The following is a 72,089-nucleotide window of genomic DNA, read 5'->3' as shown; positions in this document are numbered from 1 at the left end:
AATATCATAATGGCAGGATCAAGTTCACACATAACAATATTAACCTTAAATGTTAATGGACTAAACGCTCCAATTAAAAGACACAGACTGGCAAACTGGATAAAGAGTCAAGACCCATCAGTCTGCTGTATTCAGGAGACCCATCTCACATGCAGAGACAAACATAGGCTCAAAATAAAGGGATGGAGGAAGATCTACCAAGCAAACAGAGAACAAAAAAAAGCAGGGGTTGCAATCCTAGTCTCTGATAAAATAGACTTTAAACCATCAAAGATCAAAAGAGACAAGGCCATTATATAATGGTAAAGGGATCAATTCAACAGGAAGAGCTAACTCTCCTAAATATCTATGCACCCAATACAGGAGCACCCAGATTCATAAAGCAAGTCCTTAGAGACTTACAAAGAGACTTAGACTCCCATACAATAATAATGGGAGACTTCAACACTCCACTGTCAACATTAGACAGATCAACGAGACAGAAAGCTAACAAGGATATCCAGGAATTGAACTCATCTCTGCACCAAGCGGACCTAATAAACATCTGTAGAACTCTCCACCCCAAATCAACAGAATATACATTCTTCTCAGCCCCACATCACACTTATTCCAAAATTGACCACATAATTGGAAGTAAAGCACTCCTCAGCAACTGTAAAAGAACAGTAATTATAACAAATTGTCTCTCAGACCACAGTGTAATCAAACAAGAACTCAGGACTAAGAAACTCAATCAAAACCGCTCAACTACATGGAAACTGAACAACCTGCTCCTGAATGACTACTGGGTACATAACGAAATGAAGGCAGAAATAAAGATGTTCTTTGAACCCAAACACAAGATACAACATACCAGAATCTCTGGGACACATTTAAAGCAGTGTGTAGAGGGAAATTTATAGCACTAAATGCTCACAAGAGAAAGCTGGAAAGATCTAAAATTGACACTCTAACATCACAACTAAAAGAACTGGAGAAGCAAGAGCAAAGACATTCAAAAGCTAGCAGAAGGCAAGAGATAACTAAGATCAGAGCAGAACTGAAGGAGATAGAGACACAAAAAAACCCTCCAAAAATCAATGAATCCAGGAGTTAGTTTTTTGAAAAAATCACAAAATTGACAGACCGCTAGCAGAGACTAATAAAGAAGAAAAGAGAGAGGAATCAAATAGATGCAATAAAAAATGATAAAGGGGATATCACCACGGACCCCACAGAAATACAAACTACCATCAGAGAATACTATAAACACCTCTACGCAAATAAACTAGAAAATCTAGAAGAAATGGATAATTTCCTGGACACTTACACTCTTCCAAGACTAAACCAGGAAGAAGTTGAATCCCTGAATAGACCAATAGCAGGCTCTGAAATTGAGGCAATAATTAATAGCCTACCACCAAAAAAGTCCAGGACCAGATGGATTCACAGCTGAATTCTACCAGAGGTACAAGGAGGAGATGGTACCATTCCTTCTGAAACTATTCCAATCAATAGAAAAAGAGGGAATCCTCCCTAACTCATTTTATGAGGCCCACATCATCCTGATACCAAAGCCTGGCAGAGACACAACAAAAAAGAGAATTTTAGACCAATATCCCTGATGAACATCGATGCAAAAACTCTCAATAAAATACTGGCAAACTGGATTCAGCAGCACATCAAAAAGCTTATCCACCATGATCAAGTGGGCTTCATCCCTGGGACGCAAGGCTGGTTCAACATTCGCAAATCAATAAACATAATCCAGTATATAAACAGAACCAAAGACAAGAACCACATGATTATCTCAATAGATGTAGAAAAGGCTTTTGACAAAATTCAACAGCCCTTCATGCTAAAAACGCTCAAAAAATTCGGTATTGATGGAACGTACCTCAAAATAATAAGCTATTTATGACAAACCCACAGCCAATATCATACTGAATGGACAAAAACTGGAAAAAATCCCTTTGAAAACTGGCACAAGACAGGGATGCCCTCTCTCACCACTCCTATTCAACATAGTGTTGGAAGTTCTGGCTAGGGCAATCAGGCAAGAGAAAGAAATCAAGGGTAACCAGTTAGGAAAAGAAGAAGTCAAATTGTCCCTGTTTGCAGATGACATGATTGTATTTTAGAAAACCCCATTGTCTCAGCCCAAAATCTCCTTAAGCTGATAAGCAACTTCAGCAAAGTCTCAGGATACAAAATTAATGTGCAAAAATCACAAGCATTCTTATACACCAGTAACAGACAAACAGAGAGCCAAATCATGAATGAACTTCCATTCACAATTGCTTCAAAGAGAATAAAATACCTAGGAATCCAACTTACAAGGGATGTAAAGACCTCTTCAAGGAGAACTAAAAACCACTGCTCAATGAAATCAAAGAGGACACAAACAAATGGAAGAACATACCATGCTCATGGATAGGAAGAATCAATATCGTGAAAATGGCCATACTGCCCAAGGTGATTTATAGATTCAATGCCATCCCCATCAAGCTACCAATGAGTTTCTTCACAGAATTGGAAAAAACTGCTTTAAAGTTCATATGGAACCAAAAAAGAGCCCGCGTTGCCAAGACAATCCTAAGTCAAAAGAACAAAGCTGGAGGCATCACACTACCTGACTTCAAACTATACTACAAGGCTACAGTAACCAAAACAGCATGGTACTGGTACCAAAACAGAGATATAGACAATGGAACAGAACAGAGTCCTCAGAAATAATACCACACATCTACAGCCATCTGATCTTTGACAAACCTGAGAGAAACAAGAAATGGGAAAGGATTCCCTATTTAATAAATGGTGCTGGGAAAATTGGCTAGCCATAAGTAGAAAGCTGAACCTGGATCCTTCCCTTACTCCTTATACGAAGATTAATTCAAGATGGATTAGAGACTTAAATGTTAGACCTAATACCATAAAAACCCTAGAAGAAAACCTAGGTAATACCATTCAGGACATAGGCATGGGCAAGGACTTCATGTCTAAAACACCAAAAGCAATGGCAGCAAAAGCCAAAATTGACAAATGTGATCTAATTAAACTAAAGAGCTTCTGCACAGCAAAAGAAACTACCATCAGAGTGAACAGGCAACCTACAGAATGGGAGAAAATTTTTGCAATCTACTCATCTGACAAGGGGCTAATATCCAGAATCTACAACGAACTCAAACAATTTACAAGAAAAAAACAAACAACCCCATCAAAAGTGGGCAAGGATATGAACAGACATTTCTCAAAAGAAGACATTCATACAGCCAACAGACACATGAAAAAATGCTCATCATCACTGGCTATCAGGAAATGCAAATCAAAACCACAATGAGATACCATCTCACACCAGTTAGAATGGCAATCATTAAAAAGTCAGGAAACAACAGGTGCTGGAGAGGATGTGGAGAAATAGGAACACTTTTACATTGTTGGTGGGATTGTAAACTAGTTCAACCATTATGGAAAACAGTATGGCGATTCCTCAAGGATCTAGAACTAGATGTACCATATGACCCAGCCACCCACTACTGGGTATATACCCAAAGGATTATAAATCATGCTGCTATAAAGACACATGCACACGTATGTTTATTGTGGCACTATTCACAATAGCAAAGACTTGGAATCAACCCAAATGTCCATCTGTGACAGACTGGATTAAGAAAATGTGGCACATATACACCATGGAATATTATGCAGCCATAAAAAAGGATGAGTTTGCGCCCTTTGTAGGGACATGGATGCAGCTGGAAACCATCATTCTTAGCAAACTATCACAAGAACAGAAAACCAAACACTGCATGTTCTCACTCATAGGTGGGAAGAGAACAATGAGATCACTTGGACTCGGGAAGGGGAACATCACACACCGGGGCCTATCATGGGGAGGGGGGAGGGGGAGGGATTGCATTGGGAGATATACCTGATATAAATGACGAATTGATGGGTGCTGACGAGTTGATGGGTGCAGCACACCAACATGGCACAAGTATACATACGTAACAAACCTGCACGTTATGCACATGTACCCTAGAACTTAAAGTATAATAATAAAAAAAAAAAAGAGAACAATAGATATTGAGGCCTATTTAAGGTGGAGGGTGGGAGGAGGGTGAGCATTGAAAAATTACCTGTGGATATTATCATGCTGATTACCTGGGTGACAAAATTACCTGTGACATGCAGTTTACTTGTGTAACAAATGTGCACTTGTACCCCTTGAACCTAAAAATAAAAGTTGGAAAGAAAAAAAAAAAATTAAGGAGAAAATTATTAATTCTTGCTAAGTAGGACAATTGAGTTTGTAGTCCTTTATTCTTTTGTAACTATTGATATAATTCAAAATTTTATACACTATCTCTATTAATTTTTCACAGTATTGAAAATATCGTTCTTCCATAATTTATGACAAATTTGTAAATAAGACTGCATTATATCTATAAAAATTATTCATATTAACCTGATTCAAAACTGCTTTTGATGTCTACTTCATTATTTGCCTATTTTGTTCTCTTAAAAGCTGAAATTATACTTTTGTGTGTAATAACATTATTTTTTCTTTCTCAGAAAGATATATTCGTAAACATATTTATTTACTTTACACGTAGACTACTTGAGTGATTACCGAATTCTGGGGTTTCAAAATATTTGGTATTTTAAAAGAGAAGCCGGTTTTGCCTTTGTATTTCTCTTTAATTTAATTGTATATTTTTCAAAGTCTATTTTCTGGTTGGATTTTTATAGAGTTTTAACTTGTTCATTATGTAATCCAAGATCTTTGTTTGATATTTCTAGCTGTTGACCTTTATATGTGTAACTGGCACACAATAAAGATATTTGATAAGTACTTTCAAGATCCATTTATAAGTCAGAAAATACTCTGCTCGTGCAATTTTACCATTTCTTATGGTGTATTTCCTTTGCATGCTTAATTAGTATTCTCAATTATCCAGACACTTAATCTTTTTTCTTTGTGTTTTATATAAAACATTTCTGTCTTTGTTATTTTGAGATTTTGTGCTTTTACATATACTCTGCATTCTAGAGACGTTCCTCTTCCTCCTCCAGGAGTTTAAAAGGGAAACACTGTATTTTTCCATTTGCTATTCACTCTTTCTTTTAGAACTTCTTATGAAATATAGTAATTAAAGAAACTCTACAGTAGTTGTTGATTAACTTTGTATGATAAACTGTATTTCCTTTACAATGGTTTTATTTTTACAGGAAAAGTGTGAAGATAGGGCAGAAGGTTCTCATAGAGACCATCTCCAATGCCTTCTATTATTAAGAGTTAACATTAGTATCATACATTTGTCGTGATTAATGAAACAATATTGATACATTGTTATTAATAAATGTCCATACTTTACCTAGATTACAGTTTTTACTGAATAACTTTTTGCTGTTCTAGTTATTATTTGAGATAAACAATCTATAAGATGGTGTACATTTTAACCCACAGATTTCTTATGAGGATGACATGAAATAATTAATGTAACATGTTGCACAACCCTAATGAGACACGTTGAACAAGTGCTGGCTCATTCGTTTTCCTAAGCAGTGGTCAACCAAATGAGAAACTTGTACTCTATGGATTATGCAGGAAAATCTACTTTAGAGGAAAGATGCTATATAAGAAATATCAAAATTTTAATTTTTGTCACATTTGTTTTAATTTTATTTTGTATATCTTATAATAACATAATACATGAATATATTGGTATATATACTTACAATGGAATGCATAAAATAGATTTCTTACAATACTTTTATATTGATAAAGACGCATAATTTTTTGAAAATGGGGAAGTCAAACAATGCCTTAGAAGAAACATACCTGGCATCTTAGACAAAATAACTAGGTTTATATAACTGTCTTAGTCTATTCTATGCTGCTAATAAAGACATACCTTACACTGGATAATTTCTAAAGGAAAGAGAGGTTTAATGGACTCATAGTTCCATATGACTGGGGAGGCCTCACAATCATGGAGGAAGGCAAAGGAGGAGCAAAGGCATGTCTTACAAGACAGCAGGCAAGAGAGTATGTGCAGGGGAACTGCACTTTATAAAACTATCAGATCTTGTGAGACTTATTTTGTATCACAAGAACAGTACAGGAAAAACCTACACCCATAATACTATTACCTCTCACTGGGTCCCTCCTATGACATGTGGGGATTATGGGAGTTACCATTTAAGATGAGATTTGGGTGGGGACACAGAGAAACCATATTAATAGCTGTTCAAATAATTAATAAGTGTATGACCTGGAATACATTTTTTAAATTGTCTAAATTTTAGTTTTCAGTTATGTAAGTGGGATGCTACCAACTAAAAGGGGTAATTAAAAGAGAAAACATTAACTAAAAAAGATAATTAAAAGAGATTATAACTGACAATTTTATAATTTCTGTAATTGTGGTTGATTTTATAAGTTGTTAGAAAATAATGAAGTCAAGTATAAAGGTATGATCTTCCTGAGTTGCATTTGCCATAGTAATCTATAGTGAGATGAAACCTAGTAATGTAGATCAATGAAGATACTCAAGATCATAAAAATATTCTTTTTTTTTTTTTTTTTTTTTTTTTTTGAGACGGAGTCTCACTCTGTCGCCGGGGCTGGAGTGCAGTGGCCCCATCTCAGCTCACTGCAAGCTCCGCCTCCCGGGTTCACGCCATTCTCCTGCCTCAGCCTCCAAGTAGCTGGGACTACAGGTGCCCGCCACCTCGCCCGGCTAGTTTTTTGTACTTTTTAGTAGAGACGGGGTTTCACAGTGTTAGCCAGGATGGTCTCAATCTCCTGACCTCGTGATCCGCCCGTCTCGGCCTCCCAAAGTGCTGGGATTACAGGCTTGAGCCACCGCGCCCGGCCGATCATGAAAATATTCTAACTACATACTCATATTTGTTGTTAATAGAAGCTAAACCGAAGATAATTATCTGATTTAATTACTGAAGATTCAGCAATATATAGCAATTTTTTTTAATGTCTACAGTGACTTCTAGTGTTACAGAGAATAGATGTTAGAGTTCTTTTTTGTATTGCATGCTTAATATCAAAATTTGTAAAGTAAATTCTTAAAATTATGTTTCTTTTTTATATTTTACACATTACTATAAATTCCTAAAATAGTTTGCTTTTTAAGATTTTCAGTTTTTTGATACTTGAAGAAGTCTATGTATGCCTATTATCTTTCTAAATATTCTCTTGATCTTAGCAAAATTTAGATCATCTAAAAGTTCAGCTCACATTAGAAACAAAATCATTAAGCTAAATTTAAATGTATTATTCGTGTTGGTATAAATTTTATTCTATATATTTTCATTATAAACACACATGTAGGAGAGTCTATAGTATCAATACTGAAAAATAAGATTTATTCATTAAAATGTAATATAACACATGTTACTCATGGGTATTTACTAAGTTAATACATTTATGTAAGAAGAGCTTCATAAACGCCCATGATGTTTAAAGGCCTTGTCAATAGAGTTTTGCTCTCTCAGCTCCTATGCATTCTATGATAATGGACATTAAAGGAGCATATTTTTAGGAGCCAATGTTTTATCCAATGGAATGTTTCATTTGATTTGTTACATGGAATATTAAGATCATTAGGTAAGAAGACTTCTACTTCTGACCTAGGTGGAATACCAGGGACCAAATTGACCCCTCTACCTGAAGCAACTTTTAAAATAGAAAAACAGACAAAATATGTAAGAAACGATAATTCTCAAGATATTGGCAATCAGGTCACAAAATCTCCAAGAGACAGGAAGCAAAAGAGTTTAGCTACACAACTACTCCAGAGTATTGGCTAAGGTAACTTTCTTTTTTTTTTTTTTAATTTTTGTTATTATACCTTAAGTTCTGGGGTACCTGTGCAGAATGTGCAGGTTCGTTACATAGGTATACAGGTGCTATGGTGATTTGCTGCACCCATCACCTCATCAACTACATTAGGTATTTCTCCTAATGCTATCCCTTCTCTAGCCTCCCCACCCCCCAACAGGCCTGGTGTGTGATGTTCCCCTCCCTGTGTCCATGTGTTCTCATTGTTCAACTCCGCTTATGAGGGGGAACATGCAGTGTTTGGTTTTCGTTCCTGTGTTTGTTAGTTTGCTGAGAATGATGGTTTCCAGTTTCATTTATGTCCCTGCAAAGGTCATGAACTCATCCTTTTTTATTGCTGCATAGTATTCCATGGTGTATATGTGCCACATTTTCTTTATCCAGTCTATCCTTGATGGGCATTTCGATTGGTTCCGAGTCTTTGCTATTGTGAACGTTGCTGCAATAAACATACGTGAGCATGTGTCTTTATAGTAGAATGATTTGTAATCCTTTGGGTATATACCCAGTAATGGGATTGCTAGGTCAAATGGTATTTCTAGTTCTAGATCCTTGAGGTATCGCCACACTGTCTTCCACAATGGTTGAACTAATTTACATTACCACCATCAGTGTAAAAGTGTTCCTATTTCTCCACATCCTCTCCAGTATCTGCTGTTTCCTGACTTTTTAATGAGCACCATTCTAACTGGCTGAGATGGTATCACATTGTGGTTTTGATTTGCATTTCTCTAAGGACCAGTGATGATGAGCGTTTTTTTATATGTTTGTCGCTTGCATAAATATCTTCTTTTGAGACGTGTCTGTTCATATCAGCTAAGGAAACTTTCAATGCTGCAGCACATGATGGGAAACTTGGGCTGAACTAGGAGGTCCCTTTTAGCTGAAAAGATATAGCTGAGAGTCTGGCAAGGACAAGGCAGCTTGAGTCTACAGGTGAGAGTACCAGAGTGGACAGTGTTTTTAAACTAGAAAACTCCTTAGATCTGTAAAGAGTTCCATTAAAGTATTCAGATGAGTACTGATTAGCAGATGAATGCGTGGAAACTCTGAGGCTGAACCCACTTAAAGTATGACAAGTAACAATCAACACAACTTAAACAGGGTCATGGATTTTGCCTATTCTCACCAAACAGTGTGATAAACCTCGTGATTCATATTGCATTGAATAGAGTCATCTCAAAGGTTTTGCTTCAGTAGTGGGAATAATTAACCTTGGACTAAATGCTGCCCTGATTCTTCATGACATGGCATAGAAGAAAAGACAGAGAACATCACACTTTTGCTAAGTAGCTTAACTTCCTCCCAAAACAAAACTGTAACATATATACAGATTTTTTTTTGAAATCCTACACACAAGAAGGTAAAAGTACAATATCTTTTATTCAACTAAAAACTTTTAGACATAGAAAGATACAAGAAAGCATTGTCTAAGATGAGGAGGAAAATCAAACAATCAGATCTAAACCAGAATTGATATGGATGAGAGAATTAATAGATAAGAATATTAAAATAATGATTACTGTTTCATATATTTAAGAAGCTAGACAAATTTTGAATGTTTTAATTAGAGCTATGAAAGATACCAAAATACCCTGCAGCTGACTGTTATAGTTAACTACAGTGTCTGACATGAAAAATACACTGGATAGGATTAATGATATATTAGATGTAGCAACAGAAAAGATTAGCAAACTTGAAAACATAGCAACAGAATGTATTCAAAATGGAAATTCCCTTTTTTTGTATTCCAAAAAAAGGGAACAAAAAGCTTTAAACAGAACTTCATTGCATTGTGGGACAGCTTTGTCAGCCTAATAGATATGAACATGGAGTCCCTGAAGAAGCATGAGGGAGTTCAGAGAAATATATGAATGAACAATGACTAAGTTTTAAAATGTGACTAAAACTACATATCTGCAGACCCCAAAATACAGTAAATCCTATCACAATAAAACAAGAATAAAACTACACCAAACTTGTCATCATCATATTAGTTAAAACCAGTGATAAGGAAGAAAATCTTACAAGTAGCTGGAGGAAGGATACATTATGTTCAGACGAATACAAAAGAGGATTAAAAACAGATTTCTCACTGAAAAAATGCAAACAAAGAGGCAATAGAGCAACATAGAGTGTCCTCCTGTGACACCAAAAGTGTCTGCAGACATTGCCAATGTCTTGTGGATGGAAACATTTCCCATGGTTGAGAGCTATGTGTTTAGAGAAAGGGTGTTTTAGCTATCATATCAAAAGCACAATCAATGAAAGAAAAAAATTGATGAATAGAACTTTATTATAATTAAAAATTTATGTTCTTCAAAAGACACTATTAAGAGAATGAAAAGGCAAGACAAGCCACAGGCTTGGAGGAAATATTATCAAATAATGTATCTGAAAAAAAAGGACTTGAAAGCAGAATATATAAATAACTCTTAAACCTCAATAAGTAAACACATATTACAATAATAAAAGCAAAAAATGTGAAGATACTTCATTAAAGAAGGTAAATGGCTCAATTATACCCTCCATAATGTTTATATATTTCAAAATATCACACTGTATGTGATAAATATGTACAATTTTTTCTGTCAATTTAAAAATGTTTAAAGTATATGGGTAGTGTGTCAGGCTGCTTTCTATTGCTATAAGGAAACATCTGAGGCTGAGTAATTTATCAAGAAAAGAGGTTTATTTGGCTCTTCATTCTTCATGCTGTACAGAAAGCACAACATTATCATCTGCTCAGCTTCTGGTGAGGCTTTGGGAGCTTTTACTCATAGCAGAAAGCAAAATGGGAGCCAGGTGTTATATGACAAGACAGAGAGCAAAGGAGTATGGGCAGGTGCCACACTCCTCTAAACAACTGGATCTCATGTGAACTACCATGGCTACAACTCACTCATCACCAAGGGGATGGTGCTAAGCTATTCCTAAGGGATCTGCCTCCATGATTCAAACACCTCCTACCAGGCCCCACCTCCAATACTGGGATTACATTTCAACATGGAATTTGGACAGAACTAATATCCAAACCATATCAGATAGCAAATGAGCACATAAAAAGGTGCTTCACATAATTTGTCATTGGGTAAATGTAAACTAAAATCAGAGTGAGATGCCCCTATGTAACCATGACAGCATCTAAAATCATACAGACGAATGATACCAAGTATTGGCAAGAAGATGGATCAACTGGAACTCTCATGCTTTGCTGATGTAAACTGCTAAAATAACTTTGGAAAATAGTTTGGAAATTTCTTAAAATATTAAATCTATGCCTACTATATACTCATTAATTCCATTCCACTCATGAGAAATGAAAGTATATGTCTATATAAAAATACAAACAAATATTTGAAATTTTTTGCCTTTTAAAAATAATCTAAATCTGGAAAGTACCCAAATGTCCATCAACATGTGAATAAAGATTTGTGAACTACTCATACAATAAAATACTATACAGCACTAAATAGGAAGGAACTATTGATCCATATACAAACATAGATGAGTCTCCAAATAGTTACGCTGAGTGAAAGAAGCCAGATATGAAAGATAACATACCAGATAATTCTGTCTATATAATATTCTAGAAAATACAAATTAAAATGTCAGAAAGCGGATCAATTATGGCCTAGGGATGTGGGGGCTAGAGGGGTGGGATGTGGGGATTGTAAGTGGATAGAAGGAAACTTTTTGGGGTGATGGACACATTCATTAGATTGATCGTGGCAATGGTTTTATTAAGTGTATGTGTATGTCACTTTATTACATGTCAATTATACCTCGATAAACCTGTAAAAAGATAAGGAAGGGGGTTTGATTACTGAATAGAATACGTAAGTAAATCTACCACTCTACCAAAGACTTAACATTTGCATTATTGTGTTACATGTTTGAAATGCCTTGCAGCGAAATAACCTATTTTATTTAGTTTAAACTAGCATTTTTCCAATGCATTATATATTAGGATCTTTCACTCAACGTTTTTTTCTTTTCATGTAATACCTATCATTATCCTTGAGTACCAGTTATGGCACAGATCTCACTTTAGAAAACATTGGTCTTGAGCTGTAAGCAATGGCACAGTGTCTGACTGGAAATTACAGTAATCGAGAGGGTAGCCACCATATTTGGGTAAAGGCCTACTGAGAATTAAGTAGATTCTATGCAAATTTTTACTTGGATATATATATATGTACCATGGTAGCAAGTAAGTCCAAGTAGGCATTATGAAAAAAGTTAGTGTCAGGATGATAGCTGAATTCCAGAAGGTCAACATCCAAGAAAGGGACAGGAATTTAAAAGAAATAGTAGATGGACAAAAAAAGCATAGGTGAGCACTAGGTGTCAGGATACTTAAAATACTTTGTATAAGGGGAAGGATCCACTCTAAGCTTAGTCAGAATAAGACCTGTGGGTAGAGTGTTCCTACCCTGGAGGAACATAAATTCCCAGGCGCCTGTGGCTCCCACCACTGATTGGCAAAGCAGCTCTAGTCCAAGGACATTCCTCCAAAATAAGTTGAAAGTGTAGGTGGAAAGAAGTAAAGCTCTTAGAAGCTGAGGCATTTTGGTCTGAACACTGAGAGTGCCCACTACAAGTGAGTTGTGAGTGTATGTGAATTAAATGGGGTGAGCTAAGATTCATTGGGGGTGGGGGTGGTGTTTCTTGTCACTATTGTTTTAAAATCAAGAACAGCAAGCATTCAGTGGTTTTGTGGCCAAGTGTACACCATCCATTTCCAAGTCTTACTTCAAGAATTTACATTTTTCTGTGTTCCTAAGAAGAATGATGAAAGCAGGAAAAGAAAAATTTGCATTTTCACAGATACTAGCTAATTTTTCTTTTAGGACGGTAAGTAATAGCCACAGATAAGCCTTTGCAATTTATAAATATTTTCTGATTTATTATATGTGATGGGTGAGTTAATAATTTATTCATATTTTAATCAAATTCCACTTACTTTCCCCTTAAATAGAGTATGTCAGAAGTTCAGTAATGGAGAACTTTTTCCAATTGGTTATTTTTGAAAGACTTCCTATAATGAATATCCAGTTGAAAGAAATTTAACCCTTAAATTCTTTAAGGCAATGTTTTTCAGGTTATGATTCCAGGGTCACTGACATCAAAAATGCTTGGGGAATTGTTAAAAACCTCCATAAATAAATCCTACCCTAGAACTCCTGATTCAAATTTCTGATGGTGAGATCTTGAGTATGCCTTCTTACAAAAGATTCCTAGATGCCTACATACACGCAAGAATGAGAACCTCTTCTGTAAATGGTATAGATGTTATATAGAGGTGTTACTCTTTTTTTTTTTTTTTTAAGGAAGCTACTAGGAGAGATTTACTGAAGGAGATTAAGCAGAAGAAGGTTCAGAGAAAAGTTCAGAAGTAAAGCTCTGCCCTATTACTTTTCTTCTTGAGTTTTGTAGTTGCTGCCAGGTATTCCCCCACTTTCAGCACTGCTTCTCTTCCATTCCAATTTCAATTTCTGCTAATAGGCCACTCTCCTTAAGTCATAACTCTAATCATGCTTTACTTGCTCCCCAAATAGCCATGCCTAATAAGAGAAATCCAAATACTTGAACATGATCCTTAAGGACCTTCAAATATGGCTCTAATATATATTTTCAGTCTTATCTTTCATACATTCCTTAAAATCCTCTCAAATTCATCTACTCACATCCATCCTTATAGTTTTTGAATTTTTTAAAATCCTATTTGCCTATTACCTTACTATATTATCTTTCCATATCTACCTCAAAGGCCAAAAAACAACGTCATCTGTTGGTAGCTGTAAGTGTCCACTCTAGCTTATGCTTTGTCTTTCCAATGAACTTCCAAGGAATTTTGGATTACATCAGTCACATGCACTTTTATGGTCTTATCTTATGGTTATTTTGTCTCACATTTATTCCCCCTTTATTTCATGTGGGGTCATCCTTATTAAATTGTGAGCCTATTTATTATATAAATGTGTATTTCTCACAGCTTGAACTTGTCTTTTTATTATATTTAGCAAGTAATAATAATAATAATAAAATAACTGTTAGATTATAGAACCTACTAAGGACTTCTACGATTAGTTTTCCTGGCTAACAATTCATTTCAGTCTTACAAATAGCTATCTATCTCATCTATAGCTATACCCACTCCATACATAATCCCCATAAATCACTCCTGAAACCATTCCATATAAACATGGAATCTAAGTTCATGCTTCCTGGTTACCAAAACTAGATTCATTCCAAAGAAAAATTCATTGGCCCCACACCAATCTCTTCCTTTCAAACTTATTTTCACCTTGAACACTACCTATATTGAAATTATGGTTTACTACAGCTTTGCCCTAAATCCTCTATTTTTAGTCTATAAGAAAATTGAAGAGTTCAACTGTTCAAGACAATAGTCTCAGTTTCCTCATCCAGTGTTGTGGATAATGACACCTCGCCTTTGTCTTGTCAAGACTTGTGCAGTAAAAAAAAAAAAAAAAAATTCAGCATTTAATTTTAGAGTAACTTGAGAATATAAGAACATAAGTGAAGTGTTGATTGGTTAACATTTTTCACATGAAGCATGCTATTAAATATTTTTATCATCACCATTTCTGGGATGCTGTTAAAAACTCTTTTTGGTAGACTACAAATAGGGTGCAGTGTATACTGCTCTGATGATGGGTACACCAAAAATCTCACAAATCACCACTGAAGAACTTAATTATGTAATGAAACAGCACCTGTACCCTAATAACCCATGGGAAAAAAAGAACTCTTTTTGGAATAAACTGTAAACTGTACATATCTTTGTCTAAAAATTGTAATTTACTCTAAAAATTATGCAATATCAATTTTAGAAATATGTATACATTTTGCTGCTCTGATTTTAAGACCAATAGGGAATTAAATTTGGTAGATAAATGTACATTAACCTTGTACTAGCTATTTCAATTTTTAGTTACCATACTGTGAATAGCTTTAATAGAATATAAGATTCAAGTATTCTTAGCATTCTTTTTTTACTTTAGAAATAGCTACTGTGAAATGTAAAAATGTACTTTAAAAAGCTGCAAACATTAATCAAAGCTAGATCATAGCGTATATTTTTGTATGGGCAGGAATCTTTCTGTTAGTTTAAAGAAAAAAAAAGAACTTGTTTTACAAAGTAGAAATGTAAACTTAGGATTATTGTTTCCATCTAAATAAATCACATACTTATTAGAAATACAGTAAAGGAATAAATAGCATACTTTAAACTGTGCAATAATATATATGAATCTCTGCTTGAATCTCTCCTACTGGTTCTGAGCATATGCTATGCTTTTGATCCAGCTTGATTTAGAGAGTCACCTAAATTCCTAGTCTGATTTGTATACCTCTCCCATGACAACCCTAGGAATCCGCAATACTTCTATCACAATAAACTTAACGTTACCTCTTTTAGCTTTATGTCCCCAATATGAGGCAGTATTGCCAAGGAATAGATGCTTAATACATAATCAATAAGTAAATGAATTCATTTCATAATTTATAAAATAAAATAAGCATGTCATAAAGAAAAAGTGTAAGATATTTTGCCTGTCAATTTTCCCATGTTTATAAATGTAATAAAAAGCTACTGGAAGCATCTACTAAGGCAAATCTCAGGGTACAGAGATGTATAGAAAGTGGCCTCTGCTCTCCAGTTTTTAATCCAATAGGACAACAGAGACACAATCCGCACACCGCAATGGTGCAAGACATTACACATAGTGTTGATATGGGTGTTGGTCCTGCCTGCCTCCCTCCCTCCCTGCCTTTCTTTCTATCTTTTCATTTTAAGAGACACACAGCAAATGAAGAAGAAATATGAAGAAGGAAAAAGTGACTACTCATTGAGGTAATCAGAGGGTGCTGTTGAAGCATCGAGGTTGCTACCTAGAGGCAAGAGTGGGAAAGAAGTAAGGATTGGCATGAACAAAGCATTGCTGGCAGAATAGGGAGCACACACTTCTGGTACAGGGGGCAGCACAGATGATGAAAGGCAGCAGAGATGAGAGGATTGTGGCCAGAAATCCAACCAGGTTATAGGGACATAAGGAGTGGGTACTTTAGCAGTGAAAGAAGGATAGCTGGGATGTCATGGAGCAGTGCTGTGTGGTGCCCATCAGAAGAGGAAGTGAGAGCGTCACCCAGGAAATAGAATGTAAACAGCCAAGCCTATTACAGTGAAGCACAATTACATGTGTTATTTTGATTAGGGGCATATTTTAATGCTTTATTAATTAGCGATGAAAAGGAAAAAATACAATTTTGATGCTTCATTGACTTCAAACTTTTATGTGACACAGAATTTACTTTTAACATGATAATTATGGAAAAACATGTTTAGGAAAATAATAAAAGAAACTTGGGTGAGATAAACTAAAAATCAGCAAAGGCTGGTATGATGAATGATTTGAATATTTGTGTGTCTTCAGAATTCATTCATTTATTGAAACCTAATGCCCAATGTGCCAATGTAGAAGGTGGGGCCTTCAGGAAGTGATTAGCCTATCAGGGCAGAGACTCCAGAAAACTGGCTGCACTCTTCCACTATGTGAGCATGCCATGAGTAGGTGACATCTATGAACCAGAAAGCAGGCCCTCACCAGACACTTGGCACATCTGTAAGTGCCTTGATCTTGGATCTCCCAGCCTCCACAACTAGGAAAAACAAATTTCTATTGTAAGCTACCCAGTCTAAGGTTGTCACAGCCAAAAACACCAAGATAGCTGTTTACTTCTTATTTGACCCAAGTAAAGCTTATAGTAGTTTTGAACTTATTTGCTTAAAAATAAGGACACCTATGGAAAATAACTATTCTCCTTCATATCACATTTGTTATGTTAATTTTACATAAACACTTCACATACCAATAGTAAGAGGTAATGTTCACATTTTATCAACACATCTATATGTAAATAGTATATATTTAGTATATTGGCTATAAGTAATGTCTTAGTCTTATGAATAATTTGAAATAAACTCATTTGACATTGCCTGAAGTTTTTGTTCATCAATCAGTTTTCTGTGAGACATCATTATTCTGTGAGATAAATTCATGTAACTCACAGAAACTAAACTCACAGTAAGTTTAGTTTCTGTGAGTTACATGAATTTCCTATGCCCTTCAGAATAAAAAGATAGAAATGTTTCCATCATGCTAAGATGATGGAACCCCTAAAAAGTAGATAAAATCATTGCTATAGAGTGAACTATATGATCTGCCCAGATTACTGTGGTTCTATTTTCGCATTTCCTTTACATTGCCTCATACCTTATACTTGGCATCCATTAATTCCCAGCTGCTCGTGTGCCCTTTGTTATGGCATCCTACTTCCACCTTTTTAGATTTATATTTCCAATTTATCTACCATTACCACTACCATCAATATTTTTCTGCTCTGTGACCTAAAGCTTAAAGTAGCCTTCTGCTTTTCAAGATGACAGCTTATATGGCATTCTTTCTCTTGTGCTCCATGAAACAATGACGAATTTCTTTAATCATCTTCTCACTCTTCTCTTTCTGTAAATATCTACTAAATGAATGTTTGCTCGGCTTTCAATTCACAGGCCTCTTCTCATGCCATAGTTTTCCTAGAAGACCATTTCATTCTTGTAATTTCCGTCCACCTCTGTTCTTAACGGCCTTTGGTCTTATAGATAGCTGTAGTTCCCTCTTGTGCTCAAACACACATTGCCAGCTTCCTGCTAAGTACCTTTTTAGGTCTCCCTCAGATCCTTCTAATTCAACATGTACAACATTGAATCAAGTGTCTTTATTTACAACTCCATCCTTCCCTTTTCTTCTCTGTCACTATTCCTTCCACTTTCCTCTTTCACTATTCACTATTCCTTCTCTTTCTTTTCCATTTAACCCCACAAATGTTGAGTGCCAGGGGATGTAATAATAACCTAAGCCAAGTTTGGGCATAACAGTCAGATGGAATGACATAATTCTCAACAGACCAATATGTTGATTTAATCATTAATGAAATTGACATAATATAAATGTCAAAAGATAGGCTTCTGTAATACGAACTTGATAATGCTCTCTATTGACTTGCAGAAGCTTGCAATTCTGACAATACTTTGTTTGGACGCCTTTCCAGAAGAGCACTTGGAGTGCCTCCTCTCCCCTCTTCCATTCCTCCACACCTGCAGGTATTGGGCAAAGGTGTAAGTGGAAAATTTGATTAGAGGGTCTCCTTTCATGATCTGCCAAATTATGAAGGGCTTCTAGTTGGTTCAAAAGCTTCTTAGATTAAAAAAAAAATCAATCAAAACTATGAAGTTGGAGTCGGCAGAAAAATCCATCCATTGTGAACATTTTCCCCTAAAATTCCACATTAGTGTTAATTAAATCAGCAAGCCTTGGTTGTTCATGTGCAGCTTTGCGACCCGTCCCGGGTGAGGCTTTTGCAAAGCAAAGCTAGAAAGAACTGTACTACCACATTTTTTAAAAAATTAGTAGTTGACACAAATTTTGCAATACTAAAACTTTGAAAGCCTGCTGTAAATTCTACCAAACCGGCCGGGCGCGGTGGCTCAAGCCTGTAATCCCAGCACTTTGGGAGGCCGAGACGGGCGGATCACGAGGTCAGGAGATCGAGACCATCCTGGCTAATACGGTGAAACCCCGTCTCTACTTAAAAATACAAAAAACTAGCCGGGAGACGAGGCGGGCGCCTGTAGTCCCAGCTACTCGGGAGGCTGAGGCAGGAGAATGGCATAAACCCGGGAGGCGGAGCTTGCAGTGAGCTGAGATCCGGCCACTGCACTCCAGCCTGGGTGGCAGAGCAAGACTCCGTCTCAAAAAAAAAATAAAAATAAAAAAAATAAATTCTACCAAACCATTGGCCTGTAAACTTTGTTTAAAGATACAGTGTAAATAACTCTACACCTCTAAGCATAGAGCAGGCCAATTTTATCCCCATTTGTCAAGGGATTCTTGTTAATTAGAATCTGTGGGCTGTGTTGAGCTGAAAATGGTTTAACAACAAAGCCTTTTTGGAACAAGCTGGTTGCCCGAGAACTAGAGACCAAGGCTTTTTTCCTCTTTCTTTTCTCATCTTTTGCCAGGATCCTGAAACCAAACATTAAATGAAAACACATTCACTATTCTTTAAATGTGCTTTAAATTAACTATTTTTGATTAGATTTTTAATAAATACACTTCTAAAGATTTCAATGTTTATGTCCCCTTAAAGTAAGTGGGATTGTCACTGATAGATTAAATTTGTTATCAGTTTGATACCCTGAGAAAGTTGATGTAATAAAATAAGTCCTGAGGCATTTCATTGACTACTGCTAGAGTCTTACTCATTGGCTATTTTGGGATTAGTTTCAGGAAAGGCAAAGATTAAAGAAATTTAGTGTTTGTTTTAACTTTAGTTCTCTGATAAGGTAAGATTTTCTGAGCATGAAGGCTTATAAAACGTCTTAATGCTGTCTGTCCAAATGTGAGATGTAATGAAAATGTTCAGCCAAGAATTCTGTGGTTTGTCAGTCGTCTTCAATGTAGTTTCCTCTCTTCAGACATAACAGTCATTCTGAAGCTGTTGTACATTCTTCCCTTCCCTTCTCCATCTATGTCTGCATCCATAAACAATTCACAGTGCTCTATATGTTTTGAAGTTATAGCAATATCAAAATGAATATACTTTTCTTCAACATTGTTATTGAAATTTACTCATGTTGACATTTGAATTTAGTGTGTTATTCATTCTCCCTCTCAAATTTAGTTTCCAATTTACAAATACCTATCACTTATTTATCCATTTTCACATTTGTGGGAAATTAGGCTGTTTTCAATCCCATGTAAGCATTGTTATCATGAACAACTTTGTATGTGTCTCCTTGTATACCTGAGTAGTGATTCCTGTATGGCGTGTTCTTAGAAGTGGGACTGCCATGCACATTTCCATGTTCACCTTTATTGATATTTGGTGGCCTATGTTTTTCAGGCCTTGAGGTTCAGAAATATTATCTTCTTGGTTCTTGGTGTGTTTGGTTATACTAAATATGTTTTTTCTTTGCTCTTTTGCTTGCTTTTAATAAAGATCTGTTTTGTTTTCATTACTATTTCTTTACTTTATTTCATTACTATTTCACTACTATTTGTTTCATTACTATTTCTCTCCAAATATTTGTTTTGTTTTGTATTGTTGGGGGGAGGTCAGTATATGTCTGGTATACTTTTCTATTGCTTTGCTTTCAATTTTTGTGTCATTATATTTAAATGTGACATTTATATATAACCTAGTGGATTTTTAAAAATCCAATCTGGGAATTTCTGCCTTTTTAGTGGCCAATTTAACTTACTTAACTTTGTCATGATTACTAACGTATTTGGAATTTGGAGTTCCAGATTTATTTGAAATTAATTCTTTCTTCTTATGTTCTATCTTCTATATATGATGAGTTTTCTTTGCTGCTGCTGAGCCTTTGCTTTTTGCTATTTGAATTTATTAATTTTTTTTATTTTTCCCTTTCTGCTAACTAGAAGGTTATACTGTCCATTTCTACCCCACAATTAGTATAATTCTTGAACCTACATAATTGAATTAAATCTAAAATATGTCAAACATTTCTCCCTCTGTTACGAAGAATACACAGACTTGAGAACATTTTGACTCTGATTTGATTATATTCCTCTGTGATATTTTTTTCAGGTATTTTAGATGCATGTATTTAATGTCCTCAGTTAGTTGCAAATGTTATTGATACACGATTTTCACAATTGCTTCACCTTTGCTTTTAGTGTAACACCTTGACAAAATTCTGGGTTAAATTTCTTTTTTTTTTCCAGAAATTTATGTTTAGTTGTTAAATAACTAAGTTTATATGAGCAGTAAGTGCATAGGCTCTGTTCTTTGGTCTGAAAATACACTTTTCCTTCAGTTTTTATGATAATTTATAAGGTATCATATTCTACATTTACAACTGAAACACATTGAAAAGAGCATTCCCTTGACCTCACTTGTTGCTTTAGGGAAAATTCCTCTCAATTCAGCATTCTTCTTTGGAGGTAATTTTTATTTTGTTGCTCTTCATATTTTCTTCTGTTCTAAACTATTTCTAATTTCACTGCAACAGGTTTAGGTCTTACTTGATATTTATTGATTCTATTGGAACTCATGGATTTTCAATATTTATGACTTTCAACATTTCTGGAAGATTCTCAGCCATTTTCTCATTAAATAATAATTATTTCTATGTATTCTTCCTGGGTCTCATATTTAACCCATGTGTTAACTTCTCATTCTAATTTCTATGTCTTAACTGATCTTTCATATTTTTCATCACCCTTTCTTTGTGCTGAATTATGGGTTCGTTTTTCAGCTCTAGGTTTCATCCATTGAGTGTTTAATTGCAATGGTATTTTTTTCATTTCTACAAGTTAATGTTTTATGATTCTTTTCTAAGCTTGCTTCTTTTCTCCTTTTAAAAAGATTTCGTTATGGTTTCTAACTCTTCTTTTGTCTCTTCAGTAACTTTAAATATACATATTTTATAGTCTTTTTCAAAACCGCTCTTATATTGTAGCCTACAGCTTATTATGCATGTTGCTTCTCATTCATTGGATCCACTCATTGTGTGCTTTTAAGTTTTTTTTTACATTTTGACCTAATTTTTAGTTATTATTATTTTTTTAATTATAGAGTAAATTTGCTTTGAGTTTTTACTTTCCTGTAAGTCATCCAGGGCTTTCACTGACTTGAGATCTGTTTAAAAAATAATCATCATGGGGTGGAGCTCACAGCAGCTCAAGGAAGCCTGCCTGTCTCTGTAGACTCTACCGCTGCGGACAGCGCACAGCTGCAGTCCATTAGGGGAAAGAGCGGGGCCGCTGCAGACCCGAACGACTCTGTCTGACAGCTTTGGGGAGAGCCGTGGATCTCCTAACGCGGAGGTTGAGATCTGAGAACGGACAGACTGCCTGCTCAGGTGGGTCCCTGACCCCTGAGTAGCCTAGCTGGGAGACATCCCCCACTAGGGGCAGTCTGATACCCCACACCTCACAGGGTGGCGTCACCCCTGAGAGGAAACTTCCAAAGAAAGAATCAGACAGGTACACTCGCTGTTCAGCAATATTCTATCTTCGGCAACCTCTGCTGCTGATACCCAGGCAAACAGGGTCTGGAGTGGACCTCAAGCAATCTCTAACAGACCAACAGACAGTCCTTCTGACTGTCAGACGGAAAACTATCAAACAGGAAGGACACCTATACCAAAACCCCATCAGTACGTCACCATCATCAAAGTCCAGAGACAGATAAAACCACAAAGATGGGGAAGAAGCAGGGCAGAAAAGCTGGAAATTCAAAAAATAAGAGCGCATCTCCCCCTGCAAAGGAGCGCAGCCCATCGCCAGCAACGGATCAAAGCTGGTCAGAGAATGACTTTGACGAGATGAGAGAAGAAGGCTTCAGTCCATCAAACCTCTCAGAGCTAAAGGAGGAATTACGTACCCAGCGCAAAGAAACTAAAAATCTTGAAAAAAAAGTGGAAGAATTGACAGCTAGACTAATTAATGCAGAGAAGATCATAAACGAAATGACAGAGATGAAAACCATGACACGAGAAATACGTGACAAATGCACAAGCTTCGGTAACCGACTCGATCAACTGGAGGAAAGAGTATCAGCGATTGAGGATCAAATGAATGAAATGAAGCGAGAAGAGAAACCAAAAGAAAAAAGAAGAAAAAGAAATGAACAAAGCCTGCAAGAAGTATGGGATTATGTAAAAAGACCAAATCTACGTCTGATTGGGGTGCCTGAAAGTGAGGGGGAAAATGGAACCAAGTTGGAAAACACTCTTCAGGATATCATCCAGGAGAACTTCCCCAACCTAGTAGGGCAGGCCAACATTCAAATTCAGGAAATACAGAGAACGCCACAAAGATACTCCTCCAGAAGAGCAACTCCAAGACACATAATTGCCAGATTCACCAAAGTTGAAATGAAGGAAAAAATCTTAAGGGCAGCCAGAGAGAAAGGTCGGGTTACCCACAAAGGGAAGCCCATCAGAATAACAGCAGACCTCTCGGCAGAAACTCTACAAGCCAGAAGAGAGTGGGGGCCAATATTCAACATTCTTAAAGAAAAGAATTTTCAACCGAGAATTTCATATCCAGCCAAACTAAGCTTCATCAGTGAAGGAGAAATAAAATCCTTTACAGATAAGCAAATGCTTAGAGATTTTGTCACCACCAGGCCTGCCTTACAAGAGACCCTGAAGGAAGCCCTAAACATGGAAAGGAACAACCGGTACCAGCCATTGCAAAAACATGCCAAAATGTAAAGACCATCGAGGCTAGGAAGAAACTGCATCAACTAACGAGCAAAATAACCAGTTAATATCATAATGACAGGATCAAGTTCACACATAACAATATTAACCTTAAATGTCAATGGACTAAATGCTCCAATGAAAAGACACAGACTGGCAAACTGGATAAAGAGTCAAGACCCATCAGTCTGCTGTATTCAGGAGACCCATCTCACATGCAGAGACATACATAGGCTCAAAATAAAGGGATGGAGGAAGATCTACCAAGCAAATGGAGAACAAAAAAAAGCAGGGGTTGCAATCCTAGTCTCTGATAAAACAGACTTTAAACCATCAAAGATCAAAAGAGACAAAGAAGGCCATTACATAATGGTAAAGGGATCAATTCAACAGGAAGAGCTAACTCTCCTAAATATCTATGCACCCAATACAGGAGCACCCAGATTCATAAAGCAAGTCCTTAGAGACCTACAAAGAGACTTAGACTCCCATACAATAATAATGGGAGACTTCAACACTCCACTGTCAACATTAGACAGATCAACGAGACAGAAAGTTAACAAGGATATCCAGGAATTGAACTCATCTCTGCACCAAGCGGACCTAATAGACATCTATAGAACTCTCCACCCCAAATCAACAGAATATACATTCTTCTCAGCACCACATCGCACTTATTCCAAAATTGACCACATAATTGGAAGTAAAGCACTCCTCAGCAAATGTACAAGAACTGAAATTATAACAAACTGTCTCTCAGACCACAGTGCAATCAAACTAGAACTCAGGACTAAGAAACTCAATCAAAACCGCTCAACTACATGGAAACTGAACAACCTGCTCCTGAATGACTACTGGGTACATAACGAAATGAAAGCAGAAATAAAGATGTTCTTTGAAACCAATGAGAACAAAGATACAACATACCAGAATCTCTGGGACACATTTAAAGCAGTGTGTAGAGGGAAATTTATAGCACTAAATGCCCACAAGAGAAAGCAGGAGAGATCTAAAATTGACACTCTAACATCACAATTAAAAGAACTAGAGAGGCAAGAGCAAACACATTCAAAAGCTAGCAGAAGGCAAGAAATAACTAAGATCAGAGCAGAACTGAAGGAGATAGAGACACAAAAAACCCTCCAAAAAATCAATGAATCCAGGAGTTGGTTTTTTGAAAAGATAAACAAAATTGACAGACCGCTAGCTAGACTAATAAAGAAGAAAAGAGAGAAGAATCAAATAGACGCAATAAAAAATGATAAAGGGGATATCACCACCGACCCCACAGAAATACAAACAACCATCAGAGAATACTATAAATGCCTCTACGCAAATCAACTAGAAAATCTAGAAGAAATGGATAATTTCCTGGACACTTACACTCTCCCAAGACTAAACCAGGAAGAAGTTGAATCCCTGAATAGACCAATAGCAGGCTCTGAAATTGAGGCAACAATTAATAGCCTACCCACCAAAAAAAGTCCAGGACCAGATGGATTCACAGCTGAATTCTACCAGAGGTACAAGGAGGAGCTGGTACCATTCCTTCTGAAACTATTTCAATCAATAGAAAAAGAGGGAATCCTCCCTAACTCTTTTTATGAGGCCAACATCATCCTGATACCAAAGCCTGGCAGAGACACAACAAAAAAAGAGAATTTTAGACCAATATCCCTGATGAACATCGATGCAAAAATCCTCAATAAAATACTGGCAAACCGGATTCAGCAGCACATCAAAAAGCTTATCCACCATGATCAAGTGGGCTTCATCCCTGGGATGCAAGGCTGGTTCAACATTCGCAAATCAATAAACGTAATCCAGCATATAAACAGAACCAAAGACAAGAACCACATAATTATCTCAATAGATGCAGAAAAGGCTTTTGACAAAATTCAACAGCCCTTTATGCTAAAAACGCTCAATAAATTTGGTATTGATGGAACGTACCTCAAAATAATAAGAGCTATTTATGACAAACCCACAGCTAATATCATACTGAATGGGCAAAAACTGGAAAAATTCCCTTTGAAAACTGGCACAAGACAGGGATGCCCTCTCTCACCACTCCTATTCAACATAGTGTTGGAAGTTCTGGCTAGGGCAATCAGGCAAGAGAAAGAAATCAAGGGTATCCAGTTAGGAAAAGAAGAAGTCAAATTGTCCCTGTTTGCAGATGACATGATTGTATATTTAGAAAACCCCATCGTCTCAGCCCAAAATCTCCTTAAGCTGATAAGCAACTTCAGCAAAGTCTCAGGATACAAAATTAATGTGCAAAAATCACAAGCATTCTTATACACCAGTAACAGACAAGCAGAGAGCCAAATCAGGAATGAACTTCCATTCACAATTGCTTCAAAGAGAATAAAATACCTAGGAATCCAGCTTACAAGGGATGTAAGGACCTCTTCAAGGAGAACTACAAACCACTGCTCAGTGAAATCAAAGAGGACACAAACAAATGGAAGAACATACCATGCTCATGGATAGGAAGAATCAATATCGTGAAAATGGCCATACTGCCCAAGGTGATTTATAGATTCAATGCCATCCCCATCAAGCTACCAATGACTTTCTTCACAGAATTGGAAAAAACGGCTTTAAAGTTCATATGGAACCAAAAAAGAGCCCGCATTGCCAAGACAATCCTAAGTCAAAAGGACAAAGCTGGAGGTGTCACGCTACCTGACTTCAAACTATACTACAAGGCTACAGTAACCAAAACAGCATGGTACTGGTACCAAACAGAGATATAGACCAATGGAACAGAACAGAGTCCTCAGAAATAATACCACACATCTACAGCCATCTGATCTTTGACAAACCTGAGAGAAACAAGAAATGGGGAAAGGATTCCCTATTTAATAAATGGTGCTGGGAAAATTGGCTAGCCATAAGTAGAAAGCTGAAACTGGATCCTTTCCTTACCCCTTATACGAAAATTAATTCAAGATGGATTAGAGACTTAAATGTTAGACCTAATACCATAAAAACCCTAGAAGAAAATCTAGGTAGTACCATTCAGGACATAGGCATGGGCAAGGACTTCATGTCTAAAACACCAAAAGCAACGGCAGCAAAAGCAAAATTGACACATGGGATCTAATTAAACTAAAGAGCTTTTGCACAGCTAAAGAAACTACCATCAGAGTGAACAGGCAACCTACAGAATGGGAAAAAATTTTTGCAACCTACTCATCTGACAAAGGGCTAATATCCAGAATCTACAAAGAACTCAAACAAATATACAAGAAAAAAACAAACAACCCCATCAAAAAGTGGGGAAAGGATATGAACAGACATTTCTCAAAAGAAGACATCCATACAGCCAACAGACACATGAAAAAATGCTCATCATCACTCGCCATCAGAGAAATGCAAATCAAAACCACAATGAGATACCATCTCACACCAGTTAGAATGGCAATCATTAAGAAGTCAGGAAACAACAGGTGTTGGAGAGGATGTGGAGAAATAGGAACACTTTTACACTGTTGGTGGGATTGTAAACTAGTTCAACCATTATGGAAAACAGTATGGCGATTCCTCAAGGATCTAGAACTAGATGTACCATATGACCCAGCCATCCCACTACTGGGTATATACCCAAAGGATTATAATTACTCTACTACAAAGACACATGCACACGTATGTTTATTGCGGCACTATTCACCATAGCAAAGACTTGGAATCAACCCAAATGTCCATCTGTGACAGACTGGATTAAGAAAATGTGGCACATATACACCATGGAATACTATGCAGCCATCAAAAAGGATGAGTTTGCGTCCTTTGTAGGGACATGGATGCAGCTGGAAACCATCATTCTTAGCAAACTATCACAAGAAGAGAAACCAAACACCGCATGTTCTCACTCATAGGTGGGAACTGAACAATGAGATCACTTGGACTCGGGAAGGGGAACATCACACACTGGGGCCTATCATGGGGAGGGGGGAGGAGGGAGGGATTGCATTGGGGAGTTATACATGATATAAACGTCATGCACATGTACCCTAGAACTTAAAGTATAATAAAATAAAAAATAAAAAAAATAATCATCATTCTATAATTTTAGTTTCCATGCCCTTGTGTAAATTTGAACCCTATTTCTGTGCTGGTGTAAACTTAGTGTTTTTTGTTTGTTTGTTTGATGTCCGTGCTTAAACAGTTTAACAAGTTTTCTGGCCTCCTCAGATAAAGTTTAAAATTTTCAATTTTACTTATGAGTTCTTTCCAGGTCTTACTGTACTCATCCCTTCTTCCCACTGATATCTTTCTATTTTCACCTCCACACTCTCTATTCCAGTTGTGTTTTACTTTTTTTAGTTTTGATTTGCCAAGCTCCCCCTTGCTTCTGGGTTTTTAAACGGTTGTTTCTACTTCATATACTATTCTTTTCCCCTTCTTTTCCTAAGGTAATTAGGAAATCTTAAGCATTATGTAATATTCTCTGATATAGACAGTCTAGAGTTTTCATGACCCATGTGCTTCCTAAAACTTACCACCTGTCATTGTAATAACCTATTTGTCTTCCTTGCTAAAATGAATGTCTGTCATATTTACTACCTTGTACAAGGCAACATTTCCATATATAGTAAATATTCAATATTATTTGTTGTATGAAACAAATAATTGCACATATTGGATAAATGAATGAGTAATGGCTTTAGTTTCCTTTTGTTTTGGGTGGACACATCATACATACTCTTGCATCCAATTATGCCTGCAATTAACAAAAACCCCAATCTAATTTCATACATATAGTTGCTTACCTTGTTCTTTATATAAAATATGTTGAAGGAATTTATGTGAATTTTTATGTCTAGTTCCTATATTGTGGGAATATATTATCTACAGATTCCTGGATTTAATTGGTGTCTGGGCAATTTGACTAAAATGATTGGTTCTGGTGGTCAGAATTTGATGCCATATGGATTCTCAATGATCCTCTAAGCTTGTGCAATCTTCCTTGTGCCTTGGCTCAACTTTGTACTGATCCCATGCCTAGATCCTGCCAATGAACTGCATTCTGAGCATAACAATGGAGAAGTTGGAACCATCTTAATATTTATTGTACCAAGTTTAATTTTTAATGATAATTTATGAATATGGGCTAGAGAAGTGGATTATCTTACTGGAAAAAACTAAAATAAATTCTCCCTGAAGAAAATGAAAGCCATCCTAGGTAGAATATGAAAGAAGGCAAATACTGCATACATGATCCTCAGTTGGTACTGGCATGCCACTGCAGGAAAAAATTCTGAAATAGAATAACAGAAGCAGTCCTCATGCTGCTTTACCAGTGGGTGTCTATGGATGAGCTGTCAAGAACACTTGGCCTGAGGTTCTAGGAGAAAAGAAAGCAAATAAAAATCAGTGTTTATCAGCTTACATTTTTTAAGGATGAGGATGCACACACACACACATACATACACACACACACATTTGAGCCAGGTTTCCAATAAAAATTTGGGAATCTTTCATAAGAGACATAATGTTATATTTTTCAGAACACTGTTGTTTATGAAAGAAACCATACCCCAGTGAAAGTATTCTATATATGTACTTTGCCCAGTTACCTAAAAAAAGGAAAAGAAATAAAACAAAACAAACCTGTGGCTGAATTTTGCTTTTAAAGAATTGGGAATACCAACAGAAGCAAGTTTATAAATTGTCTATTCTGTTACCTTGTTCAGAGTAAATACGTTCTTGACTTTAGGATTTTAAAGTCCACCTAGCTACGACCTTATGTTAATAAACAGGAGATACAAATTTGATTATAGCTTAGTGTTCTTTAATCTCCATATGTTACTAGCAAGCTGTGTTTAAAGCATCACATTTTTTGGTAGTGGAAAAATATCCAATGTCTGAATTTCTTATAAAATTGGGAGCAGTAGTATTAAGCAGAAAGCCAGACATTTGGATAAAGAAATATGCACAGTAAGGAAACTGATATACTTCTCTTCAAATGCCCCTAATACTCATGTCAAGATGGCAGAGATGATTTGCTCCGTGGAAATCCTTTGATCACAAATCCAGGCTGATGCCTCATGGGAGATGTGTTGATTTGTTTTTACATAGAATAATATGCATTTTGTGGTCGGTTCTTCATTCATACTATAGAGAATGCCAGGATACATGCAAGTGCTTTCTGTATGGTATGAATCCATCTGTTTTCTAAACATCACCTCTGTGAAAACTGCTTTTAATTTAGTAAACAAGTGCAATTACATCATAAGCTTCAAAGTGAAAGGGGCAGTAATGTAATAGTAAATCAATATTAGATTAATTTGAGGAATGGAACTTGAGTAATATTGCCAAATCAACCCTGAATTGAGATTCACCGTGTGTGTGTGTGTGTGTGTGTGTGTGAGAGAGAGAGAGAGGAGAGAGAGAGAGAGAGAGAGAGAGATTACAAAGGCTGTTGAAGCAAATTGATGTTTTTATTTCTTTTCCTTCCCTTTTTTGCTAATTTCCACGGGAATTAACTCTGAAAAATACAAAATACCAAGGTTTGGCTGAGAATTGTTTGGAATATTTCTGGAATTAGCTAAGTTGATGACAGTGTTTGTCCTAGATACAAACATTTTGCCTTAGAGAACACTCTCAATTTTATTATCAGTTCAGCAATTTCAAGGCCCTCATAAAGCTAACACATAGTATGATTTTGGCTACAGTAGCATTTTTGAAAGTGATATCAGATGCCATTAGAAGAAGAATTGACTATTTTTACAGGTAATGTCCCCCAAAATATTTGAGCTCTGATACAAAATTCTTATAGTTGCCTGAGGAAGAAAAATGGTCTTTCTGAATGTCTTGAGTGTTCCATAATGCCTACGAGCACCTACTCTGGAGTTAGGTTGCCTGGGTTCCTCTTTTGGCTCAATACGTACTAGCTTTGCATCCTTGTGCCATTAGTCTTTTGTACTTCAATTACTTCCTTTGTGAAATGATGATATTAAAAATGTCTATCTAAATGGTTATTGTAAAGATTTATACACACATGGACACACACTCACACACAGAAGAATCCCTAGGCATAGTCCTTGGCAAAACAAACATGGACCCTTAAATAGTTGTTGTTACTTTTTGCTGTGTTTAATCAAGCTATTTGTGATGACAGTTCGTTAGCACTGCAAATAGATTACTTAACTATGACTTGGACACTATTTTTGTTGTATAACTTCATAGAAAAGTCTGACATATGCTTTTCCTCACTGAACTTAAAGGTAACATTTGCAAAGTGAAAGAGTAAATAAAATTATCTCTGATTCTTTATCAGGGAGCCTGAAGTTTTGTATTGATGTCGCCACAGGTGAGTTTCACAGTCTGTGATAATAAAGTGATTTGTGGGCTGTCTATGTGGCAACATCTTTGCACATATCCAGTTTAACTGACAATGATGCTGCTCTGGAGACCCCAAGAACTATGGTCTCTGACTTGGGGATTTTCACCCCCTGTCATCTCAAATGTCATTTCAGAGACATTCATCATGAGTCTCTGTCGCTGGACAAATAATGGTTCTCTGTAATAGTCACTAAAATACACATAGTTTCCCTGCTTGGGTGACAGGTCCTGCTATTGGCTCCTTGAGATTACGGAGAAGTTCAGACCCGTCAAATATCGAATGGGGAAGACATGAGCTGAAATGGCACCATGTATGTCACTGAGGCTGCTGATTAAATGAAGGAATGATATCAGAACAAGACAGCTCTCAGAGCTGCGATGACATTTTTAGAAATAGCAAACAAAACATGGCCCTCTTTCTCTTCGCAGCTTGCAGCAGTTGGAAAAAGGCTTTCATAGGGCAGTTACTACAGATTAGGTTCTTTAAAATCACCTGTGCATTGAGACAATCGTTCCCTGAAACAAAAGACTTTTCTTCTTTGTTCTACCTCCGGTCTGGAATGGAAGTAAAAGATTCAGGATTTCACATCATTGCAAATAATTGTCTTCCATTGAGCAATATGTCAATGCTTTCTCATTGCTTCAAATGTTGTGTTGCAAATGTTAAGTGGCTTATATTGTTTGAGCTGTGTAGCTTGAGCTATTAGTATTAGGACCCTCTTGACTCGGAGTTATAACCACGCTGGCTATTCAGGGATATATTTTAAAGCTTATCAAGCAAGCAATATTTGCCACATCTTCTGGCAATTGTTGAGGTAGGTGGGTTGCAGTAGAGGCTCCCCCAAATCAGGATGTATTTTAGGGCCCCATATGCCTATTATCTCCCTCTTATTTTGATATAACAGAGCCATTTCTAGTCCATTTCTGTCACAGAGCTCCCAGTCTACCTCATTACATTTATACTCACATGCTCTGAATATCCTAATTAATATGTGGGATAAATGTATTGCCTAGGGGAATAAGGTATGAGATGAGAAATCAATGTGGTTTTTGTTTTTTTTTTGAGACGGAGTCTTGCTCTGTCGCCCGGGCTGGAGTGCAGTGGCCGGATCTCAGCTCACTGCAAGCTCCGCCTCCCGGGTTTACGCCGTTCTCCTGCCTCAGCCTCCCGAGTAGCTGGGACTACAGGCGCCCACCACCTCGCCTGGCTAGTTTTTTGTATTTTTTTAGTAGAGACGGGGTTTCACCATGTTAGCCAGGATGGTCTCGATCTCCTGACCTTGTGATCTGCCCGTCTCGGCCTCCCAAAGTGCTGGGATTACAGGCTTGAGCCACCGCACCCGGCCTCAATGTGGTTTTTGTTAATGTCATACAATATTTTGTGTCATTCTTTCCTACCTTGTTCTTACAAAGTTAATGTAAGAACAATTTTCAGCTGTTGTTATCGTGGCCCCTGCCTTGCCCACCTTCTCTTTAGTTAGGATGACTTTTACTTTGGAACTAGAGTCTGTTCCATCAATATTAACTACCTTCCAATCTTTCTTGTACCTAACAAAATTATCATGTCAGGTAATCTCAACATATGACCAGAGAGCTATCCAAGAATTGGCTGTTAGAGGCGTAACTCTTCCTACAATCCAGGCTTTTTTTTGTTTGTTTGTTTCCTTCCTTCCTTCTCTCCTTTATACAAAAATTAGAGCACATTTTTGTAGGTCATAAGTTAATTCAAAATTGTAATCCTTAAAAATAATTCTTATCTCCACCTCCAAAATGGAATCAAATTTCAGATGCTGCTACTGAGTGGTTGACAAGAAAACATGAAAACATTACTGGAAATGTAGGCTCTTCTCTTCAATTAAATTGTCTGGAAACTAAAGTAACTTCCACATTCAGTGACCCTTTTCCAGACTGAATACCTAGTGATTTGTCAATAAGGAAGGTAGTATTTGGCCTTGAGTCATCCTTCAATAAGTAAGAAAAGACAAACTTTTCTTACTTTGGTGGAAAATGATTTGATTACAGAAAGAACTCAGGCTTCCTTATTGCAATCTTGTAGATTGTCTGCCACTTAATTTATAAAGCACATTCAACTTTTATGAAGGCAGCTTTCTCTGTGCACGTTACATGAGTTTGGTATTTGTGAAAACAAGTCTACCTGGATTCTACATCTTCAGCATTCCTTTGAGAATTTAAGAGGTTAGCCAAGGCAGGATGTTTAAATCTACTGATGCTTGCAGTTGGTTCACTTAATAGTCGCTTTTCTTAAATTTTATTCCTGTTAAAATGTCTTCAATACCCCATTTCATCAGGAGATACAATTATTTGTGCATCACAATACTGAAGGCTCCTCAAGAGCAGGCTTATTTTTTTAATTAGTGTCATGTTCATATTAATAATATTCATATTATACCTATTAATATTCATATTAATATTATTCAAGTAAATATCGAACACACTATTTTTCAACTTATATTTGTTGAGTTGAAATAGATCGAAACTGTCATTTATGTTACAAGAACAACCTTTCATAATTAATGGCTCAAGTGGGAAAGAGATAATTTGCCTTTCTTGAATGTTTTCTGTTTTTGTTGTTTGCATTAAATGAAGGCATATCTTACTAATTTGGGTGATTTTCCTTTCTATCTTCCCTCACAGCCCACACATGTTATTAAAGTAAGTCAACTTATAGCTAAAGTGGATACTATTAGTAGCACATTCAAAACTCTAGGGAAATTCAAGCTCATTCTATCCTGAAGGTAAAGGGAATCTGACTATCTTCAAGTGTATGATTTCTATTCTAGGCATGAGCATTTATGCCACTGTACTGGGGGAAGCTGTTAGAGAGATAGGAGCATAAGTAAATGCCTCTTCAACCACTTCCACATGACCTTTGATCAACCTGTCTCTTTGTAGCTTGTGTTACAGTCAGTGGGGGAAAATGATGTGTTGGAGAGAGATGGACACTGCCCATGGAAGGCCAGGAATGAACAAGGATGCAACTCAAGGAGAAAAGAAGTGGGGAAAGCCCCTTAAGCTAGAATCCAAATGAGACTGCTGGGCCTTTTTTTTTTTTTTTTTTTAATACTTTAAGTTCTAGGGTACATGTGCATAACGTGCAGGTTTGTTACATATGCATACTCGTGCCATGTTGGTGTGCTGCACCCATCAACTTGTCAGCACCCATCAATTCATCATTTACATTGCATTGGGAGTTATATCTGACAGCTGGGACTTTAAAGTCTCATGTGAGATCCAGCCCTTACGTAATGACAACAAAGTACTACCCCACAAAACCACATTCTCTCACACTCTAGTCCTAGCAGCAACCCATGAGGCTAAAAACTGAGGAATTTCTGGCCTTAGCCTTTTCACTGTGTTCAAGTTCTGAAAGATGTTTACTACGAGCTAATACTTACCTTACTACTTACTTACTTTCTCAGGAAGTGAGTAGCAGCTCTGCTGAAATGGTTATCTCAGGACAGAGGTAAAATGATAAAATGTGCGAGGAAGCATATCTAGTGTTATATCTGTGTTTTCCTTACATATTTCAAATTTATCTTTTGCTTTACCCCGTCTTTGTTAAGGTTCTCCTCTCAAACTTTGGTCCTTTTCTTTAAAAATTGTACTATACTGGCTGGGCGCGGTGGCTCACGTCTGTAATCCTAGAACTTTGGGAGGGTGAGGCGGGAGGATCACGAGGTCAGGAGATCAAGACCATCCTGACCAACATGGTGAAACCTTGTCTCTACTAAAAATACAAAAATTAGCTGTGCATGACTGTAATCCCAGCTACTCAGCGGGCAGAGGCAGGAGAATTGCTTGAACCAGGGAGTCGTAGGTTGCAGTGGAGCCGAGATTGTGCCACTGCACTCCAGCCTGGTGACAGAGAGAGACTCCGTCTCAAAAAAAAAAAAAAATTGTGCTATATTGAGTTAACCTGAGGTGACGTGACAAGATTATATTTCAAAGTTATTGTCACAAGGCATTCAGCACTTAGAGGCTGTTTTCAGATCTTTTGGTGTCTTAAAATCAAGCACATAAAAATATACTTACTGATTTATTATGTAAACTCCATGTTAGAAATGTATACATATGGCCAGGTGAGGTGGCTCACGCGTGTAATTCCAACACTTTGGGAGGCAAAGAGACCAATCTGGGAAACATAGGGAGACCCCCCCACCTCTATCAAAAAATCAAAAAAATTAGCTAGGCATGGTGGCGCAAACCTGTGGTCCCAGCTACTTGGTGAATCGGTCCCAGCTACTCCAGCCTGGGTGACAGCGAAACTTGTCTAGGAAAAAAAAGATACATGTACACACACACATATACATATATATACACATATATATACACACTATATATATATATACATATATTCACACATGTATACATTATATATCAATAAACAAAAATATAGAACATCAGTTTTGAAAATTTTCATTAAAAGTTACTTTTAGTGCCTTACAAAATGTTTTTAAAAATCCAACATATCCAGAATCCTATATATTTAAGTAGCTTATCCAGTCACTGTAAATCTACAACTGGTTTTAGCAAAGATCTAACCTTTCCAATGACTAGATCTTACCTTTCTAAGCACTAGGACATCTACTATCTGTTAAGTGGCTCATTGCATCTTTGCTTCTTTCTTTTTGATTAAGGCAGGGACCTGGAAGTAATTGCCTAATTAAAGCAGTGTTGGGATGATGAAGTAAGAAGAGTGGAGTCAAATTAGCTAATGGTTCTCAATCTTGGCTATATAATGGGGATTATTATAGGAGTTTTAAAAATAGATCCTACCTCCAGGGATTCTGATGTAATTGATATGGGGTGTGGCCTGAGCCTTGGGATTTTAAAAGCTTCCTAGGTGACTTTCATACGCAGTTAAGGCTACCAACCACCAAATTAGAGGTGAAGCAGTATCACACTTTATCAATTAAGTTTTTCATAGCAGTAATAGTTCCACTAGATTGTATGGATGTAGAACATCAAAATAATACAAATTAAGTATGGAAATATTCTCTAAAATATAATATTTAACTCTTACAGAACTTGAAGAATGGAGCAAATCTCCAGCCAGGAAAAGCACCTAAAATTCCTTGTGTTTCTAAATGACCTATTATTTATGTCATTATTTAATATAAAGTGTGCAATGTTATTTGGAACAATAAGTGCTCTCATTTTTCTGTATGAAGTTAACCATTATAAATGATTTTAAAAGATGAAAGTGACAGAGTAACATAAGTAAAAGTGAATTCCAAAGTAAACTTAAACGAACTAGGCATTATTCTACTAGAAATCATCCTCAAAGCTTTACCTAACAACAGTAGTAAAGTGCATACTAAATTGGAAATTTATGATTAGATTTGGAGTGAAAAACATCAGTTTGCAGCATGTGCTTCCTGAAGATTTGGATATTTTAGATTAGTATTTGTAGCTCTTAAATTGATTTTTTTCTTCTTCACTTACAAAAATAATAGCCAGGAAGTACAAGGTAAGATATGCAGCAGGTAGCCGGGCGTGGTGGCTCACGCCTGTAATCCCACCACTTTGGGAGGCCGAGCAGGGTGGATCACGAGGTCAGGAGATCGAGACCATCCTGGCTAACACGGTGAAACCTCATCTCTACTAAAAATACAAAAAATTAGCTGGGTGAGGTGGCAGGTGCCTGTAGTCCCAGCTACTCGGGGGGCTAAGGCAGGAGAACGGCATGAACCCGGGAGGTAGAGGTTGCAGTAAGCCAAGATCGTGCCACTGCACACCAGTCAGTCAGGAAGAAAGAGCGAGACTCCGTCTCAAAATTAAAAAAAAAAAAAAAAAAAAAGGATATGCAGCAGGCATTGACCTCATTTTATACATACTCACATATATATGTGAACCCCAAGAAATCAATAGTTATTAAAAATGTGGAAGATAAGTAGGGCTTATTTGGGAATATTTTTTCTGAGAAATGAGAGGATTATTTGCTGTTTATTTTTATGCTAATCGGGGAAAAAGGTAAAGGTTGTGTAAATAGGATTCACATTTCTCACAGATTGCTGTAAAATTTAATAGCATTAATAAAATCTTGGATGGAGAAGACATTGCTTGAATGATTTTATGTCTCTCAAATTATTCTTCACCAGGACTCTATGTAGATGACCATCAGACAAGGGAACTAGGTCTTAGACAGCTTAGTATAGTTTCCAGCATTACACAGTTATTAATTGATGAAGTCAGGAATGAAATCCAAGTCTGTGTAAATCCAAAACCTCTTCTATCTCTGTTGTAACACCTTACTGTGAGAGATTAACAAGGGGACTGTGGGATTATCTCTAAACTTCTTAAAATACATGGTGATTTTCAACCTTGCTTCAAAGTTGCAGAAAGTAGGGAATGTATTAAACATGTGATCTAAATTTTAAGTACTGAAATAGAGTGAAAATGAATTCCTCATCTATCTTAGTCAGTTCTGGCTGCTGTCACAGAATACTATGGGCTGAGTGGCTTAAACGATAACTGTATTTCTCAAAGTTCTCAAGCCTGGAAGTCCAAGATTAGGGTGCCAGCATGGCTGGGCTCTTGGTGGGGGCCCTCCTCCTGGTTCACAGTGGGCCATCTTCTCACTGTATCTTCACATGGAGGAGAAGAGAGATCTGTTCCCTTCATCTCCTTATTAGTACACTAATCCCATCACAGGCGGTTCACCCTCATGATCTCACCAAAACCTGATGACCTCCCAAACACGCAACCTCCAAAAAGTTCCCAATTTGGGATTAGGGCTTTAATACATAAATTTTGAGGGTGCAGAGAGATTGCCCACAGCGTGATTAAACACTTTTTCTTCAAACATTATTACTGTTAAACTAAAGTTTGAGTGCTGTGAAGATAGGAAAGGAGTTGATGACTGTACAGGCGACAGATAGAGCAAGGCTATGACCGCAGTGGATGCTGCCCTTGTCCATAGTGAACTCCATTCTTGCTGTGTTTAAATACATTCAGCACCATCCCCAGGAACATTTTGTGTAGCACCTGCATTTTGTTTTTATTATACTCTCTATTTCAGTTTTTACACATTTCTTCTGTAATACCTATCTTCCTATGCCTTAGGCTATAGCCACTCACTTTAGTGTCCTATTTTTAACTTGCAACTCTATTTATTTGGAGCTTACTTTCCTCTTTCCTAACCCGAGAATTTCTTTGTTAACACAATCTCTACTAAAATGAATGACTCAAATATGGGCATTTGGTCCAGTGACAAAGACTTTGAGCTTGGATGTGGAAGCATAGAAAATTTTTGCACACTTACAATTGTACTTTGAGAACGACTACTTATTTTGTTACATCTAAGGGTGCTGGTAGCTTTACAAAAACACAGATTCTATGAGTCTTTTAAAAAAATAAGATCACCTATATTTATATTTTAATTTTAAATATTACAAAACAGAACAAAACAAAATTCAAAACAATTTCCAGTACTTTCATTGTAAAAAATGCCAACAAATTTAATGTCTAACAGTTCACATGCTGTACTTCCCTCATTAAATAGATAAGAAAATGAGGACCCAAATGAGCTAAAGGAATTTGACAAAGATCACAAAGCTAATTAGCAGCAGAACTGAAATGCAAATCCAAGGCTGTTGATTTCTTTATCAATGTTCATTTCAGTAAGTAATATTGACTTTTTAGAAAGTCAAGTTATGAAGCTATAGAAGAGATATGTAACAACACCTCAAGTAAGTCAACAAAGTAGTTGCCTTTGCCAAGAATGTCATCAACATTTATTTTATAGTAATTATATGATTTCTTCCTAGCTCATCAATGATGGGCTTCCATTATGTTCTACCAAAAAAAAAAAAAAATACTATTTTGATTGTTTAAAAATTTCTTTTATACTCATTTCTCAGTTTGACAGTCGTGGCAAGTAATCTTTAATTTTTTTTTCCTCATGAAACACATTCAATCCATTGACAAATACAACTGATTCTACATTCTCAGTGAATTTGTCTCTCTCTTTCCTTCTCACTGTCAATGTCGAAGTGACTTTTCTAAAGCACAATGCAACTATTTCCTGTGTTTGTCCCTCCCAGGAAGATGGAAAGCTGGGGAGCATATAGTGCAAAGTTTGGATTTGAGCCTCTCAACTTATTCCCACTTACTAGTTATTACAGAGCAATTGGGAAAAAATTCATCATATCTGTTCCTGTGTCCTCAGCTAGAAAATGTGAATGGTAACAACAATAATATTGTGAGCCTCAAGTGAAAAAATTATATGCAAAATGAGAAGAGCATAGCGGGAAGATAGAGGTAATAGAAAGAATTAAGACTTGGAGTCAAAGTACCTGGCTTGGACTTCTGTTTCGGCCTATACTTGAAGTAATTTAGGAGGGTTACTTTAATCCTTTATTTTATTTTTTCTATAAGTGAACTACAGTACTATTAACACTTTCATAAGATCATGGGGAAAATTAACTTAATTAATTATAAGGGTTTAGAAAACCACATATAGTCGGTAAGCACTGATATGATTAAATGACTTGTAAACTTTGAAGCATTATAAAACAACAATGTACCTAATATCGGGGACCAGATATAAACTCCAGACTCTACATTTTTATATTATATAGTATTTCATATACTATTTTTGCCTACTTGAAGTGAGCATTTAATTTAATCAAAAGATTTGCTGGTTTGATTAAATTTAACAATATAAACAACAGTTACTCATGAGAATGTTTTATAAAATCCAGGAAATAAGCAAATTTTGAATGACGTTAATTAGACAAAAAGCTCTGCAATGTTTACTTTGTGGTATTTGATAGAACTTTAAATTTGATTATCAAATAATTTTTTTGGTTTAAGAAAATAGTGGATTCATTACATTTTCTAAATATAGGCAAATTATTATTTTGAAAATATTTTAAAAATATTTTCATGTTATATCTTTGACGAAAAGCAAATCATTAAGAATTACACTTGCTCAGAAGTGCGAAAGATAAAAAAAGTATATAAAGAAAATCAATCAATTAATCAAAATTTAAGTGCTTATTATGTTTCAGGGTAGACATGAAAAAACAAATTACCCACAGTTCTTGATACGATATTGAGCTACAGTGTACTGTGCCTACACTGATACACTGATCAGTTTAGATTACTCATTAGTAAACTCAGTTTGTTCCTTAAAGCAAGTCAAAACTTAAAAAGTTTCACTCGCTTGAATTTCTCAGTGTCTCTTTGAGGAAAGATGTTGAATAAAACTCTTTTTTTTTAAGATAAGAGTCTCACTCTGTCACCTAGGCTGGCACGATCTCAGCTCACCACAACCTTTGCTGCCCTGGGGTCAAGTGATTCTCCTGCCTCAGCCTCCGAGTAGCTGGGATCACAGCCACACCACACGCCTACATGCCCTGCTAATTTTTGTATTTTTAGTAGAGATGGGGTTTCACCGTGTTGCCCAGGCTGGTCTCGAACTCCTGAACTCAGGCAATCTGCCTCCATCGGCCTCCCAAAGTGCTAGGATTACAGGCGTGAGACACTGCTCCCAGCCTTGTAAAACTTCTTTGAAATGCCATTAGTTCCTGTTATCTTTCCTCCTGTACTTTACAAGTAACTGACTGTGCCATTTTATTTGTGTCAAGTAGCTTGTACCTCCCATTTCCATTTTTGTCAGCTACAAATGCTATCTTGCAGCAGTGCTGTTCAGTGGGCCCAGGGGAGCCAAGCATCAGTTTTTCCAGATGGCGAGCTGCCAGTCTACAGCACACCGCTCAAAGTCACAGGCGGACTCCATTTCTTTGCAGAACCAAAAAACATCATTTACTTTATGCACACCTTTGTACATGACCAGCTCACAGTAGATGAAATAGCCCTGAAAAAAACACAGATTGAGAGCGAGACACAATGGCCGACACAGGGAGAGAAAGAGAAAGATAAGGAGATGCAAAGAGACACAGGAAGATGCTATTTTAGTGAACTCAGCCCATTTTCTGGGCCATTATAGAATGACATACATATTTTGCAAACGGAAAGTTTTTAAACATTATTGCCAATTTGCAGGAACTTCTCTCCTAATAGCTGGAACAAAATTCTCAATTTGCTCTAATTAAAATACTAGGTTTGGGGAATGAATTTTTCCCCTTTGATATTTAAACTGAACATTAAAAAAAGCTAAATCACTTTAAATGGTCTTTAAATTGCATTCTCTCTATCAGAATTGTTAACTCTTTTTGCCTAAGGAGAAAACCCACCATGTATGAATGTAATATCTGAGTGGAATAGAAAGTGGCTTTTCTATAATAAATATTTTGGCTTTTACAGTTTGTATTTAAATGGGAAGTATTATGAGTTCTACCAATGGGGAACGCTAAATGAGAAATATGTTATTTCTTAATAGCCATGTAAATGAAAACCTGAAGCATGGGAAACTGTATGATCTGAAATAATATATCTACAAGTAGAAAGGTTAAATGCAAAGGGCTATAAATTAAAAGATGCCACAGAACATAGCATATAGGTGGTGAAGGCTGCAACCAAGACAGGGATTTCGGTGTCAAGCCTACTAGATATCAGAAGATGGGCAATCCCTTTGGGCCTAATCTGTAAATAAGAAGTTTGGTTTGGTTCTTTAAATTGCTCACTTCTCTCAGGTGATATTGATTATAACTAAAAGTCAAATACCTACTGAGCAAGTATAAAGCATTACTTTGAGATAGTTTTGTTATTATAACGCATCTTCATTTTATGATATAGAAAAATGATATTATTGTGGAAGAGGAATTCAGAAATGCAATGTTTTCTGATGGCTCTGTTTCTTAATACAAACATTGATGGGCTCATGTATATTGAATAACCTAGGGCTCATGTATATTGAATAACCACAGTGTCATGTCAGCATCTGAGAGCTATGATTATTGTTGTTCTTAATTTTTTCATCACCTTCAAATGTCTTTAATCAAATAACTAATGAATTTTATTCATGTAAGAATTAAAGGAATAAATTATTTTTATACTGGAAAGAAGTTATTTTAATTCACAACTAAAAGTGAAATTGTGTTACAGTGGGCAATGGCAGAAACATGATTATTTTTTAAATAAGATAGCATAAAGCTAGACTTTAAAAAATGTATTCTAAAAATAATAACATTTTTATTTGTTGTATACTACTTTCTTCCAAGATAAAATTTGAATTACAACTTTGAATATTCTTTAAGTTATTATAGCATTTCAACTTTTATTACAAGATAGAAGGTTTATAGCAGCATAAACAGATAAAAAGAGCTGCAAAAAAATTTTTCAATTTAAAAAACCCTTCTTTATCATCTCTATTTTGCTAAATCTTCCCATTTATTTATCAAAGATTTCCAAAAGTGTATGGTGTTAGTTCAGATGCTAAGAATTTCGAAGAAAAATGAATAATTTACACTGCATGTCAGAAGTTTAAAAGCTGCAAAATACCATGCAACCCTTGGAGTCCACAAATAGGTACCATCACCATACAGAACCAAATATACACTTTTTAAAAATTATGACTTAGGGAATTAATTTTATATTCTAAGTGTAGAGTTTTTAGATGTAGAATTGCTGGTCAGTAATCAGAGCACTAGTTTTTAAGAAAAAACCAACTTCAGTATTTTCATAGAGAAGCAGAGGGAAATTGTCGTTTGTTATGAATTTGAAACGTATATGTAGATAGCTTTATATTCTATATGAGGAATCTATGGCTCACATTGACTAAATAGGTTTCCCAAGATTCAAGTCTGATGATAGCAAGAGCTGTCTTCAACTCAGAGAATCCTGGATGTAGCACCAGGGTTCACTCCATTATTTCCTGGTGTGGTAAGACTTTATGGTGTTGGGAGGATTCAAAATGTTTTAATACTTTATTGCTTTTGTCCTCAGTAGTGTGAATGCAATGGCTGGTACATGGTAGGAATTTGTTTAAAATGTGAGTTGTTGAGGAAAGGAGTCAATGAAGAAGCTCTAAGGCCATAATTTGTATTAGTGTATGATAAAACATAGGGGCAACGTGTACATGAGAGGATGGGAGTGGCAAAGTCTTCTAGGAGACTGAAGAAGAGAGACTAAAGCCCAGAACTTTCTTTCTCATTGTTTTCCAGCCCACTGTCCAGGTTTCCTCACTATTGTTCCATACAAATATAAAAGATTGAGTAATTTCTAGAGCGTGCCAATCTTCTACAAAACTTTCACCTACTTTTTCATTAACATAACAGTGCTTCATATGTTATTAATACAATGACCAGTGTTCACTTTAATAGGAAGTGAGCTCAGCACCCTTTCTCTTGACCTCATTTCATTTTCATAAAAACTCCAAGGTAGATGCTACTATTACCCTTGGAAAGCAAAAGAACAAAAGCTGAAGCCTTTGAAACTTTTCCGGGTCAAATTGTTAATCAGCAGTGAGCCTGGGATGTGGATGCTGTGCTGAACTGAAGGAGAGTTTCTGCTTGTAACAACTACAGGAGTATTCTGCATCAAATATGTACTCTGGATAAATTACTTTCATAGGTTATAATAGACAGAAAGAAAAAAACAATAACAGCTCTGTTTTATGTTCAAATAATACATTGGAACCAAGATACCTATTTGGTTTATTCAAGATTTCTCTAGAATTTTAAATGGTTATATACATTACATTTTCAACAGAATAGAGGAATAATGTATGTTGCATTTCCTAAATGTGTTTGACCATGTAACACCTGTTTAAAAAGTATTTTTCCTAATTTGTTACATTGCTTTTCTGGGTTACTGTCTATTAACCTTCTTATCTTCTCCAAATATCTCAGCCTCATGTCATAGCTAGCCCCAGACCATTACTAACCATAGTAAAACATATACAAGGTAATTAAGAAATATTTCTTCAAAAATAAGTTCATATAGTAATCTGATATTTTGTTGCTATTGCCTTATTTTGAGACTGCTTTTTTCTGAAAACTGTGAAAGTCTAAATCCACTGTTTTTTTTTTTTTTTCATATACTTGCTAATAAAACTTTCATTATCCGTTAGCTGAAGCCATTTGTCACTTTGGACTTAAATTTTTTTTTCAATTACAGTGAATTTTTTGATGGCAGGAATGATATATCATTCATCTTGATGTTTTTCAATGCAAATGGTAGAATCTTAATAGATGTCAAATGTGACTACTTTTCATTTCCTCTCGGATCCAACACTCCTGTGAACACTTATGCATAGGCTATGTTTACTTCTATCCCGTCCGTAATTAAGGATATTTCGGATCTTGAGAGCTGAGGTTTTAGATCGCAGAGATCTTCTCAAGTTAGACTGATTAATCGTTCCAGCTTTCATACAGCTTTTCACTGGTAAAGAAAAAGAAATGGAATTTATTTCTTCTTCCCAAAGAATATTTCATAAACTATATTTTTTTCAGATTGTAACAAATATCAATTTGAGACATCACAGCATCTGCTCATACTAGGAAGCCTAGGGGAGAGGAGATTACAGTTATCCAGTTTGGATATGACAGGTCTTGATGCTGGGAATGGAAAGGGAATATCAGCTTCAAGCAGTGTTGTAAATAGGGTGGTGTGGTCACACTGCTTACAAACACAGAAGGAGAGAATAGGGCCAAAAGTATTTGATCTGGGTGCCTTCAGATAATTCCTCCCATGTGTCTGGGATGATGCTTGTTAGTCTGCATTGTATAGTGGCCCGGTTTCATCTTAAGCTTTTTGTTCATCTGTAGCCTGTAGCCTTGTAACCACCTTTACATGTTTGTACTGACTAGGCTTGTATCAAAACATGTCTAACCTGTTGCCTACACAACATTATCTTTCACTGAGTCCCTGAGAAATTATTCCTATGCCCTGCTTCTAATCCCACTCAGGTGTAGTATTTTTCTTGAGATATCTCCCCAGTCGTGGGCTTAATAGATGTCATCATGATTCTAAGAATCATTAACTTATGGCTTTCTGTGTTTATGGGCTTGTGTTAAACTGGCTCAATTTTCCTTTTCTCTTAATTTTTTCCCTCAATTCTGTTCCTGGTTTTCTAGTTTGTATATTGTCTGAATAAATTCTAATCATTCCTGTCTCTACTGGTGGCACTAGGTATGTTTATGAAGGTTAAGTGATAAATAGATGTCTGTTCACTAAAAACCCATACAAATATATGTTCCAAATCTACATATTTTGAGAATATTTTTGCTCTTGTTACTACTTTTTAGCAGCTAGATATTCTTTCTCAGTCAAGGTTGTCAAGTCAGATTCAAATCAAGCATAGCAATATTCATTAAACTATGAGGATGCAATGGCATAAGAATGATACAATGGACTTTGAGGGCTTGGGGAGAAGAGTGGGAGGGGGAAAGGGATAAGAGACTACAAATATGGTGCAGTGTATACTGCTTGGGTGATAGGCGCACCAAAATCTCACAAATCACCACTAAAGAAGTTACTCTTGTAAACCAAATACCACCTGTACCCGAATAACTTATGGAACAATAAAATAAAATAATAAAAATTAAAACAAAACAAAAACAAACAAAGAAATACATTAATTAACTGTTATAGCAGAGCAAGAAAACTGATATATTTTTTTTTCTGCATGGTTGATAACAAAAGATGTGTCTGTTTTACCTATTTTATGTGGCTTATAAACTGGTTTTGAAAGTAATTTCAGATTTTTCAAAAGATAACATCACAATAATCAGTCACTGGATTTCAGTCATTGAGTAAGAATATTTATTTTCATAGATGAATCCTGCCCAAGAATATACGAATTACTAATATATTCAGAGATCTCATCATATAAGTGCCATTCACTTACTCACGTGCGATGGGGACTATTTACTAGACTCGGTCCAGAAGCTGCAGTTCTAGCCAATCTAATGCCTTGGCTTGGTTTTGTTTGCCTGGACGAGTGGTGAGCTGAAGTCACGCCAGAGTGAAAATCTCAATTCAGAGACAGCAATGTTTTCTTGACTCTCAGGGCTGATCTCATTGTTGCTGCTAATTCCAACTTGGCTCCTGCTGATCACTGGCAAAGGGATCTGATATTGTTTTACTTTCAATTTGGGGAAATAGTTTAGAATTTGCCTTGGGGCAGAAAGCTCAAGTTAAAACTGGTCTCATGCCAGCAAAATGAGAAGTTGTCAATACATGTTCGTTGAATTGAACTGAACACTCCTGGATGCAATTAGTATTATGACAGGAAAGAGGAGGCTGGTGGCAATTACTCAATATTTGTGCATCACCTACTATATAATAGTGTGTATGAAAGAGAGAGCACAGTTTACATCTCTGACCTTCAATAGCTTCCAATCTTGTAATGGCTGACAGTGAGATATACTGCACTTCCTTACAAAACATAGAGAAATAATGAGGGAGAGTAGAGCAAACCTATCACCATGCCCCAGGCAACGTTATAGAGAAGTTTCAAACCGTGTTTTCAGCCAAGGCTGTAAATACACATCCTTGGCAAATTATACCAATTATGCCTCCCTGGTAAGGTTGTCATGCATATAAATATTTTCCTGTTAGTTAACATAATGCTTGCCATCTAGTAAAAGCTCACTCAGCAATGGACAATCTTACAGAATCAGGGTTGGGGCTTCTTGGCCATTTGCAAGTTGCAATGCTTCCTTCTGAACATGAATTTGGAAAGCAACCTAGGTAGGAAACCACAGCAGAGCAAGGCTATTGCCCTAGGAAATTTATGTAAGTTATGACTTACAAGGCAGTGGAACTAAGCATTAGGTATTTTCTAGGTCTTTATAGCTTACATTTTCTCTTGCACTTTCTCATGCTGGCTACTTTGTAATAGCTCTGTAAGGATATTTGAGAAGTGTCCCTCTAAAGTCTTAATGAGATAGAAAATACAATTGGATAGCATCTTTAATACAAAAGAGAGAGACATGGAATTACAGGGAAGAAAGTAAGACCAAAATAATGTTCAACTTAATCTTTAAAAGTAAAAAACATTGTGTGGGGTCTTTTATTTTTATTTTTGTCTGAGCACAAGGAGCAGTATCAAATGTCTGTTCAGATAATTGGTGTGGTCCAGAAATGAAATGAGAGGCCTCTTATTCTATGTGCTGGGTAACACATTTGGGTATGACAATTGTGTTTTCCTGAATAAAAATAGAAGCAATTAACTAAGAACCCTTCCCACTGATTTCCATCTCTTAGAATTTTACACCATTTACTGTCTAACTTTAAATTTGTACTTGGTTAAAACAATAATTCTCCACTGATCTAATTTTCCCTAATGTATATATGACACACACACACACACACACACACACATACATATGTAAAACATCTCTAACTAGACTCTCTTTTTATTTTTTACTAACTCATATTGACTTCTTAACAATATCTATTTATCTTCGTATCCATGACCTGCTTGCTATGGTTTGTATGTGTCCTCTTCTACATTCAGATGATCAAACTTAATTAGCTATGTGATGGTATTAAGAGGTGGGATCTTTAAGAGATTACAAGGCCATAATTGCTCCTTCCTTTTGAATGGAATTAAGTCCCTTATAAAAGAGGGTGTTCTGCTTACTTACCCTTCTGCTTTCTGCCATCTGAGAACACAGTGTTCTTTCTTTCCAGAAAATGCAGCAACAAGGCTCCATCTTGGAAGCAGAGGGCAGCCTTCACCAGACAATCAAATCTACCACTTGCCTGTGCGTTGATGTTGGCACATCTTCCCAGCTTCTAGAACTGTGAGAAAATAAATTTCTATTTATAAATTACCTGCTTTCAGGTATTTTTGTTAGAGCAGTGCCACACAGACTAAGACAATGATGCTGGCTGCACTTTGATATTCATTTAAGTTTCTCTTTAACATCCTGTTGCTGTGGTAAGAGTGTTCATGGGACTGCAGTTGCTTCTGCAAAGATAACGCAAGGATACTGGTTAATAAGGAGCTTAATTTTTGCTTAGTCTCAGAGTATTGTTTTTCTTGGATCACTTTCCTCTACTTTGTCATAATTTGTCCATATTAGTGGCTCTCAAGCTACGGTGAATCTCTGAATCTTCTCTGGAGTTTCTCGAAGACACAGATGTTACCACTGTAGCCTAAAGTTTCTGAGTCAGATCCTGGATGAGATTGAGCACGGGAATAACAGATGCATCATTAGAAGGTTCCAGGGTGAGTTTTGCCCCCGCTTAGGTTTACTTACATTCCATAAGAAGGGTCTCTCTATACACATTTTGCTGCCCCCAGCTACACAGATTTTTTACTTTGGCTTCTTAGTAGGCCTAACCTGCCAGTCCAAATTTCTACTCCTAATGTATAAACTTGTGTATGGTCATTAATTCACAAGTTTATTTCTTCCATTTTGATAACTATTAAATAATATCGAATGTCCAGCAAATAAGTTTTATTTGAAAATGCTATTAAAACCTAGGTTTAAATTAATTAATATGTTAGTTAATGGTATAGGTTAGATAAATGCATTTTAATTTTGTTTTCTGAGAAAATGTTTTAAATGCTATATTACATTAGTAAAGAAAATTCCAACATTGTAAACTGAGCTGTTGATATAATTATTTCATCTTGATTAGTGTTTTTGAGCCCTTCAAATATGGCCCAACAATAGGTTTCCTATTCTATCTCTGTGCATTGCTAATCTATTATCACTTTTAGGGACAACATTAGTTAAGAAGCCCACAACAATTATTTGGAATTATATCATAATTACTCTTCTCTCTGGACAATTTAACTTTTTCAAGAACACAAAGTAATACAAGAATCATAATATTATGTCACAAAAAAATGGTTTTATAGTTTGTTGTTCCATTATAAAAATAGTTTAAAAAATGGAATGCAAGAAACTTATTCACATGTTCCAAAAAATTGCTTAAAATAGATGGGATGCTTAATGTGATTGCCATTAAAAGAAATCAATAATGAAACTCTTCAGACATTGAAGCAATCAAACACAGCTGAATAACATTAATTGGAAACCATGATATATTTTATAAATCAAAGATGGTAAATCAATATCAAGGTTGAAGGTGCGCCTGTGGTGATCAGTCTTGGTTGCATTTTCCTGACAGGTGACCACGAAATATTGATTGGGAAGAGGCTTATATTGAACAGAGGAGATAAACTGATATCTGGGCCATTCACTGCTTACAGCCACAATGAAGATGGGAACTTAATGAATGAGTCTTCTTATGTGCATATAATTACATAAGCAAACAAGAAATACTCATGTGAGAGTAGGACACATTGTCAAATTAAATGGTTAGTATGTGTTAGAGGTTCTAAAATTAAAAATAAGAAGCTGCATCATAAATCATAGAATCTGTGAAGCAAAAAGTACCTTAGAGAACATAACTCAACACTCTCACTTCACAGATGTGAAATAAAGAAGTGGAGCAGATAGATGATTTGCTCAAGCCAAAATAATAGGTAATATCTAGATCGAGAAACCCAGACACTGTTCTTTCTGTTTCTCATGTATATTTGTAATATCCAGGAATTACACAAAAACATACATAGACACATAGAATTAATATAATGTTTCTATGGTGAAAGATATTTAGCTAGTTGGTTTTCTGGAATTTCATTTCTATTTTCCCAGAGATAGGTAGAATTTTATTTATAAAAGGTAGACCTCCAGAGAAATCCACAGAAGTTTTCATGCCAAAAAGTCATATTTTCCATTGCAGTTGAAAAAAGGAGTGGTGGAAAATTTTGGTTCATGTAACTTTGAGAAGAAAAAGTTGAACTCTAAAATGTTTTATTATAAATTTAAATAGCCACAATAAATAAAATTTCTTATGTGTTTTCTAGATTGACATTCTATAATCTGTGTCTACCCTTCTCAGTACCTTAAAACTTCAAATTCAGTAAGTGTGAATTTGTAAGTGAGTAGGAATGTTCAAAATGGAACATATTTAAAAAGGAATGTTCTTTGTCTCTTTTAGCATCGAGATGAGCTATTTCCTTTCACTGTCAATCAATGTAATGATTTATTGTTGTCTTCTAACAAATATTGTAAATCACCATGGAGAATTTTACACCTCCAGTGTTTCTATTCACAAACTCTAATTAGTGTTGAATCATCTCGTACCCTAATTCTCAGTGATTCTGTGTGTCAGTTACCAATTGCTTTTAACAAGCCACCCTAAAGCCTAATGGCTTGAAGTAACTATTTAGTTCATGAATTCCATGGGTTATCAATTTGGTATCAGCTGTGTGGTTCTTCTGTTGGTCCTGACCAAGTTCACACATTCAATAGAGTCACCTGTCAGTCATTTGGAAGACTGCTGCTAGGAACTGAATGGCTGTGTGCTGTGACGACAGAAGTGGCTAGGCCACATGCCACCCTCAAATAGCAGACTGGCTGTGGCTTTGTCACATGGTGGTGGTGGCAGGGATCCAAATAGCATAAATAGCAAGAAAACATCATTGTGCAAAAGGTGTTAAGTCTCTGCTCACATCATAATGCTAATATTCTCTGGCCCAATAAATATGACATGGCCAACCCAGAGTCAGGGGGTGAAGAAACAAGCCCCAACTCTTGATAAAAATGCCTACAAAATCACACCACAAGCCATAAATGCAGGATGAAAAGAATTTTTCGTCAATTTTAAAATTTACCACATGTTGGTACTGCTCATAACTGAGAAGCTGCCTACATAGACTGTCATAAAATTCAATAACTTGTTCAATGTCCCATACATAGTCAGTTTGAGAGAAAGCTTCAAGCCAAGGTGTGTTTGATTCTAAAGCTATTGAACCATCTTTTGGAAGATCTTAAATGTATTTCACTCATATTCTACTTTCATCTCCACTGTATTATCCTAGTTTAAGCCATCATCTCTCACCTCGATATAGTCTTCTAATTGATCTTCCTGTTTCTATCTCCCCTACCTGCAATACATTTTCCACACATAATCTGAGCAATATTTTAAAATGTAAATCAGATTATGTTATTTCACTAATTTAAAACTTTCCATGGCTTGTCATCCTAGTTAAATAATACAAATCCAAACTTCTTATCTTGACTCACAAGATACTACAAGATTTCTCCCTTCCTTTGCTCCACAAACATCTATTATTCTATCTTTCCCAGGATTCGCTATGCTTGAGCTGCACTGACCTATTCACTATTTCTCCAATATATTGAGCTTATTCCCTTTTAAAGCTTTTGCAATTGCTGTTCCTCAAGATAGAACTTCTGAAAGAAAGCCTCTTTATTCTCTTAAACTACTTGGCTTTCTCTCTCATTACTCAGGGCTCGCTGCCAATGTCAACACCTATAGAAAGAGCTTTCTTGACTCCTCTGTGTAAAATGCTCATGCTTCTTCTCTGGGTTCTTCTCAAAGGCAATTTATTACATTAATTTGGGGGTGGGGACCAGGGAGGGGTATCAATATAACACTCATTCATATTTGAAATTGTCTTGCATATTCATTTACTTTCATAAGATACATGTCCTTTCTAATCTTAGAAGCCAAATAACAATAGAGACCTTGTGTATCATAATCACTGCTACATTCTTAATGAAGGAACATTGCTTGACACAATATTTATTGAATTAAGAAATGATATGCTTCAGAACTTAAAAAAGCCCTGAAAGAAGTGATACAGAGTTTTTTCCATACTCCTTGAACTTTCAGTAATAACCCAAAGCCCAACGATTTCAAAACTCAGTCTCTTGAGGTTTATTTTTTTAATTTTTTGTTATTTATGAAAATCTATATTGTTGTGCATGGCCCTAAAAGGATTAAAGCATTCATCTTCAGGGTGTGTAGGTCAGATACGCATTCAGGGAATCTACATAACCAAAGAGAAAACAATGGTCTTCGTTTGAAATTCTTTTTCTCTACCACCTAAATGACAACTATATCCCTACCAGATATGAAAAAGGGGTAGTGATAAAGGGTGAAGAAAATCGAAGACCTGAATGATGGAGAGAAGTAAATATTGATAGGAAAAAGCATAAATAAGTATTGATAGGAAAAACATTGTGGATCTATTGACACAGAAGACAAACTTTATTGACTTGCTCTGATTAGCCCTGTTTTCTTTCAACTTGGTAGAGACAAAAATATAAGCTATGCCTGGAGTATTTTTGTTATGCCTGACTGAAATATAGGCAGCTGTGTTTTAGATGATTTATGAATATTTTTTAACACAGATTGTGTAGAGGATTTCAGTCCCAATGGAATAAAGTATACTTGACAGCAGAGTTATAACTAGAAAAACTGGTAAGAACAGACTTATGAAGATTAAGAAATGTGTCCCAGATTTAAAAGTGTGTACACCAAATAGTTCAGTCCTATCATTACCTTAAAATATTGGTAAAGAAAGGAAAATAACCGTTAAACTGCAAAATATATTATCTTTTCTTTCAGTGCTGCTCATTGAGGTATATTTTTTAATGCTGTGTGGGCATTGTAACAAAATCGGCTTCTTGAGAATGCCTATATTGGAATATTGATATTTCCTGAAGATTTGTGATATAGCAACATGTCTAAAGAGTCTACTTTAGACCCTTACTAGAAGGGGCATGTATCTTACTCAGTTTGATTCTCAGTTGAGAAATGCAGAATACTCTATGTACTTATTATATACTGTGTGTAGATGTATGTATTGAATGTTCTGATTTTTGAATTTTTTGTTTACTTTTTATTAAAATGGTAAAATTTCTGCTCCCAGATTTATTTAAATCTTTATAGGGCTACATCTATAAGTTTAGTCAACAATGTGCTTTTTAAAAAAAATTGCTGTGACTGTTGCTCTATTTTAATGTATTTACACCCCTGAATATAGCAACTATTGAAACACAGCTATACATTCAAATAACTTAAGAGCATTTAAGAATCAACATTGTTTACTCAATCATTCAATAAAATTTGTTCACTGAACATCTACTAGGTGGAGGGAACTGGGTAAGTAACAATGGAAAATGCTAGATAAGAAGACATACCTCTTCTTAAAAAATAATTAAAATTATATTTTTGTGAAGACAATACACATTCACAAATCAGCAAAACATCAGATGGCAAACACTGTGTGCAATTGTATATAATTCTTTAAATGGGTGAATTTATAGTAAGTGAATTTTATCCCAATAAATTACTAAAAAATACTGCATACAAACTGATATTTACAGAAATGCAAATTAATGTTTACAGAAACATTAACGACTCCAGGTGGATTCCTTGAAGCCTGATATTAGCTGGTAGGGACAGCACAGCAGTTCTGTTCTTTACTGCTGATATCTATTCTGACTGGGGTAGCCTGTGTTCTGATTGGTCAGAGCAGAGAATTTGCCAGTTATTATTTGATTATCACCTCTGCTCTCAGGGAGTGGATTTGGAGTAGAAGAACATTAAAAGATGGGCAAATTTCTAGACAGAGATGTGAGAGCAAGGAAAATGCAAATGGAAAAAATTAAAAAGCAGTAGTCTACTGGGATAGAGGCTTAGGAGAGTTTCTTAGGGAATGATCATGGAACCACAGACCTCAGAATACCAGAGTAGCTTGTCAGAAATCCAGAGTTTCTAGCTCCACCACAAATGTAGGGAATCAGATTTCCCTTGGGTAAGACTAAGCAAATTGCATTGTAATACCACCAGATAATAAATTATTAATAAAATTATTATCATCAGATAATTTTTAATGTTTTAAACTAAAAGTTGTAGAGTCATTAGGTTAGAGCACATCTTTAGTACTTGCAGAGTTTGACTGGCATTATTGAAACAGAAGAATGACTGTAAAAACTAGACAGAGTGGTTTGTTTCACATTTGAGGATAGGAATAAAATGACTTACAGAGAAAGCAGAAGATGAAATTACTGGAGTTTTGCTTTATTTAGTTAAATCAATGGTATAGTCTAATCCTAAAAATTTTTTTTGGCAATTGAAAAACAAAGCATAATGGTTGAGATACACTTCTAGACTCTCCTAGGGAATACACAGAGCTGGAAACAGCATCACTTCTAAGCTTAGATGAAAAATAGTTGGACATACTGTAAGTTCATGAATTTTTTGAGCCCAGCAGAAACTTGTGGTCACAGCACAAGAAACTGGCCTAAGATCTAAGGAAATACAGACACCTATAGAAAGAGATGAAATGCCAGAACTTGGAACAGATGTAGCTTGACACAAGTAAAAAGAAGTAAGTTGGAATATTTAACAAATTGGTGAAGGTCAAGTGTAGGTTGGTGAAAGAGTGTGAAACCTTGGGTCTGGGCACATAAGGAGAGTTCATATCCTTTGCAGGTTTTCTCCTCTAGTAACCCCAATTGCCTACAATGGTGGTGAAGTGTCCTGTCTTGAGCAGACCTGAGGGAGGAAAAGTAACTACATGGGAAAGACACAAAACTCTACCCAAATGCTTCTCCCCATTCTCTTTTCAGAACAGAAGTCTTAATCTGTATTAAGGTGAGGGTATCAAATACAATCATATTTAGTGTATTTGAAGTAAGCCATTATAGCTGGTTGTAGGTAATGGGGAAAAAACCTACCTGAGGAGAGAGGGCCAGAATACATGCAGGAAACAGAACTGCAGTTTGAGGATGGGAGGTAGAAAAGCTAAAAAGATTTTGACTCTGACAATCAGGTACACCTTGCCTACTTAATACTGAGACTAAATCAACACAATAGAAAGGACCCCTACACCTTCACTCCTACTCCCAACCACCATCATGAGCCTAACAAGTATCAAGTAACAAATAGCAACGAATACTGCAAGAAGAGTTTGAAGAGCATGAAGACAGAGCAATCCCAAAGCACAGTGCAAAGGGAACACCTAAAGCTAAAAGTTAAATGAACATTTAAAGCTATCTTGCAAATCTGCCCCCACCTTAAACCTAAGGGAATGCTAAGGTATCTGAAGAGAGTGGTACTCTGAGGCTAATTAAGCAAGAAGATCACCAAAACAAAAACAAACAAACAACAACAAAAAAATCAATTTACCTCTGTCTCTATTATTATACATGTGATGACCATCTTTCAACCAAAGATTAATTAAATGAAAGACAAGAAAAAAAGACACAACACTAAGAGATAAATTAATCAGTAGAATTAGACTCAGATCACACCTGCAATCCCAGCACTTTGGGAGGCCGAGGCAGGCGGATCATCTAAGGTCAGGAGTTCGAGACCAGCCTGACCAACATGATGAAGCCCCGTCTCTAGTAAAAATACAAAAATTAGCTGGGCATGGTGGCGCATGCCTGTAATCCCAGCTACTCAGGAGGCTGATGCAGGAGAATTGCTAGAATCCAGGAGGCGGAAGTTGAGGTGAGCTGAGATCGTGCCATTGCACTCCAGCCTGGGCAACAAGAGTGATACTCCATCTCAAATAATAATAACAATAATAATAAAAATAATTAGACTTATCTCAGGGCACAGATGTTGAAACTATTTTACATTAAATATAAAATAACATTTTAATATGTTAAGTTTTCTAATAAAGAAGGAGGACAACATAGTATATGGATTAATTCAGCAGAGGAAAGAGACTATAAGAAATAATCAAATAGGAATAGAAGATTTTTTTAAAAATACAATAGCAGATATAAAGACTGTCTTATATAGGAACATAGTAGACTCAACAGCTGAATTAAAAGTCAGTGAATATGAAGATACAAATTTGAAACTGAAATTAGCTGAACAAAACCACAGTAAAGTGAAAAAAAAATAAAAATAAAAAGAACAGAGAGTACAAAGCTGTAGGTAAATAGTAAAGTTCTAATACACACAATTGGCACCCTAGTAAGAAGAGAATGAGAGAGATAAAACAAGGCAGAAATAATATTTGAAGAAATAATGGCCCAAATTTTCTGTAATTGATAAATATCAAACCATGGATATAAAAATTAAAGAAATACAAAATCAGATAAATATCAAACAAAGCACACTTAAATATATTATACCTAAATGGCTATATACAAAAGAGTAAAAGAAAATCTTGAAGGCAGTTGGCAAAAAATATAGGCAAATTACAATCAGAAGAATAAACGCAAAAATTACAACAGACTTTGAATTTGGAGTGATATATTTAAAGAGCTGAAAAAGAACAACAACAAAAGTAACCCAGAGTTTTATACCCAGTGATATATGTTTTAAAGTAAAGTAGAAATGAAGACAGTCTCAGCTGAGAAAAACTTGGGGAACTCATTGCCGGCAGGTCTATTCTACAAAGCTATTAAAGTTCACACACAAAAGAAATATAAGACCATACAGAAAATTTAAGGTCTCAAGGAAAGGAAGTACATTTGAAAATACAACAAATAATGGTACGATGAATTTCATTTTGTCTTCATTCTTTTAATTGCTCTTAAAGGCAACTGCCTGTTTGAAGTAAAAACAAAAAGCAAAGTATCACATTTTTGTTGTATGTTATAAGAACATTTTATGACATTAGCACAAAGGATAAAAGAAAGAATTAGTTACATATTTTTCAAGGTTCTTACACAGCAGGTAAAGTGGTATAATGCTATTTGAAGGTGCAGATAAAATGCATTTACTGAAGATGTATATTATAAACATAGAACTACCAATAATATTTTTTAAAAAGAGGTATAAAAATAAGACACTATAGGAGATAAATCAATGAAAAATGCTCAATTAATCCAAGGAAATAAAGATAAAGGAGTGAGGTGTAACAAAGGACAAAAGCGATAAATTGAGAACAGCTACCAAAATGTTACATTTTAATCCAGCAATATTAAAAATGTCACATTAAATATGAAGCAACTAAATCCACCAAATAAAAGGCAGAAATTGTGAGATTGGATACAAAAACATAACACAAATTTATTATTCAACAAGAAACTCACTTTAATACAAAGAATAAATTATTAATATAAAGATTATTTTCAACAAAGTTGCCCAGACAATTCAATACATAACAACAAAACAGTGTTGTAAATAAGTCATGCCAGGACAACTGGATATCTACATGCTAAAGAATAAAGTTGAATCCCTACCTCACACTATGCACAAAAATTGAGTCAACATGAATCATAGACTTAAATGTCAGAGTTAAAACCAACACAGAAACCATCGTGGATGTTTGTGATCTTGAGTTAGGTAGCAGTGTTTCCAAATATGACATCATGAACAAGTAACAAAAGAAAAAGAAAAGATGAATTGGCTTTAAAAAAATGAAAACTTCCATGATATCAAAAGATGCCATCATGAAAGTGAAAAGAATGGAAGAAAGTATTTGCAAAAAAAAAAAAAACTTATACATACATAAATATATATATGTGTGTGTGTATATATATATATATATTTATGTATGTATAAGTTGACAAGAAACTATGACTTGACAAGAAACATACCCAGAATATATAAAGAACATTTAAAATTCAAATATCAAAAGACAACTCAATTTAAAATGTGTAAATAATTTGAATAGACATTTATTTAAAGAAGATGTAAAAGTGGCCAATAAGCACACAAACAGATGCTCAACATTATTTATCATCAGGAAAATGCAAATTAACACCACAAAGAAATCCTACCACTCACCCATCAGAACAGGTAAGACAGGATAAAAAAGACAAGTAGTAACAAGTAGCCTTGTAGTATAGTTTGAAGTCAGGTAGTGTGATGCCTCCAGCTTTGTTCTTTTTGGTATTCATGGAATAAGTTTAAATTGTTGTAATATTGATGCAAGTAACGATTTCAGTATGAAAACAATTTCTTTTCTCTATTGCAAAAATAAACAACAACAACAACAACAAGATCATGTTATTTGCAGGGACATGGATAGAACTGGAGGCTATCATCCTTAGCATACTAACACAGGAACAGAAAACCAAATAACACATGTTCTCACTTGCTAAATTATGAGAATCCGTGGACACAGAGAGGGTAACAACACATACTGGGACCTTTGGGAGGGTGTGGGGTGGAAGGAGGGAGAGGATCAGGAAAAATAAATAATGTATACTAGGGCGTAATACCTGGGTGAAATAATCTCTGCAACAAACCCCATGACACAAGTTTCCCTACGTAACAAACCTGTGTACTCCTGAACTTAAAATGAAAGTTAAAAAAATTTAAAGCAACAGCAAACACACCTATACTCTAAAGTAAAATGCAAGCATTTTGGTAAAATGTAAATAAAGTAAAATGCAATATTTTCTTTAACTTAAGTGATAATTTGTCCACATGATTATTTATCTTAGCCCAAGAATGCAATACTATGAGGGTGGTGCAAATATAATTGCAGTTTTTGCCACTAAAGGAATGGCAAAAAAAAGTGATTACTTTTGTACCAACCTAAATATATAGCTATACTATTGTTTATCCCCTAGATGTATTTGAATAAGTATGTGCTACTAATCTTGTAAAAAATTATGTAATACCTCTGCCTATCTTTTCCACTTTTAAAAATGTTGGATTTCTCTTTTGAGTATGTTTTCTAAATTTTTTAGTTTGTTCATAATTGAATGTTATCCTGATGTGAATAAAACAAACCAACTACAACAAAGGAGAAAAAAAAAGAAAAGGAAAAGAAAAAAAAATACTGAATTTAATTTGTGCCTCTACTAATTACAAGCTGTGTGATCCTGAACATATTGATACTTGACCCTCAATTTTCTCATATTTTAATTGGTAATAAATAAGAAGGCCTTCTCTACTAATTTATTTTTATTCTTGTTAGTATCAAATGGGAGCACTGTAATATGAAAAGGGCAAACAGAATATAGAGATATAACATAGATTAATACCCTAAGCAAGGCAGCAAGCAAACTCCTTTTAACCTTCCAAGCTGCAAATTGGAGGCATCTGGGGGCAAAAAATAAGAACTATTCTTGAAGAAAAGGATTTCTGAATAGGACAGTAGAATCTTCCATGTGAAATTTATCCTGGAAAAGCGCCTCCACCCCCATTTCCCATCTAAAGACAGAGGTTATATGTTTCACCTGGACAGCTGCAAAAACTAATTTACAGAAATGCTGTAGCAGTCATTTATTTATTGATTTTGCTGGAAGTGTTAGCAGAGACCATTCAAATATTTAGGTAACTCAAATATCAGCTGCACCCCAGCCTTCCTGGATCGCACTGTTTTAACCTTGTGCTAACTTGTGTAGAGATCAGATCTTTTCTGCTTTTCAGTAAGTAATACATTTTACATTTTTGTGGCTATTTTGTAGGGGAAACTCTGTTGTGGTGAGGAGGAGGTTGTGGATGGAGATAGTGTTGGTGGTAACATTACATCACCTCACAAATAATACTTCCTTTTACATCACACATATGCGTTTATTTTTCTTTTTAAAATTCTTCTTGAATCATATAGAAAAGTAGTGGTGCTTTCTTCTCTAACCCTTCTCTCCATTAAATTTTTAACTGTGTTCCTGTCTTCTACTTTCATCTCATGTTTTCTTCTTTGAAATATCAAATTAATCTCCTACAGTTCATGAAGAGTAACTTATTTTTTCCTTAGGGAAATGGGATACCCACTTCAAACCCAGGCACTTGGCTCTTGTATTTACCTTGCAGAGGCATTGTTCTCAGAAAAGTTCTCTTCCACTGATAGAATTATTTTACCAGGTGCTAAGAATTCAAATATTTCTCTAAATTATCAGATTACTGGATATATTGCTGTTCAACTTTCCCCATGCCCTACCAGCCTTCTCTTGAATGTGTGTACAGGGCAGCCAGTTATTTGCACCCTGTCTTCACTTCCGAATAGCTAACAAAGTCTATTAGCACACAGTATCTCTGGCTCTCTTTCTAGCTAAAATAGGGTAATGCTTTCATTGTATATGAGTAATTGTCTGCTTTTAGAAGTTAGCAACATTTTAGAACACAATGAACTGAACTCCTCCCAAGAACAGGCAATGGTGGGACCTGCTTACTTCTGATTCTATCTATTGGTTCTCTGAGATTTCTATTTTAGTGTAGTTGCTGACCAGTAGAATATTTTACATGTTTCACTCCTGGTTTAGGCCCATATTTATGTCTAGTAAGAATCAACTGTGTTTTCTTGCGTTCAGATTCATTTTGGTGAGATTTCCCCAAATACGACTTTGCTTGGTATTTGACACTTCTAATTCCTTTTTAAATGTCTTTTGAAAGCTGTGTCCAATCTCCTTTTCATTGCACCTTGATAGACTTTGTTACTGTACGTTATTTTTAAAAATGTACATGTAGCAAAATTCACTTTTCTGGTGTATAGTCATATGAGTTCTTATACATAGATTATCAGAACCACTAACAGAGACAGAATACAGAATAACTCTGTTATCTCAAAGAATTCCCTCATGTTGCCCCTTCATATTCAGACCCTGCCAAAAAATAATATAGAAGAGAACCTGGCATCCACTGATATTTTCTCTTCTCTTGTATTTTTGCCTTTGCTAGAATAAATGGAATCATACAGTTGGCAACCTTTTGAAACTGTATTCTTTCACTTGGAAGAATGTTTTGAGATACATTCATGTGTGAATTGGGTGAATCAATAGTGCTTTCTCTTTTTATTACTGAATAATATTCCATTTTGTGGATATACCACAGAGTATGCATTACCCATGGAAAAACATATGAATTGTTCCAGTTTTAGGTCTATTATAAGTAAAGCTGCCAAAACTTTTGCATATAAGTTTCTTTATTTCTTTGTGTAAAATATATATTCATTTCTTGTGGGTGAATACCTTGGAGTAGGATTCCTGTGTCATATAATTTTATATTAAAAAGCTGCCAAACTGTTTTCCAAAGTAGTTGTGTAGCTGAACTTTCTTTTAAATGTCTTTGTCTTACTTAATATTTACATGATTTTTTTTACTCAGTAAAAAAAGAAAATTGCAGCTGTTTTCTAAATATATCTTTAGGCAATTAATATAATCTAAGGAAATAATTTTGAGTTTTGCTAGGGTTGAACTTATTTTATGCTACAGAATTCAAAAAATTCATTTGATATGATTTTTTCTGTTCTCTTTAAAGTTTCTTATTTGTTTGTCACTAATAGTGTGCAGAAATAATAAAAACATGCTTCTGATATCCTATCATCCATCTTTCAGTTAAGGCAGTTAGGCTGATTTGGCTCTTGTGCTGTAGAGAAAGATCTTGAAGTAGTATCACTTCTGTAATTTGGATTTCTTGGCATGTGGCAGGTATTATGAATTTGAAGTCTATTTGTAGCAAGTCTATGAATTAAAAGGAAACATAAACTGATAGTATAGGTATTATTTATTTTCCTCTAAAACTTTTCTTAGTTTTAATGTGATTACTCTTGATGCCTTTCTCCCGTGATTTCTAATCCATGCAGGTCCTGGAAGAAGAAAGGGTACTCATGAATCTGCAGTCCTTATCTTTCAGACAGTGACCTTTTATACACTGCATATCAAGGATCTAGTATATGAATGAAGCACATGCTAAAGCCAGAGTTGGAAAATATTTAAAACCTATGTAGTTTTGAATACAGTTATGCTTGTATTTGACCACTTAATTCAATTATTTCTAAATTTCAGGTAGGTTCTAAAATATTTTTGTAAGATGTTTTCTCTCAGATTCTAAGACTTTGGATTGCACATAGCAGTGGCAGACACTTTATTTCTTAGAATGTTCTTTTTATCAGGATGTTAATGAAACTGGTAGGAGAACTTTCTAACGTCTTACTCCCACAAATAACTCAAACATAATACTGGAAAAGGCAGTCTTCCAATAGGCACCTGATTTATCTATCCTCCTGATATGGTTTGCACCTGTGTTCCCACCAAATCTCATGTTGAATTGTAGTCCCCAATATTAGAAGTAGGGTCTCATGGGAGGTAATTGGAACATGGGGCAGATTTCTCAAGAATCGTTTAGCACTGTCAGCCTTGGTATGTCCTCATCATAGTGAGTGAGTTCCTGTGAGATCTGGCTGTTTAAAATTATGTAGTACCTCCACCCTTTCTCTCTTCCTCCTGCTGCAGCCATCTGAAGTGCTTGATCCCTCTTTGCTTTCCACCATGTTTATAACTTTTCTGAGGCCTCCCTAGAAGCTGAGCAGATGCCTGCATTATGCTTCCTGTACAGCCTGCAGAACCATGAACGAAATAAACCTCCTTTCTTTATAAATTCCCCAGTCTTAGGTATGTATCTACAGCAATGTGAGAATGAACTAATACACCTATACATGAAGATGCTGACTCCCACCCTCAATTGGGGTCCCTTAGGTCAGGTAGTTGCTGATACAAATGCCTGAGAGCATGCTCAGCCAGGACTACGTGAAGATACAGACTACAGGGTGACTGATTGAACCCACATAATATAATAGGAAGTGTGCATTAATTATAAACAATATGTCTAATTATAATTATGCAAGAAACCCCACATTTTATCCTAATTAGGAACATGGTAAAGAGCTACCAGATGTGGTGAGAAGAATGCTTTATTCTTTGTCCTAAATCTGTGCTTGTCTGAATTTGCATCTACCTTACTGCTTTAGTTCTATGCCTCACATTATTTTTATCCCTGCTAGCATACTCTGGAATGGTAATTTTCTTATTACTATCTCATTTCCAATCTATAATTGCTCAGAGTTTTACTATCAAGAGACTTCACTATTCATCAGTGCAGCATTGCTTTTCTTTAAGATGCTCAGTAAAATGTGACCTCTTCATTACTTATTTTTTAAAGACTTATACCATTATTAAACCAACAGAGGCAAATGGCTAAGCTAAGAGTATTATGCTAAAGTGCTTCCCATCTCCCATGTTGTCCACAGGAGCAACACATATAGCTTTTTATTTTATTCTTTCTGATAAATCAATAACCCTAAATAATATGCTTCCAAACAAGTTTTAGTTTACTGCTTTAGGTATTACATATTTATTTTCTGTTTTAAGAAGCAAGGATTTAGCTAGCTTATAAAAACTTTCATCTTTCTTTCCCTATCCTGACAATATAAGGCTGCCACACCTTGCAAATAAAAATATGTAATGCTCAATTGCATTGTAATTTCACATCAGCAAAGAATCTTCTAAAAAATGTATCTCAAATGATACACGGGACATACTTCTATAAAAAAATTATTTGTTTATCTAAACTTCCAGTCTAACTGAGCATCCTATATTTCATCTCACAACCCTATCAGAATACACATATCATTGTATTAACTCTGTTGGTTACATTTTATAGCAATGTACCTTTAATTCATGCTCAATCAACATTATTTTTTATTCTCCACTTTGTGAAATGCAAATATTTGTACTTCCTCTTTCTTTTAACTGTATTCCTGTTCTTGTTTCTATATTTATAATTTCTAGTTATGTAACATTCACATAAACAATGTTTGTGTCATTTGTGTTTAAACAAACATATTCATTGCAGAGCTAAATTATAAATGTTTACTACATTGCTTTTCTTGAAATTTTTGTGTTTCACCACTCCAAATATTTTCCAATGCCATTTTTCCCCTTGGTTAACTCTCATGTTTTCAAATATTCTCAAACTTTCCAAAGGCTGACTTCTCTGGACCTTTCTGAACTACGGTCATCTTGAGGATTGATTCCATTTAATGCTTTCCTAGATTCAATTCATTTTTTGTCTGGATCCTCATTCTTAGTATATTTGTTTTGCTGAGAAAAAGAGCTCTATTTTCAAGTACCTTTCTAAAGAATTTGCTGGGGGTGATTTTTTGAGATCTTACGTGTTTGAAAACAGCTCAATCCATTCATCATGCATGATTGATAGGTCAGTTGTGAACAGAATTCTAAGATAAAAATAATTTCACTTGAGAGGTTAGAGGGAATTGCCCTCTTGTCTTCTGGCGTTCAACATTGCTGTTGAATCCTGCTGTTCTGATCTTATTCCTGTGTCTGCATCTCTGCTGCCTTTTTTTCATCCAGTATTTACAATCTCTTTTTACTTATAATTCTCAAACTCTATAATGTTGTAATTGAGTGCATATTTCCCCCATGCATTGCACCGTGTGGGCTCGTTCAATCTAGAGACACATTTCTTAATTGGGAGGAAATTTCTTACATATTTCTTTAATTTCTTTCTCTAGTCCAGTTGTTCCGGACTATCTCAAACATCTATTAGTTACATGGTAGTGCTTCCGAGTTGATTCTTCATGTTTTTTATTTTTCTCCTATCTTTTATTCTTTGTTTTTGCCTCTTTGGAAGACACATCAAGCTTTATTCTTTAACACTTGTATTGATTTTTTCCCAACATTTTATAATAAAAATTTTCCAATTTAATTTAAAAAAAAAACTCTCTTGCCCTCTCATTGTTTAGGTTTTTTTTTTTGTTGGTGATGGTGGTATTTATTAATTTATTTTTTAACATTGTGTCTTAGGACATACATTTTTAAATATCACTTTCTTCTGGAGTAATTTTCTTTATTTACATTTGTCTCTTTTATTTAGAGGAATTCTCTAAATATCTCATGAGTCTTGTCTTATTAACTCACATTTAATATTGAGTGAATAAACAATAACTTGGCAAATCTGGTTGCATGGTTGTGACTTGTGAACAGGTGGGCTTTGCTTTTGAGTGTTTGGACAAAGAGTAATACTTCACTTGGAAAGTCCTAAATACCCTATTGATTAGGCTTTCCAAATTCCAGAGGGGAGAACCTTTTGTTTTATTAGTTTTATATGTTTAGTAGGGTACAGTCTTATGCGGTGATCTGTATATAAGCAGAAGCATATGTATGAATGTGTATATGTCTGTATAACAACGAATGTGTCTTAGGTGAGTTAATATTTTTCTTTTTTTATTTGTACAAAGTTATAGGGTATATGTGCAATCTAAACTTTCCTTTTTCCTACCCACTGTATTTTTTTTTTTTTTTTTTTTGTGACGGAGTCTCGCTCTGTCGCCCAGGCTGGAGTGCAGTGGCCGGATCTCAGCTCACTGCAAGCTCCGCCTCCCGGGTTCACGCCATTCTCCTGCCTCAGCCTCCCGAGTAGCTGGGACTACAGGCGCCCGCCACCTCGCCTGGCTAGTTTTTTGTAGTTTTTAGTAGAGACGGGGTTTCACTGTGTTAGCCAGGATGGTCTCGATCTGCTGACCTCGTGATCCACCCGTCTCGGCCTCCCAAAGTGCTGGGATTACAGGCTTGAGCCACCGCGCCCAGCCTACCCACTGTATTTACAATGCTGTAGACTTCAGGGATCTGCCAAGCTAAGTTGCATCCTTCTCCTTAGTTTTGGGTAAGTCTCATCAGATTTTGACCAGCTTCAGCAGTCAGGCATCTTCAGTTTTGTTGTTCTTGTTGTTGTTGTTTTTCTGTTTCTCTCTCCTAGTCTCTCCATCATCATGTTTATGCCTTGATATTCCTTCACTACAAGTTTACTGGAATGTTTCTAGAGATAGGAGATAAATGTGCAAAATTTCCCAGTTGCAAAACCAAGTGTTTGCCTGGGAAAAGTAATCTTGGGTTTTGTGCCTATTGTTATATACCTTTGTGGAAGTTATAAATATTCATTTCTAGAAGATATGTCAGGGATGTGAGGGTCAGAATTTCCTGCTCAAGGCATGGCTGTGCCATCTGCTCTCTCAGTGAACTTGAGAAAGTTATTTAATCTATATGAGGATTAAATATTAATCAATATCTGCAGAATTACCTAGACAGCGACTTGTACCTATCAGGTAATAATAAATAACTATAAGAACTTTCCCTAACATATTATCCTATGCAAGAAACTTTGTAAAATAACTCATTTTGAATCTAGATACTTCAGAATTATTACACATCAGGTCACATTAATAATTCATCTCTATGTTGTCAAGTCATAAATGAAGAAACCAAATGTCCAGCTCTAGGGAAGTTTACAGTACAACCAGTCAACTTAGTGTAACTTGGACAAGTGTTATATCATCTAGCACTCCTGCATGGAGATAATATCTGTTTCATAGGATTTTCATTGGAGTAAAATATGTTCATACATTTAAAGTGCATAGAAATGTACCTGGCTGAGAGAACCTTTCAATGTGCATGGTTATTAGAATAATTGCTTTTACATTATTATTATTTGACTTTCTGTGTAAGAATTTTACATGTATCATTTATTACCTTGTCTTAGTCTTACAATATCCCTTTGAGAAAATACTATTATTATTATCTTACAGATGAAGAAATGAGGCACAGACTAGTTAAGCAATTTGCTCAAGGCAGCAGAGCCAGTTGGTGGTGAAAGGAGGATTCAAATCCAGGCACTCTTATTTCAGAACCTGTATTAAGTCACCAAGACAAACTATTTGAGCAATAAATGTATGATAATTAGGATAGTAAAAATTACTACTCTAGGTTGGATTTAGCTCCTGGGTACGGTTCAGATTGATATAGAAAGGAGAGATAGTGGGACCACCAAGTTGGGTTAGTGCACAAGTCTGGCACTGATAATTACATTAAATGACAATGAATTCATCTACGTGGAGATATCAACTTGAATTATTTTAAAAGAAGGAGAGTAAATGTTAATTTCTGACAAAGAAGTTTTTCCATATTAATAATAGGAAAACCTCAAAAATGTATTGAATCTAAGTGATGAATGTTAAGAATTTTTTTTTTTTTTACTTTTTTAAAGAATTGTGAAAAATGCTGCAAGTACTGATAAAATGTACATTTCTTGAAATCAGGAACCTCAAAAAAATGTTGCTTACTGCATCTAATAGTTTAAAAAATTCTGCAATATTTCCATAATTGCCTCCATCTCCTTTTCTTGTAAGTGTTTTAGTTTTGTTTTCAGTGTTGGGTTTTCCTTTTTCCTCCCTCCATATTGACCCGGATATTTAGATATTTAACTTTAAAATCCGTATGTTGTCAAGTTTCTTAGTATAGCTAAATGCAAATTTATCACATCCTCTGGTTTGATTTAGGGGAGCAAATTTAATTCTGCACTGTAAATAAAAATACTTTGAATATGTAATAGGAATGCTACTTCTCTCTCCCCAGTCCTCATTCTAGACATTTAAGTTATTCATAGATGCTATTCCCATAACACTTAAAATGATTATATCTATTGCCAACTCCTATAAATTATTAACATCAAAGCAAGTGGTTCTCTGGCACACAATTTCAACCTTCCACAGAAAGAGGAAAACTTACGGTGATGTAAATAGATTAAAGAAATTCAGTAGATAACATGGTCACTACAAATTTCATCTTTGTTTATGAATGCTTTTCTTTTTTTTTCCTTACTTGTTCTTGTTCACAAGATGATCATAGAAAGGAAGGATTCTGTGAAGATTCCAAAGTTCAAGAGTAATATAGCCGAGTAAAGATTATTCCACCCAATCTTCTTCACAGTTTTAAGTAATCAGGCAGCAGAGCCACCGCTCACTTAACAACATCTTGTAGTTATTACAGTTTATTCAGCAAGGGCTTACAGACTGAATTTATAAAACAAGGATTTATTGAGTTCAAAGAAAGGAATGATGAAGATAAATTGAGAGATGTCTAAATGAAATTAAAAATTATTACCTCCCAGAATTCAGACAGTGGCTGACTGTTGTATGCAATATCTAGTTAACAACGTCAGGAATTAAAGGTATGCAACTTGATAAAGATGGATGTCTTACTTTTGTGGATACAACTTAGGCAGTTGAGAATAAATATTGTAATCATTGATCTTTCTGAATGATGTGCAAGTGCTAAATGACATTTCGTCTATGGTATCAACTTCCTGCCTTTGGCACTGATGAATGGTCCTCAAGTTTTTCCTGATAAAAACATGGTCAAGCCTTCAATTAGACATATCACGGTGCATCAAATAAAGTTGAATATAAATGGGTGGGAGACTCCATTACTACCATTTTAATATTAGCCCAGACTACAGCCATTTCTACCACGTATGCTGACAGTAGAAAGATATTGCAGATTAGTGATGTTCAAATTACTCTGTCATAGTAAAGATCGGGGGGAAGGGAAGTCAAGGTCCCCCATTTCACAGCAGCTGCCTGGTTACCTCAGTAAGTACGAAGCGGCTTCAAAAAGGTTATTAATAGCCATATTGACATTCTGATTGAACGTAATTTTTCAGTAGCCTTGGGTATAATTCAGTAGAGATTTTATTGGCTCTCAACCAGCAATTTCAAAGAAATACTTCAATTAGTAATGTAATAATCTGTCTGTAGTCAAGGTGTATTTAGGAAATTTATGCCTTGGCTCGGATCGGAATTGTCTTACAAATAAGAGTTTGCCTGTTTGTTTGGAACAGGATTATTGTGACTCTACAAGCTATAAGGATGAAAAATATATAGTATCAGGTACTTAAGTAGATCAGAGTACATTGGCTGAATCTTTGGTGCCCAGACATACTACAAGCCAGCTGTTAATTTTCTAGGCTGCATTTAAAACACAAAGTCTTCTAGTAGACTTTTGTTTCTGTTTTGCTCGAAATTCAAAAATGCATTATTCTTTATGTTTCTGCCCTTTTTATCGTTTTGGAATAATAAATATGTATTTTTTCTTATGATGAAAGACTGATTCATAGATTGATGAAACTCATGAATAGATATTTCAATAGAAAGGCAATCCAGAGTTTTGGAAACAGAAATTCAAAGTGAGTTCCTATGGGAAATACAATTCCTAATTTTATTGTTATTTTTAAGGCCAATGCTTTCTCTGGTAATTAATTTTAACTGCTGCACATCAGTGTAACTTTTGTATCCCCTATGTTTTACTGTATTAATAATAGTGTCCCTAAAGTGAAAACGAGTTACACGAATTAAGTTCAACTTAATAAAGGAATATTAATTTGCATTACCCTTGGAATAAAGGGACTTGGATTAAATGGAGAAGAGTTGGCAGAAAGGGAAACTTCTATTTTTCTGTAGTTTATGTGTGTTTTTTACCATGTATGTGTACTGATTGTTTAAGTACAGCATCATTAAAATCTCACAAAGTAAACATCCCCATGTAAACATCATCCAGATTAAGAAAGTGAACATTTCCCAAGCCCCAGAATTTTCCTGTGTTCCCTCTGCAGTTACTACCTCCCTAACAACTCTTCTGACTTCATGTAGCAGACAAGAGTTTTGCCTCTTCTAAAAAACTAAATATTAATGGAGTTACACAGTGTGTACTCTACAATGTCTGGCTACTTTTGTTCAGCATTGTAAGGCTCATTGATCTTATTGCACATAGTTGTAAATCATTCAGTTATCCTTGCTGTAGGATATTCTGTTGTAGGGATGCATTTATTTATTCATTCAATTGTTGACAGGCATTTAGAAACTTCAAGTTTGTGGCTATTGACAGTTGTGCTGCTTTGAATATTCTAGGACATGTTTTACTGGTAAACATATGCACAGATTTCGAATGGGTATATTACCAGGACTGGAACTGTGGAGTGGTGCAGTATACCCATATTTAGTTTTACTAGGTATTTTCAAAGAGTTTCCCAAAATGGTTGTACTTTCATAGGTTTTTACCAGCAATGTATAAGAATTCTGGCTATTTTATATTCTCAATAATACTCGACATTATCTTTTATCAGCCGTTGAGTATCCTATTTATTAGTAACTTTTGTTCATTTATTCCTGTTATGTTGTCCTTTTATTGATTTATAAGTACTTTAAATACTCTGGATATGAAGTTTTTGTTGGATATATGTATTTAAAATATTTTCTTCTAGTTGATGGGTTGCCTATGGTCTCTCTTAATTGTTTCTTATAATAAACAGAACTCCTTAAATTTAATATAGTCAAAATGGATAGGAGATAATAGGCCATCTGTAACCCCTTCACTCTGTACTGTGGATTACCTATAAGAAGGATGGGTGCAATCAAACTTCCCTGTAAAAACAAATTAAGTACTATATACTAGAACCTTCATGCTAGTGGAATCCTTGGCAGAAAGATAGAGTCCTAGGCACGAAATCATTTTGTAGTAGAAGATACATGGTCTCTCTGATTATACATTGAAAACCATCCTGAAAATTATGGACTTATGATACATAGCATTGCTGGCTGGATAATGGAGACTACTCATTTAGATTGTATAACCAACAGTAGGTAACATGAAAATAATCTAAAACCAAAATGGCTCTCTTTGTGTAAGTAATGTTTCCACATAAATTGCAGAAGGATAAGGATATTTTAGGGACTGCCTAAGACTTCTCCAAGAAAGAAACCAAGATAAAATATATATACAAAAATAATTTTCCATGCAAAATTTTATTATACCAATGGTCCTGTGTTTCTTATACATGTTTCTTAATTCTCTGCTTGCTTTTTTACAAATTTGATGTCAATGTAGGGGCATTGTGTCAATATTTAATGGAGAATGGAGATGGAATATTTATATCAATATTCAATATTCGACCTAGAACATGGAATTTTTACTTTCTGTAACAAACAGACTTACTGAATATACAAAAATGTTAACATAATTTGAGAATATTAGTTTAATATGAGGTGGCTTTTACTCTTTTTTATTTGTATGGATTTGAGGGTACAAGTGCAGTTGGGTTACATGGATGTATTGCGTAGTGTTGAAGTCTGGCCTTTAGTGTACCCATCACCCAAATAGTGTACATTGTACACAATAGACTAGTATTTCATCCATCACCCCCTTTCCATTATCTCACCTTTTGGATTTCCCGGTGTCTATTATTCCACTCTGTAGGGCTGTGTGTACCCATTGCTTAGCTCCCACTTATAAGTGGGAACGTGCAGTTTTTCACTTTCTGTTTCTGAATCATTTCGCTTAATATAGCTCCATCTTTGTTGCTACTAGAGACATGATTTTATTCTTTTTTATGGCTGAATAGAACTCCATGACGTGTGTGTGTGTGTGTGTGCGCGTGCGTGTATACACACACATTTTAATGCAATCATCTGTTGCTGGACACTTAGATTGATTACATGACTTTGCTATTGTGACTATTGCTGGAATAAACATATGTGTGCAGATGTCATTTTGATTAAATGATTTATGTTCCTTTGGGTAGATAGCCAGTAGTGGAATTGCTATATCAAGTGGTAGTTCTATTTTTAGTTCTTTGAGAGCTCTCCATATTGTTTTCCATAGAGGTTGTACTAATTTACACTCCTACCAACAATGTATAAGTGTTCCCTTTTTACCATATCCTCTCCAATATCTGTTGTTTTTGTCTTTTTAGTAAGAGCCACTCTGACTGATGTGAAGTGGTATCTCATTGTGATTTTAATTTTCATTTCTTTGATGAATAGTGACTTTCAGCATTTTTTCATGTGTTGACCACTTGTATGTTTTCTTTTGAAAAATGTCTGTTCATGCCCTTTGCCCACTTTCTAATGGGGTTATTTGTATTTTTGTTGTTGAGTTGTTTGAGTTTCTTGTAGATTCTGTTTATCAACCCTTTGTCACAAGCATAGCTTTGTGTCTCCGTTTTTTAGATTGTCTGTGTTCTCTGTTGATCATTTTGTTTGCTGTGCAGAAGGCTTTTCATTTAACTTTAAGCCCAATTTGTCTTTTTATATATTGTGAATAGTGCTGTGATAAACATATGTGTGCAGGTGTCTTTTTGATAAAATGATTTATTTTCCTTTGAGTATATACCTAATAGTAGGATTGCTGGGTTTAATGAAAGTTCTATTTTTAGTTCTTTAAGAAATTTTATATTGTTTTCCATAAGGTTGTACTAATTTTTATTTCCACTAACAGTGCATAAGCAATCCGTTTTCTCCACATCTGTACCAACATCTATTATGTTTTGACTTTTTAATAATAGCCATTCTGACTGGTGTAATATTGCATCTAATTGTGGTTTCAATTCGCATTTCTGTGATGATTAATAATGTTGGGTGTCTTTTTACATGTTTGCTGGCTACTTGCATGTCTTCTTTTGAGAAATATCTTTTCATATCCTTTGCCCTTTTCTAATGGGGATATTGGGTTTTTAAAAATTTTTTTGTTGTTTTTGATTTGCTTAAGTTCCTTATAGATTTTGGATATCAGTCCTTTGTTGAATGCATACTTCGCAAATATCTCCTTCCATTCTGTAGGTTGTCTCTTCACTCTGTTGATTGTTTATTTTGCTTTCCAGAAGCTCTTTAGTTGAATTAAGTCTCGTTTTTCTATTTTTGTTCTTGTGTTTCCTTTTGAGAATTTAGCCATAAATTCTTTGCTGACAACAAAGTTCTGAAGAGCTCTTTTGGAGTTTTCTTCTAGGATTTTTATAGTTGCAGATCTTATACTTAAGTCTTTAATCTATCTTGAGTTAATTTTTGTATATGGTAAGAGATGGGGGGTCCAGTTTCCTTCTTCTGCATAAGGCTCTCCAAATTTCCCAGCACCATTTATTGAACAGGGAGTCCTTTCCTCAGGGTATTTATTTATTTATTTGTTTTTACTTTGTCAAAGATCAGTTGGTTGTAGATATGTGGCTTTGTTTCTGGGTTCTCTATTTTGTTCCATTGGCTATGTGCCTCTTTTTTTTTTTTACCAGTACCATGCTGTTTTGGCTATTATAGCCTTGTCATATAATTTGAAGTCAGGTAATGTGATACCTCCAGCTTTATTCTTTTTGCTTAAGATGGTTTGGCTATTTGGGCTCTTTTTTGGTTCCATATGAATCTTAGGATAGTTCTTTTCCAGTTCTGTGAAAAATGGAATCGATAATTTGATAGGCATTGCGTTGCTGTAGATTTCTTTGGGCACTATGGCCATTTTAATGATATTGATTGTTTCAATTCATGAG

General features: G+C 35.5%; 1 long non-coding RNA gene across 1 annotated transcript; it reads right to left on the bottom strand.

Moving 5' to 3' along the window:
* Positions 1-28,230: 28,230 nt before the first annotated feature.
* LOC117063851 lies at positions 28,231-47,179 on the bottom strand. The gene is made up of 2 exons (XR_004429122.1): positions 47,045-47,179; positions 28,231-28,521 (listed from the first exon to the last, which is right to left on the bottom strand). It is a non-coding gene; the product is annotated as an uncharacterized LOC117063851 (long non-coding RNA).
* Positions 47,180-72,089: the final 24,910 nt, after the last annotated feature.

Source organism: Trachypithecus francoisi, unplaced genomic scaffold (assembly GCF_009764315.1).
Source record: "Trachypithecus francoisi isolate TF-2019V2 unplaced genomic scaffold, Tfra_2.0 Lachesis_group19, whole genome shotgun sequence".
In the NCBI taxonomy this organism is placed as follows: Eukaryota; Metazoa; Chordata; class Mammalia; order Primates; family Cercopithecidae; genus Trachypithecus; species Trachypithecus francoisi.
The sequence above is the reverse complement of the archived record's forward strand: the minus strand, read 5'-3'. Positions and strand labels throughout refer to the sequence as shown.